General features: G+C 34.4%; 2 protein-coding genes across 2 annotated transcripts; one reads left to right on the plus strand and one right to left on the minus strand.

Moving 5' to 3' along the window:
- Window positions 1–6,413: 6,413 nt before the first annotated feature.
- LOC120068121 (cytokinin hydroxylase-like) lies at window positions 6,414–10,179 on the plus strand. The gene is made up of 4 exons (XM_039019818.2): window positions 6,414–6,764; window positions 6,938–7,167; window positions 8,605–9,213; window positions 9,351–10,179. The coding sequence occupies exons 1-4, from the start codon at window positions 6,479–6,481 to the stop codon at window positions 9,783–9,785; spliced, it is 1,560 nt and encodes a 519-aa protein (XP_038875746.2). The 5' UTR covers window positions 6,414–6,478; the 3' UTR covers window positions 9,786–10,179.
- A 2,789-nt stretch (window positions 10,180–12,968) lies between these two features.
- On the minus strand, window positions 12,969–50,470 carry TPP2 (tripeptidyl peptidase ii). The gene is made up of 34 exons (XM_039051114.2): window positions 49,825–50,470; window positions 49,450–49,528; window positions 49,286–49,359; window positions 49,057–49,166; window positions 48,892–48,972; window positions 48,298–48,384; window positions 42,257–42,399; window positions 41,878–42,028; window positions 41,626–41,748; window positions 41,393–41,476; window positions 41,023–41,210; window positions 39,906–40,080; window positions 39,690–39,811; window positions 39,512–39,591; window positions 39,064–39,122; window positions 38,320–38,474; window positions 28,564–28,742; window positions 28,339–28,451; window positions 28,091–28,261; window positions 26,984–27,112; window positions 26,790–26,890; window positions 26,581–26,698; window positions 24,931–25,010; window positions 23,804–23,876; window positions 23,317–23,402; window positions 23,191–23,242; window positions 22,798–22,932; window positions 22,640–22,711; window positions 21,707–21,799; window positions 21,076–21,171; window positions 19,557–19,655; window positions 19,308–19,400; window positions 13,925–14,107; window positions 12,969–13,357 (listed from the first exon to the last, which is right to left on the minus strand). Exons 1-34 carry the CDS (start codon window positions 50,180–50,182, stop codon window positions 13,199–13,201), a joined length of 4,101 nt encoding a protein of 1,366 aa, XP_038907042.1. The 5' UTR covers window positions 50,183–50,470; the 3' UTR covers window positions 12,969–13,198.
- Window positions 50,471–72,089: the final 21,619 nt, after the last annotated feature.

The raw sequence follows: 72,089 nt of genomic DNA on the forward strand, positions 1-72,089 counted from the left end.
ATTTAACACCTATTCCACCTTCATAAATCCCTATTCATGAATTTAATATTATAATCATATTTAAATATTAATCGATTCTCCAATTTCGTTTAATTCAAAATTAAACGTGTAATTATATCACCTATAATTACTAATTCCCTTAATTCTTATTTGAACGTTTCAAATCAACTTATCACACTACTGTAAGGCTAATCCATTTGTGAGCTAGTAGGGGGACCTAGTAGACCTACAAATCATGGGCTCCAACGATCTGAGTTTAATTGACTAAACTCTTTACACCGAATTAACTCCCATTCGTTAACTACTTGGTCACTCCACTAAAGCCCAAAGTTGCACTCCCCTCACTGTAGATATATTATGTCCACTCGATATAACCATGATTAGTAAGTTAATCCTTCACAGGTTGTTCGTAATAACGGTTAGGTCAAATTTTTGTTTTACCCCCGAGATTATCTCTTGTTCCTTAAGTCCCATTGATCCTCTAATTAACAATATGTTTGTGATCCAATCATCAAATCAAGTCCCTCTCGGGCCAATAAGAGGGTAGAGCCCCTTGTTCAAGACTCGAAGTCAGCAGTTGGAACAACTTCTCTCTACTATCCCTGAAAGCGGGTAGAAGTGAATTCCATCTTGCACCTTATGTCCCCAGCTATCTACCTGGTCATACACCTGAAATGGGAGGCTTATTGAGCCAGCGCTGTTGAGCCAATCCTCACCCATGCAAATCTAAGGATAATCCCAAATAAACAGGAGTTCATAGTTAGTTCAGGATTCAGATTAAGTTACCTAGGTCGTCATTTTGAAATAGTTAGTCTTAAATAGTAAATAGCGTTATAAAGTAAGAGTGACTTATTTCGTGGTCCGATCTTGTGCAAACTCATTGCATAGGTCACCCCCACTCCTCATGTCATAACATGTACGAATTAGGATCACTTCGTTTGTAGCACTTTACAACTCTTTGTAACAACTACGGAGTGGGCCACATCCAGTAATGTTACCAGAATAAGGCACCCAACCTTATTCATATACTTTAGACCATTTTGACTATTTACTCAATCCTGATCTACTTTTATGTCTCCATATAAAGTTCAAATACTCATGTAATAGTCATGGATCTTTTAGTTTATTGGATTTGTTTCTAAAACGAAATAAGAAATTCATATATTCAATAACAACTTATTGAATTTTAAGAATAAGTTTAATGTTTACAAACCACGAGTTTTAGGACATAAAACCCAACATCCCTCAACTTGGTATAACCCTTTATCACTATTCTAGCCTTGAAGGTTTGCACCTTCCCTTCAGCATCCTGTTTTCTCTTGTAGATTATTTGCAACCTATAGGTTTTGCCCCATCAGGTTGATCTACATCCCAAACTTAATTGAAGTACATGGACTCCATTTCGAGATCATAGCTTTGATCCATTTATCTTTGTCAACATCCTTCATTGCCTTATTGTAAGCCAATGGATTCTCAACATTTCCATAAGCTACTATAGCTAGGATTGCTATTAAAACCATATAACGAACAAGCGGGTTCGCAACCCTCCCACTACGTCGAGGTTCCCTCAACACTTGAGGTGGATTTGATGTACTAGATGATTCAACTTTAACAAATCTTGTTGAGGTGTTGGGTTCTTCAACAACTTTTATTGAAGTTTTAGTAGTTTCTTCAGAAATTTCATTCAACACTATTTTACTACGGGGCTTGTGCTCTCTTATGTGGCATTCTTCTAGAAAAGTAGTGATTATCGACACAAACACTTTGTTTTCTTTAGGATCGAAGAAATAACCACCTCTTATTCCTTTGGGATAGCCTACAAATAGGCACAATTTTGAACCAAATTCCAGTTTCTTAGGATTTTCCTCAAGCACATATGTTGGGCAACCCCAAAATCTGAAATGATGTAAACTAGCGTTACGGTCATTCCATAACTTCAAAGGTATTCTAGTAACACTCTTGAATGGAACACAATTCAAAATAAATACTGCAGTCTGTACTACAAAACCCCAAAACGAATCAGGTAAGGAAGGTAACTTATCATAGACCGAATCATGTCCAACATGGTTCGATTTCTCCTTTCTGATACATCATTTTACTGAGATGTACCAAGTACTGAGAGTTGGGATACAATTCCATGCTCTATCAAAGAGTTCTGGAATGTAAGATCCAAAAACTCTCCACCTCGATCAGATCGAATTGTCTTAATTTAAGACCAATTTGTGTAACATTTTGAAACATAGGGACCAAATGGAAACTAAACTCAAAACCAATGGACCAAAGAGGTATTTTCCCATTTCTTTTCACACGATTGTCCTTCTTTAATTTGTGTTGTAGCTTAGTTCTTTTAAAAAAAATGAAATCAGTGAAATTAAATAAATCCTAAAACTTATAAATTGTAATTGTAAAAATTGAGCCACAAAACTGGTGTGTGAACGATAGGAAATAACATATCAAAAAATGTAAAGAATATATTTTTTTCGTTCAGGTTTTATCTAGTCATATGGAAGAAGAAAATAAATTCTGATGCGAACAAAAGTTTCAATAAAACTAGTATCATATTCTAACATTTGTGTAACTAATTAAAAGTTTAAGTACCAAAATTCTATAAATTTGCCTGTCTTTTAGCCCAATTTTAATAATTGTATGAGTTTGGGTGTCTTAAAATTTTGGACAAATATCAATATATACCCCTAAAAATTTAGGGATTGTATAAATTTAAACTCTAAGCTGTGAATTGTATCAATTTAAACCTTAAACTTTTGGGGTTGTATCAATTTAGACCCTAAATTTTGGGATTTGTTTCAATTTAAACTCCAAATTAAAAATTATATCATAATCATATCAATTTAAATTGATAAAATTATTAGTTTGAGGTTTAAATTGATACAGTTCCCAAAGTTTAGGGTTTAAATTGATACAGTTATTAGTTTAGGATTAAATTGATACAATACCCAAAGATCAGAGGTATAAATTGATATTTGCCCTAAAAAATTTTATCTCTTGGTTACAAATATATATTTTAAATAGTTGAGCTATACATAAATTAAAAAAAATAAGTTTAGTTAATTTATGTGGTTGGGAAAAAATAGATATTTAAGATATCATTACTTATATAATAAAAAAAAGTAGAAAAAAATCAAAACCCAAACTGAATTAGACTAGATCCAAACACAGATTATTATAATGCATATTAAAATAATATGCAATTCAAACATAGGCTATTATAATTTAAACTATTTTAGCTTGCACCCCAAACATAGCTTATTTTAACCAAATTAAAATGGTTTGCACTCCAAACATAAACTATTATAACCCCATACTATTTTAGTATACACCACAAATGTAGACTATTATAGTCCAAAATAAAATTGTTTCTATAGTTAGCACTTTCAATACAAATTATTATAATTTATAGATAATTATAACTCACAAACTATAATAACTAATTTAGTATCTAAACAACCCTTGAATATTTAATTAAGGATTGATGAACCTAATTTCAAATAAATAATATACTACGTACTTATATTTCAATTGGACTTTCTCCATCTTTCATTGATAACAACCAGCCTTTTCTTTCTTTTTTTCTTAACCTATTTTTCTAGCGGTTGAATATTAACCATTCAAATGCAGCTATGGCAACACAATTTTTTCTCTCTATTGACTACGGTTATTGTTTAAGCTAAAATTTATTAGAATTTATCTTGATGGCAGTGTCATCAAAATATTATTTTATTAACATATTTAGACAAGTAGACTTATTATTATGAATAATTGTACTTAAGGACTAAATCAAAAGTTACCTTCGAGATTAAAGTCATATATTTTAACATATCTTTTTCTATATCGACTTTTCTTTTCTTTTTTTTTTTTTTTTTGACAATTTGAGGGAGGGAGAATTGAATCTATGACTTTGAAGTTGAATAACATATACTTAATATCTGCTTATGTCAAAATTCGGGCTGGAAAAACACATCTAGTTTTCACATGATAACTAACAATGAATTTATAATTCCGGCGAAGATGTGATCTACATAAGAGAGGAAGAATCTTGACAACAGTATACTTGCCACGCAACACCTCTTATGCCTAAGTTTGTAGGATGTTTTTTTGTTGTAACAAGAGTTTTAAGAAAGAGAATGAACTCACTTCTTCCAGAGTCATTATCATGTATTTATAAGAAAAGTTTAACCTAGGGTCTCCAGATCAGGATTTCGAAATCAGTTTATACTAACTCTTGAGCTAAATGAGTCCCGACATGCATTCAGTATTCTCCATTCAATGGATGAGCAAGCTTGGCCTTGACCAAGAACGTGTTTTCCATCCCTAATTGGGTCTTAGGATGTGGTTGTTGGCTCGAATTTCATTATGTTTCTGATTCGATAGCAAATTCATTAATGATGATTATGTCCTTCCGTCCAAATCTACCAAACAAGAATATCGGTTTAAGGTTGTCTTATTTTAGGTTTTCTTTATAAAGTAAGAAAATAAGAAAAGACATGGGAAGTCGTATTAGTGAAAGTAATTCCACTTTGATTGGCCTGTTGACTTTGAGACAAAAATGGGACATGTTTTGTACATGGAATTGGGCAGATAAACAAAGTTGAACAAAATAGTCTTGAGGCCCGTGTTTGAAGGACTTTCAAATTTGTCAACATCCCATTGGTCCATCTCTTTTTCAATTCCTTGGCCGCGTCCGCCCCAGATTTTGGCTTCCCCCATTCGCCCCACGTGGCAGAACAAATACACAAATAATAATAATAATAATAATAATAATCCCTCAAAAAAACATACCATGATCAAAATAAATATACAAAAGTTGGCCCTTTTATTAGGGTCAACACGCAAGCAACCCCTTATTATTTATTCTTTGTTTAAATTTTATCCTTAGATATCCGTCGCATAGGTCAAATAACATAATATATTATTAATCGACTTCGATTATTTTAGATCATAAATTTGATTCTTCTGTCTCTAGTTTTCATTTTTTTTATATATATTAGTTTTTTCAATACTTTAACCTAACTTTCCATTTTGGTTTTCGAAATTTTAAATATTTGATTTATTATTTTATATCATTTGTCCTATCCATAGTATTAAATTCATGTGTATATGTCGCTTTTTCCATCAATATTTTCATATTTTTATGGGTTTAATATCGACACGAGGGGTGAATCGATGTCTTCACTATATCATAGAAAAAAATCTATGAAACACAAGAAAAAAAACATCAAAATGCCACAAATTAAAATAAAATATAAATAATAGATATGTTAATTTATTTAAAAATCATAAAATGGTTATTTACTATTTTTTTTATATAATTTTTCTAGAAATATCCATCGAATACGATATATTTTTTTATATTTTATCGATATTTCTATCGAAATTTTGATAAAATTAAGATTTTGATATTTCCATTGACATGACATTTTAAATCTTGGTCCTACTCTATTTTATCTATATGTTGTTGGCATCAAATTTTAATACTATGGACCAGATTTTACTTTTAAAATTTGTATTTATATAATCTTTTCCCTTTTGAAAATCAAGGTAATTAAATTAAATAGAACTTCAATTTTTTTTAACCTTTTAAATCTATGAGGTGAGAGAGGAAATCTGGTTGACATGATAATAATTATCATGTATTTCTTTTTAAAAATTAGAGATTCGAATTCTCCTACCTTACATTTATTGAACTCAACGAAATAGAAGAAATTCTCACTCCTTTCTTCTTTCCATTATCATTGAGAAGAAAACAAAAAAGAGAGACAATAATAAAAAATTTTACGTAAGTACATAATATTTAAAATTTTATAGTATAAATTAATTACCGTTGAGTTTTATGTTTACTTTAGAAAAAAATTAACATTTGAAACTATATTATCGTTTGTTAAATACATTGACAACAAAATAACCCCAAAAATACTATAATTTTCAACATAGAGGAACTAAGAATAGACCATAAAAAAATAAGGTTCAAAATGTAGGAATTCTTAAACCTAAATTCACACAAGGGTACATAAGGTCAAACAAAAGGGATATAATATATGATTTAAACTATAATATATATATATATATAATAATGAGCAATCATATAAAATAAACGTTGGAATTAGGTAAGAGATTGAAACTTTATACAAAAATGCTTTTCAGATATTTTTCCATTTTGGATAATTAAAATATTTTACAAATGCGAGTAGGAACCACCATTTCTCCTCCCAAAAGGGTCAAAGTGCTGGACTTGAAAATTTAAAAAAGCGTCTGTAAACCTGTTCATATATTGAAAATGTCTTCTTCAATTCCAAATAATTAAAAATTCCCAACATATGATATATTTTTAATTTAATTCTCAAAATGGTGCTATAAATACCCTTTAAATTATTCCATTTTTCAAGCCATCAATAAAACAAAGGATTTGAGATTCCATTTTTTCTCTCTATTGCTTATTTTTTAGAGAGAGAGAGAGAGAGAGATGTTGGTTGAGATATTTGAAGCCATTGGGTTAGTGATTATTGCTTTATTTATTTTGTTTGCTTTTAGGGTATTGTTTTGTTGTTGGGTTTCACCTTTTTTAGTGCATAAAAAGCTTAAGAGAAATGGGTTTAGAGGTCCAACCCCAAGTTTTCCTCTTGGAAATATTAGTGAGATGAAAAAGAAGAATGTAAACCCTAATACATTTGAAGAATCCTCTCATCAAGTTACTCACGATATTCATTCGATTGTCTTTCCGTATTTCGCTCGGTGGCAAACTACTTATGGTATGTAAATCTTCTTATATAAGAGAAAGACATTATCATTGATAGTACAAGTTGATATCGATAGATCAGCTATATGTTCATGTTGGTGAATGATTATAACGTATAATTGTAAGGGTTAATTAGAATATAACTAATGATTAACTTGGCGTGTTTTGAATGGAACATTATTATAGGAAAAGTATTTACATATTGGTTGGGGACAGAGCCATTCTTATACATTGGAGAGCCAGAAATTGTGAAGATATTGTCAAAAGAAGTAAAGGCAAAGTATTGGGGAAAGCCATCAGTATTCAAAAATGACAGAAAATCAATGTTTGGAAATGGTTTGGTAATGGCTGAAGGAGATGAGTGGGTTCGTCAAAGGCATATTATCACTCCTGCATTTAATCCTTCCAACTTGAAGGTATTTTTTTTTTTTTTAAGTATAAATTACTTTTAATTTAGGAAGTAACGATTTAGCTCTTATATTTTTAAAATAATAATAATTTAGTCTTTGACGTATAATATCGAACAATTTAATCTTTATACTTTTGAATTTAGAATTTAGTCTTAATTACAATATCTTTAAAAAAAAATGTTAGTTTTTAAATTCATAAGAAACTTGTCCCTTAATTAATTTATTGATCTAAATTTTATTAAATTTTAATAGTATTTGTCACGATAGGGATTAAAACGAGTACAAGAACTAAAATAATACTTATCAAAGTTTAAAGACTAAATTATTACAAATTTATAAGTTAAGAGGCTAAATCATTACAAATTAAGTTATTTAAAGACTATATATTCTTACTTTTATGAAAATGTATGGATTAGAAGAGATTTTTAACCATTTAAATATTTCAACTATCAAAATAAAAAAATAGTTTTTAACCTTTAAATTAACTTGCTAGTTCAAGCAAACACCTTTTTTCTTTTCCTCCTTTTATGTACTCTCTTTTGTGGTGATGTTAAAAGGGGCCACCTCTTTTCCACTTGAATTAATTCAGTTTGTAGTACATTTACTGTTTCTCCATTTATATGAGAACTGTTTTCAAAACTGTGCATGCAATCTGGAAATGAAAAAAATTAATAATAAAATAAATAAACTAAAATGATATTTTATTTGATTTTTTTATTTTCGACTTTTAATTTTTTAAAATCAAACTTATAAATACACATTATTTCTATCGATGAGTTTATTTATTATTTGTTGAGCTTGATGTGTTTTCAAAATTCAAGCAAAATTTTTTAAACTAAATATCGTAATTTTTAAAAACTCATATTTTGTTTTAAGAATTTAAAAATGATGAGAAAATAAAGGGTTCTTGTTTCTTTTCAAGTAAATAGAAAACATTATTTTATCGTTTTGGCCTTATAAAATGTTGATAACTGTTTAAGAAAAACATAAAATTATTGAGAACTTAGTTTAAAAGATTGATTTGCATATAAAATTTCTACTTTCTTAATTAAAAATTGGAGGGTAGAACAACTAATGTTTACCAAATATATTTTTGTTTCATTTCTTACTAGATAAGAAATAATTTTAAAAACACAAAAAAAAAAAAAATTGTATAATTTTGTATCTTTAACTAAAAAAATATATATATATATATATTTGAGTGTATCTTGACTACATTCATGAATATATGTAATAAAAAAAATTGATTATAGTGTATTATATTATATATATATATATATATATATATTATATACACGTGTTTTTCACTTTCCCAAGTTTTTTGACATTCCTTGACCATTTCAAACACATTATTTATTCTTCAATCACATCCCTTCCCAAAAAAGAGGAGAGAGAAAAAACTTCATTCTAATTAATTATATAATATTAATGACCAAAAAACAGGCAATGGCAAGTTTAATGGCGGAGTCCGCCACCCAAATGGTGGAGAGATGGGCCAACCTTGTCATCTCCGGCCACCCTCAAATCGAAGTTGAGCAAGAAATAACTTCAACGGCCGGGGAAATCATAGCCAAAACGAGCTTTGGAATCCACCATGAAAGCGGCCGACAAGTGTTCAACAAACTCCGCCATCTCCAAACCACTCTCTTCAAAACCAACCGCCTTGTGGGAGTGCCGTTCGCCGGAGTTCTGAACGCGGCCAAGGCCCGCCAGGCCAAACGCCTGGGGAAGGAGATCGACGCCTTGTTTATGTCGGTGATTAAGGAAAGGAGAGAGAATGCGGCGGCGGCGGCGGGGGAGCAGCAGAATGATCTGTTGAGTTTGCTTTTGAAAGAAGGGGAGAGGGCGCTGAGTACGACGGAGCTGATTGATGAGTGTAAAACGTTCTTTTTTGGTGGGCATGAAACGACGGCGTTGGCGCTGACGTGGACTTTGATGTTATTAGCTATTCATTCTGAGTGGCAGACAAAGTTGAGAGAGGAAATTAAGGAAGTGTTTGGTGATAATATACAAACTCACTTTGATTTCACCAATCTTGCTTCACTCAAAAAGGTAAACATTACTACCTTTCGAAACCCACTTTTTTTATTCTGTTTTAATTATTTCATCACTTTATTTTGTTATTATTATTATTATTATTATGGGTTGTATATATAGTAATGAATAATTAAACCCTAAAAACTTTGCAGATGGGATGGGTGATGAGTGAAGTTCTACGTCTATATCCATCAGCACCAAACGTACAAAGACAAGCAAGAAAAGACATTACAATTAACGGACTCACTATCCCAAACGGCACTAATATTTGGATTGATGTTGTAGCCATGCACCATGACCAAGCCCTTTGGGGCCACCAAGTCAATGAATTTCACCCTGAGAGGTTCCAAAACGATGTCGTTTCGGGTGGCTGCACCCACAAGATGGGTTATTTGCCCTTTGGCTTTGGAGGAAGAATGTGTGTTGGTAGGCACTTGACATTTATGGAATATAAGATTGTCTTGACTCATATTTTGTCTAGGTTTTCCTTCTCTTTGTCATCCGATTATCGACATTCACCTTCGATAATGCTCTCACTCCGACCTATCCATGGGCTACCTCTTGTTTTTCGGCTACTCGATGATTAAATTTACGAGAAGTGAACTGATGGAGTAGGTCATCTCACCAATTGTTGGATTTAAATTTGAAATCATTAAATTTAGATATTGAAGTTTTATCCAACGGTATAAAATTATCAATTAAATTGTGATTGGGTGGCCTCTCCTCCCATTATTTGATCTCCTAGAGTAATGAGATTTTTTGGTCCTAACTTCTTCATAGGCAAAAAAAAGTTTGTCCTATTGAAAAGAGAGCTAGGTTCTAGTAAAGTAACTTTGAGATTAATTTTTATCCTCGTAGTTGTATTTCTTCTTTTTGTCCTAAATATGTGAATGTATTATTTGTTTTTAGTTCAACAACTTTAGAGTAAAAATCAAATTGTCAATCTTTATGATCATAATAAATTTATTATTTATTGAAATATGTTTGAATATGTTATATATATATATATATATATATATAAAACAATGTGTTAAAAAAAAATTACGCAATATTAGATAGACTTTTGAAAAATTAGGCCTCCCATCATTTATGTTGTAAGAATTTGGCTTAAATTGTGTTCGAACAAGGGTAACTATATGTGTGGTTCATGAACTCGGTCCCTTACATTTTAAGCTTTTCTTACAAATTTGATGCTTTGGAATTAAAAATAAATCCATATTTGCAACATTTTAATATATGCATACTTGATTTCAATATATTACAAATATACTTATAGTTACAAGTACTAACCCATTAAGTGTATATTATAAATATACCCCTTTTTACCATATATTGGAGATATAGTACAAACACACACAAAACAACCATCGAGAGTACAACAGTGTCAAATAGCCTTGGCCAAGCAAGTCGAGCCAAGCGAAAGTGATGAGGAGAATTAGGAGATAATTAATATCTTTCTTTTGTTGTTAATTCACCTTAGTGTTTAATTCATATTTTAAAATTAATTAATTAATTGTCTTATTTCCTTATAAGACTATAATAGGAAGCTTGTGAATATCATTTTATATAGAACTTTAGTTTTTTGGAGAGCTCTCTTTTAGTTTTTTGGAGAGCTCTCTCTCAATCAAGGGTAGACTTCCTTTGTTTGATTATGGAGTTGACCTAATCCCCTCAACCCACTGCATCAGCAAGTCAGGGCAATTCTACAACCATTTCATCTTACTTGTATTAAAATCAACATTTTCATCTATACTCCACATTTTAGGAAGATCTCAACATTTTTATCGACATCGACATTTTAAACCTTACTTGTATCAAGTCAAGAATTCCAAAAAGCTTTCATTGGGATATTGCAACCTCCATCTTCCTCTTTTGTTCTTGATAATAAGGTGGAATGAAAGAATTGAAGATTTGACCTTGGCGTCGATAATACAAACTTTATACTAGTTAAATTGTGATCATTTTGATATTTTTCTGTTACTCTACCAAACCTCTCTTTAAGGAAATGGAGAATGAGATGCAAGAGATGTATGTTGAAAGGCAATCCCTATCTCCTATTTTAGCTATTTACAAACCAAATAATAACTTAAGCATTGAAATATATTTCTCCTACCATGCACAACAACAATGCACAGTTTTTTTTTCCCTTATTTTGTAGGCTCATTATACAAATTTACCTTTTGATCCAAATTTTGCCATCAAGAAAAGAATGGCATTGTTGCAACTTATTTATTGTAATGTTATTGATATTACTTTTAAAATTTATTCGAACAAACAAGATATTTTATATTTTATTTTCTGGCTGAATAAAAAAAAATCAATTTTGTAAATAACTCTCCTCTTTTAAAAAAAATTGACGGGTCAATAAACCATTGTTTTATTAGTATATCTCAATATGAAAGAGGATATTAGTATGTTATTCCTGTCAGATACAATAAATATTTTAAAATTGTCTTCCAACGGAATTAAGTTATTATATGAGTTAGCCACTCAATTTCTCTCCAATGTACGCTAAAATAAGTTCCCTCCAATGTACGCTAAAATAAGTTCTGTTTATAAATATAACTATTACACATGCAAGTCAATTTTTCATGAATCATTCATATAACCAAATAAAATGTTCATTTTATCCTTGTAATTACATTATATTTTATATCTTAAGTATCATAAATCATCTAATGAACAAAATATTTATAATTCAATCATAAATTATGTTTCTCTTAAACCAGCAAGAGAATGAGACCCTATCATCCGAGTCACAAATCAACAGTACAACATTTTACAAAGATAGAAATTAAACCTCTAACCAAGTGAGAATACATGTCAACTATAGGTGAGCTTGTTCACGTAACTCTCAAAACCGGACTACTTATCTATTTTCTCTCTATGAGAAAGAGTGATGTTCCCAACTTTCTATTTCATCAAGTCCCTAAAATTGCTTGAGAGAACGTGCGTGTCTAAGAGGCTTTGTGCTCAGTTAGTTTCCATTTGATTCTGGCTTTCGTTTCACACCTGTTTTTTTCTTTTCTTTTTTTTAACAAAGAAATCAGCACCGTTTTTTGTCCAATTTCGCTAAGTCTCTGATGGAACAAATTTCGAAGCTGAGATTCAACTAGCCAATGTTTTGAGATTGAATAATGGTGTGATTCGTGGAGCTTTGAATAATTTGGTGTTTACATTTTAAATGTCTGCTAATGTTATTGGTACTTCAACGATTGGGCACAGAAAAAATTGAAAGAACTAGGAACAAAGACTACTATGAGACTGAAAGCCTGAAGCAATACTATAGCATTTACTTTTCTTCATGATTTGATATATGTTTGCTTACTCAGATATATAACTCTGTTTTAAGAAAATTGAAGGCTGATGCTTTTAATTAGAAAATTTGAATAACAAAAGCACGGGGAAAAGTATAGAATAAAATAAAAAGTGCCAATGAAAATGACGGCAGAAGTAAAATTTTGGCAAAAAAAAGAGTATTTAATGTAATTACAAGATGTAGGGCTATACTACTATAGTAAATCAAAGTTAATTTTAATACCTTTATGTAATTAATACTAAAATAGTTTAACTTTACTTTAATAAAGACCTACCATTACGAAGGCGAAAAAAGGAGTTAGAAACCAACATAAATACACTGAGGAACTCCATACAAAGGTAAAAAATCTGGAGGAAAAGAAAATCCTCATTTTTTAGTACAAATGAAGTGGAGAAATTTGAACCACAAACCTCTTAGTCCTTAGCTAGTTGAGTTGAGCTCTTTTCGACAATTTGATCACTGATGATATGTATCTTGCATCTTATATAAGATTGCCATTTCATGAACGTTCAAAATGGATTTTTATGCCACTTGTTTCCCATCATAATCTTAAGGGACCCAACATAAACTAGAAAAACACGAAGAAAAAAAAATCCCACCTATACCAGCAGAACAATAAAACAAAAGATAACAAATCCAATAATCTATTTCGGTAATCTAACTATAAAAACTGGACAAACTTTAAAATAAAGGCAGGCTTGAAGGAAAACGTACATGCATCCATTCCTTTTCATATGATACCAAATGAAACCAACCAATCTCCTTAAGCAAAGACAACTTCAGTTCATAGAGTTTCTTCTTGGGAGGCTCTCCATCATTTTCAATAACATCATTAACTACCTGTGATAAAACAAAGAAATTTAACATCAGTAGAAAATTCAAGAAGCCTACTATTTAACAAGGGCAAAACATGAGATGACAAAAAAGAGAGACTCAACTATCATAGTTGATCTCCGAGCAAGAAAAACAAATTAACGTGATAAATAAACTGTCTACAGAAATTCCTCTCAATATCAAATAAGATGTGTACGTAAAAAGGTTAAATTATTGATGGAAATAATGAAAAAGTTTCAGTGTACTCGGGGCCACAAATAATCTTGGTTTGAGCGATATGGAAATTTCCTACGTTCAGAGACGACCCAAAAACTGTACAAACTTGGTTGAAATAAAGAGATGGATATAAAATTCTCAAAACTAGAACCAAAGTATCATCTATGTCTGAATCAGAGAAAATTTAGTTAACTATTTTGATTATCTAAACATAAATTATCAATAATATTAAAACCATGCTTTTATACGAGTTGAAGTTCAGCAAGATCAAAGTCCAAACAAGAGATAGTTGAGTCATCATATAAACACAAAAGTAACAAAAAGAAAAAAAGAGAAGAAAATAGGTAGAGGTAGTACCTTCAGAGCTGTACCTAGCCTCCCGTAGCGTTTTTCGCGCAACACTGCAAGAGTTCCAAACTTAGAAGACTTGACATCTACCCATTTCCTCAGTTCTCTGAAATTCTCTTCAAAAGTATCCTCAGACTTTCCAGCATCTTTTGCATCTTCAGGAACAAGGGTAGAAGCATTCTCACCCTTGGTCTGTCAGCCATAGAATCGTTTTAATGTTCATTCCAGAAAATAAGGTTATGCTGTTAATGTTACTTTCATATAGGTAACCAACCACACACATTTTGAAATTAAACCACCTCAATCTTCAACGACTAAAATTATTAGGTTAAAGTTAAGTAGTTAACTGACTTATGTCTCGTCACATGTAATTTCAAAACATTGGTTGGATTTATGTGACCTAATACATAAAATATTGATTATGAAATAAGGTGTAGACAAATATACAGAAAATTGAAGTTAGATATCCCAATTTTATGCCTAGTAAAGTTTCTATAGTTCCCAAAATCACTACTAAGCTCTAACGGAGGGCTATCAATACTCATGTGTACAATGCTTCTCAAAAGGCCATCAAATATACCATAAAAAAATAATAAAGCTCCCACATTTCCCACTCTCTTGTACCATAAGAAATAAATTGAAAGAAAATTACCATAACAGAAAGCAGTACACGATACATTGCATCTTAATATGCATGGATAAAGATGGGCATATTGTGAGAGCGTGGAATCCCATCCGAAAATTCAGTTATGAATTTATACAAATGGTAGAGGTAATTTTTCATTCTAAAAGCAAAACAGATCACAGACGTAATGATCATATTTCTCAAATCAAAGATATCATGAGAAGAACCTTGTGTGGTGTAGTACCAAAAGTCTCATTTTGAATGAAAGTGATTTCTCTCAAACGAGAAGAGGAAAGCTTTATTTATAGAGAGGAAACAGAATATAGCTTCTGTTTTTACAACTGAATCACAAAAATAACATAATATAGTCTATTTTTACAACTGAAAACTAACAATAAAACCTTACAAACTGAAGTTCTGTTATTTACACCATATTCCACCCCCTTACAATTAAGACTTGTCCTCGAGGTTTATTAAGAAGCTAACTGGAAATCATCAGGAGCAAAGTAGGGTTTCAAATCTGCTACATTGAAAACTGGATTGATGTAAAGGTCGGTCGGTAGCTCAATGCGATAAGCATTCGAACCATATCTTTGTAGGACTTTAAAAGGCCCCATTTGTCTATCTTTCAGCTTGTTGTAAGTTCCAGTTGGGAATCTTGTCTTATGTAGGTGGATCATTACAAGGTCTCCTTATTTGAAATTGATTTCTCTTCGTGGTGTCTTTAGTTTCTTTGTAAGACTGTGCGGTCTTCTTTAAATGGTCATGAACTTCTCGGTATAATTCTTCTATTCTTTCAATCATACTTTCAACTTCAAGATTAATATCCACAAAAGAAGAAGGTAAATTGACAAGATCAAATGTGAGTCTAGGAGGTTGAGTATATACTACTTCGAAGGGGCTTCTTCCCGTTGATCTGTTCATGTTATTAAAAGCAAACTCCGCTTGAGCAAGGGAGAAATCCTATTGCTTTGATCGTGAACCACTTTAACATCGTATGAGATTTCCCAAAGTTCTATTGGTTACTTCAGTCCAACCGTCAATTTGCGGATGTGAAGTGGTGCTAAATTTCAAACTAGTGTCAAACTTCTTCCATAAAGTACGCCAAAAAATAACTTAAGAATTTCACATCTCTATCTGAGACGATTGATTTTGGTATTCCATAAAGTCGAACTACCTCTCTGGAGAAGAGGTTAGCAATATAGACGGCATCACTCGTTTTTTTGCATGCTAGAAAATGGGCCATTTTGCTGAAACGATCCACAACCACCATGACTACATCATATCCTCTTTGAGTTTTGGGTAGACCAAGAACAAAATCAACAGATAGGTCTTCCCAAATGGTTGTGGGGATCGGTAATGGAGTATATAATCTGGCATTTGTAGAAGTTCCTTTGGCTTTCTGACAAATAGCGGATCTTTTGACAAAATTATTAACATCCTTTCGAAGCTGTAGCCAATAGAATCGTTTGGATACTAATTCAAATGATTTATCTTGGCCAAAGTGCCCTGCTAAACCTCCGGAGTGAGCTTCTTTTAGGAGGGCTTCTCGAAGAGAAGTGTGAGGGATACATAGTCGTTCCCATTTGGATAGGAAGCCATTCATAATATGGAAGTCTTCAACATTCAAATAGTGAGTACATTTGTACCAAATGTCTGCGAAATCTTTGTCATCCTCATATAGTTCTGGAAGGTAGGAGAAAGTCGTTACTTCCATGGCTAAAGTAGTAAGAATTAGGCTTTTTCGGCTTAGGGCATCAGCAACTTTATTTTCTTTGCCCGATTGGTGTTTAATGACAGAGTCAAACCTTTGTATGAAAGAGATCCACCTTGCATGCATACGGCTTATGTTCTTCTGAGATTGTAATTATTTTAATGAGAAATGATCTGTTAATAAGAGAAACTCCTTAGAAAGTATATAATGTTCCCACTATTTAAGGGCTCTAACAAGAGCATACAACTCCTGCTCATAGGTACTCCAAGTTTTTCTTGAGTTACTAAGCTTTTCGCTGAAGTATTCAATTGGGTGTCCTTGTTGAGACAAAACACCAACAATTCCTACTCCACCAAGCATCCACTGCTACTTCAAATGGGGCTGAAAAATCTGGTAATTTCAAAACAGGGCTTGTGCTCACTTCTTAATACAATCAAAGTTGGACCGTTGTTTTTTACCCCATATGAAGCTGCCTTTCTTCAAACAATCAGTAATCAGTGCTGCAATGGAGCTGAAGTTTTTAATAAACTTCCTGTAAAATGATGCTAAGCCACGGAAGGCTTGGATATCTTTTATTGTTGATGGAGTTGTCCATTGAGTGATTGCTTCAATCTTCTTTGGATCAACTTTGATTTGATTTTGGCCAATTAGGAAGTCAAGAAAAGCAATCTCCTTCATAAGAAAGTGGCATTTTTTGTGATTGACGTACAACTTGTCGGTTGTCAAAGCTTGAAATAAGCTACGAAGATGTTGTAAATGTTCTTCAAGGTTCCTACTATAAACCAAAATATCGTCAAAATATATTACGATAAATTTGTTAAGGAAAAGATGAAGTACAAAATATATTACGATAAATTTGTCAAAATATATTCATAAGTCTCATGAACGTGCTTGGAGCATTTGATAAGCCGAATGGCATGCCAAGCCACTCAAACAAGCCTTCGTTAGTCTTAAAGGCCGTTTTCCACTCATCTCCTGACCTAATTCAGATTTGGTGGTATCCACTCTTCAAATCCACCTTTGAAAAGATTAAGGCTCCTCCAAGTTGATCGAGCAAACCACTTATTCAAGGAATTGGAAAACGATACTTCACCATGATTCGATTGATGGCTCTACTATCCACGCACATTCTCCAACTGCCATCTTTTTTGGGCGTGAGTAGAGCTGGTACTGCACATGGACTTAAGCTTGGTTTAATGCATCCTTTTGACAGCAATTCTTCAATATGTTGGTGGAGAATTTCGTACTCCTTCAGACTCATCCTGTAGTGAGGTAAATTCGGTAAAGTAGCTCCCGAAACTAGATCAATGAGGTGTTATATATTTCGAAAGGGGGGCAACCCCTTGGGTTCCTCTCTTAGAAGAGAAAATTCATCGAACAACTTTTGTACTTCCGGTGAGACTCCATCTTTTTGTGTTTCCTCGGACTTTTTGGCAACAACAAGTCCAAGGATGTCGGCCTCCCTTTCTTTCATCAATGTTTTGCCACTGATGGTAATAAACAAGTGGCTGCTGTCTTCTTTTTTCCTCCATGTAAGCTACTGTTTTTTTGCTGAGGGCACGCATTGGATAGATGACCAGCTTGGCCACATCGAAAACACTTGCCCAAAGAGGGCCTATGGTAAGGATTTTGGGTTTTTTTCTTGAGAACTGCCTCTGTTTTCTTCTCCTCAACCCCTTCTTGATTTTCTCTCTTTTCCTTTGGTCAAAGGTGGAGGATTTGGTAGGTTGGATGTTTTATTTGCAGCATTCACCTTCGTACTTGTGAGGCTTCCCATGCGGTTCTTGATCTTGGAGCGAATTTCATTCACTTCTTCAACTGCTTCAGCAAAGGAAATAGCCTCAGATAATAAGTGAAAAGGTTGTAGTTTTACCTTTTCTTTGATGTCCATGCGTAGGCCTCCAACAAATCTTGCAACCAAATGTTGTTCGTTCTCCATCAAGTTTGTTCTCGCTCCCAATTGGTGGAATTCTTCAATAGAATCAGCCACCGACCGTGCTCCTTGCCTATAATTTTGGTATTGGTTGTACAATGTTTGCTCATAGTTGGGAGGGAGGAACCGTTCTTTCAACAATCTTTTTATCTTTTCCCATAAATGAATTGGTTGTTTACCATGTCTCCTCTGGTTGACTTCTAGTTGGTCCCACCAAGCCAATGCACCGACTTTCAACTTTAAGGCAACTAGATGCACTTTTTTGTGCTCGGGAGTGTTCACGTAGGTGAAGAAGCTTTCCGTATTTTTTATCCAATCAAGAAATACCTCAATGTCGCGCTTCCCATTGTATATTGGCAGTCGATCTTCATTTTGTAGTCATTCAAGATACTTCTCATTTCAAATCTCTCACTCTCTCTTCTTAACGCAAAAAATTCTTCTTGATCATATTCACTAGATGAGTTCCATTCTTGGTTTTCTTGATATCTTTCTTGGGGCTGTCTGTCTATGCATTCTTGGAGGTCTTGATGAATTTCTTGCTGAAACTGAAAATTTCTTAGCTGTCCAGCACCACGTCTACCTCTTCTTCCCCATTCTTGAATGAATGGTTGATCATTCCCCCGATTTTGAGGTATGGCTGCCCACATTTCAACCCTTCGAGTAAAAGTTTCCATACTTTCTTGGAGACTCATTAAAGTACCATGAATTCCCTCCAAAGAGTTCTCAACGGATAGCAAGCGTCGTGTTGTAGTTCTTAGAGAGAGGGTGGGGGTTTCTTCCCCCTCTTGATCTTGCGTACAAGCATCTCCTCCATTCAGATGGGCTGCTCTTCTTCCGCCCATCAATCCAAGGATTCTTGGAGCTCTGATACCAATTTGGTGTAATACCAAAAATCTGATTTTGAATGAAAGTGATCTCTCTCAAATGAGGAGAGGAAAGCTTTATTTATAGAGGGGAAAACAGAATATAACTTCTGTTTTTACAACTGAATCACAAAAATAACAAAATATAGTTTCTATTTTTACAACTGAAAACTAACAATAAAAACTTACAAACTAAGTTCTGTTATTTACACCATTGTGTTACTATTTATTAGAAACGAAAAGTTAAAATTTCAAACCTTCAAAGCCTCCATTTCTGCAAAGGCTAGTCCTTTTTGGTATAGCGCTTCTGCCAATTGATCACGGGTAGCCTCCATCTTCTTCTTGATTTTCTGCGATTGAGAGAAGAGAAGACAGTGGCGATTTATTTAAGAAGCTCAACAACAAACCTAAATATTACTGCTTTAACCCAACTTCTTCTAAACGTAAATTAAATACGTAGGAAGCAAATCATAAGAATCAAAACCATTGCAGTAAAAGTATTTTACCTCCACGTCTTCATCTTCTGGATCATTTTTCAGTGCAAAATACTTGGCCAGCTCATCTTGGTCTATGCTATCAACTACCTCGTTTGCAGCATCAATGACCTATGAATAGCACTCGTGTGTAAGATTACGTCATTTTTTTTCAATATTATATTATTTGTACTAAATTGTTTTGTACTCTAGTTGAGATTCACTAGTGGTGATACATCAGTCTTAATTCAATAATTCTCTTGTAAGGGTAGGTCAATTGTTTACTTATATTTATACTATTTGATAGACAGGTCATTACATTATGACTCTGTTATGAAGTATTTTATCAACAAAATTTCACTTTCTTGTCAATCCCAATTTTGCCTTCCTACATTCACATGGTATATCGTAGCATTTTTTTTTTCAAGTATATCATAGCATTTTTATATCGGTGGTACTTGACAAGGAGGGAATAATGTCTTTCTTCTTTCGACCTTTCTTTCCATAGGAATAGGCAAATAAAAAATTCCACTTTGGAATCCTCAACTGTTAAAAGGTAAAAAATGGATAGGTGTTGTGGCATTCATCTCTCTTTTTAACACATACGTTGCTGGTGTATTTTTACACGAGATATTATACAAAACTTAGATTGGGGAAGAGTGCAGTGGATTTTCCACCTTTCTCTTTCAGTAGTGGTTTGTGTCATAACACCTTCATGGAAGTAGTTTCGAAACTTATCTAGATGAAGTTAGGATAGACAATCGGAAGAGTATCCTATGTAAAAATATGTACAACAAATTAGGAAAAAATAAGACAACCAACCTACTCGGGTGCTATGTTGGCTAAGTGGTATGGTCAATATGACTGGAAAGAAATCAGCAAATGTTCTAGGATAGAAGTCTTGACATCCTTTCTAAACATGATATCATAACTTCTAGATGGTTCATATCTAAAATATTCAGTTTTTATTTTTCTTTAGATAACTTAAGCACCCGGGGAGTCTTTTTTAGCTTCTTGTTAGAGTGTTGATATAATATTAAATTACCATAACCTATGAGCTTTAGCTTTTAAGTTGATTGGTGATTTAACACGGTATCAAGACAAGAGATCCTAAGTTCGAACTCTTGTGTAGTTATCTCCTCCCCAACTAATATAAAATTCCATTTGTTGAGCCTTCAACAAATTTTCAAGCCCATAAATAAGTACTGATATAATATTAAATTTACCATAACCTATGAGTCTAAGCTTTTGGGTTGATTGGTAATATAACACTTCTTGTATTCAAAGGAAGAATTTCTTGTGGTCTCTTCTTTTCTTTTTTTCTTTGTGTCTAAATTCTTTTATTCAGGGAAAATGTTTATTTCGTCAATAAATTTGTTTCGTTTAAACACACTCAAATCCAAAGATGCAACAAACATCAATCCGTCTTACCTTTTATCACTATAGTAGTTGCCAACAGAACAGATATGACATGACTTCAGTTAGATTTCTGTTTTTCTTATCCTTTCTTTTTTCTGAAAGATTCTGATGATAGTTATTAAGATTCACTTACCTCTTCATCATGGCAGTTTCTGTCCTCAATATGTCTCTGAGAGATCAAACCTTCCAATACTTTCGAAAGCAGCGGAGTGTAGTTTGGATATTCACTCTAGCAAAAGAAGAATAACAATAACGGTCAAAGATGTTAGAAACAAATATATAGAAATCCAACCTATATCTACAAGAATGCTTTACATAAAGATCCTTGACACCGTGTCCTGTAAAATAAATCCAAGCCAGACCAAAGATGCTCCATAACAAGATAAGCATAGTTATACTGATAATAGACACTGGCCACCAGACAGACATTGCCTTTCTGAGCTGTTAAAATTAATGTTCAATTGAAAATTTATAAACATTATGTCACTAATTATTTAGATTTCATGATATATTTGCAATCTTCTAAATTACTTAATTTGTAATATTGTAATCTTCAAAAACATATTTTCGACAAATTATGTTAAATGTATTTTATCTCAAAAAAGTTACTATTTTAAAAAACACAATTTGTAAACTTTACTATCAATTATTAATTTTGAACTTCAAAAAGTACAAACAAGTCACTAGTCTTTTTTGACAATAGATAACAATTCCATGCTGAATATTATTTAACTAACGCTGTAAATTAAAAAACATGCTTGAACCTTAAGGGACGAGCACAATTTCTTCCATTCTGAAAACTCTTCATTGCTTTCTGGTTTTAGGCTTGAAAGAAATTTGATCTTCGCATCACGAACCTGACCAAGGGAAGATAAAATACACCAAGTACTTGAGGAAGTTGATTAAAGTTATCACCAATATCAAAAGCATCGTTAGAGAAAGAAAAGAAGCTAGCTAAGAGGTTAAAGAAAATAGTCCAAGAAATTAATAAATCTCAGAATGTAAGTATAAGATGCATTGAAACAGCACGGAAAAACTTTTTTTCCCTAAAAAATGAAGAAGAAATACACCTATATAATAATGAGGAGAAGCCTAAGGGGCTTGGCTTCTAATCTTCACTTTTTCCGGAATGGATTTTAAAATTTTAAAGTACATCCAAACATGTTCAAGGTGTGGCATGGACACATCCAAGAGAAGAAAGTAATAACCAAATATTGGACACATTTTTTTCCTATCGGATATGTGTCCAGAGAATGCCCAGGTGAATGTGTATCTGTGCTTCTTAGATGGAAATAAACAAGTAATTTTTGCACATTGCAACAAAAAGGAAGTCTCCTATTTATAAGAATGAGAGAATATTATTGTAATGGAAAACTGCCTACATGGAAGCCAGGAAATAGGACAAAGCAATACTATCAAAAGATAAAAGGAAGAATGGTGAAGCTAGTAAAAAAATGATTTTTGCTTCTATTAATTAGTAAAAAATTGTTTGCAAATGGATGCCCAGCCTTTGGATATAGGCTTCCATAATTTATAAGGGTTGCAATTAATACCAATGACAATGTAGTTCGAAGGGGATGAAGTAAAATGTAATACAGACAACGCCTAACCTCACCCACTATGGGGAGACAATTCATCTGGAAACTGGTGGCAGATGATTTATGACAGAGGATAGTGCTATATAATCTTTAGCATACCTCTTCCATTAGACGCTCAGAAATTGTCTTTGTCAAGGCTGGAGAAGAACCTTTACCCTTATCTTCATCAGGCTGCAAAAAGTACACAAAAAAGATTTTTAAGCTTACATCCGAGAGTTTGATGGATGGGGCAAACATGCTAGGGTATAGCCAACAACCTTAGTTGGTGGCACTAAGAAGGAGATTTGATAATATGCTGGCATCTTCCGTGAACTTTCCTTATCATTTGAACTTACAATACCTAGTTTTGCATATGAGATTGCTCCAACAAGAACCGATCCTTGAGAACAATTCTGAAATAAGTAAACAAATAGTTTACAAATCCAGAAATTGGAGTTCCAGGAACTAAAAGGAAACAGATAAAAATAAATAAGCCATTTGTTGTCTTCTATAGAAGGAATTTTCCTCTAGTATGTAATTTCTCTCTATGAAATCTTCCATACAAAGGGCCCTCCAGCATATTCAAGGATTCTAGTTAGCCAACTCGATAAACTGTATGCGAAGTATTTAATGCTTATTCGAAAAGAATGAAATAAAGAATACAATATTACCTTAGGAAACTTATCTTTTGATGGTGGGCCTAAATAGAATGCTTCTTTTTTCCTACCAAAGAAAATGCATCAAATTGAGTATTGAACTAACCTATAGCACAAAGGGAAAGTTTCTCGACAACGTACCCAGGAACTAAAACTGAGGATTTGTACGCAGCATTCCCCATCATAGGACCATCGGGTTGAGAGAAAAAGTTCAATTTAATAGTATCCTATATTGAAATCAAATAAGCATATAGTTAGGGAAATAGCATTGAAATAAAATTTCCAGACATTAAAGTCAAGCAACAAGATTGCACATAGACCAATATACTAATAATATGAACCAATAATTCATTGTTGGCTAAAACTTTAAGAAGTTCAAAAGGCACAGATGATATAAAATATGATGACAAACAAATCTAACAATTTCGCAAAAAGGGGAGAAAGATAGCAGAAGGCATGAGTAAAAATAAGTGAAATTATACTCCTAGGGGAAGTTCTAACGGAAATTTCTCTGCTTCCTATACAAAGACAAACATCAGATAATACAGCTAAGAAAAAATCAAGAAAGCAATTTGTGACATCTACACAAACAAACAAACAAAAGTTCTCAAAACTTGTAACATGTTACCTTCTCCTCCAATTTTCTTTCTATAAACACCACCAACTGCTTCATTTTTTCCAAACATTGCACGTCCTCGTGCCTGAAAATCAAGAGAGATTCTAAGAGAGAGAAGTTGGTGTTCTTCACAAAGGTTCCATATGCTAGTTATACAAGTATAGCAAGGACAACTATGTCACCTACAAAACACTTGCAACAAACTTCCTTGGACAATCTAAAAGGCTATATACCATCCTTTTTAAGAAAACAGAATTAGTCATTGAAGAAATGAAAAATAGTGGAAGAGTATCAGCGACTCATCAAACAAAAGAGGAAAAAACTAAATTACAAATTTCTGAACCCAAATGCACTTGAAAGGATTTTAAAACTAGCAACAGTAACAGACTATTTAAAGGAACAAATGTTTAAATTGTCTACCCTCTTTGTATCATTTCAATGAAAAAGTTTCGTTTCCTTTGGAAATAAAAAATAAAATTGTGGACTTCATGCAAGCTTGTTATCATCATCTTTGCTACAAGAAGCACAAACAATTCGTCTTAGGCAAAGTGTCAAACACATGTCGGACAAGTTCTAGACACGTGTCCAACACTAAAAACATGTCTGAATTAAACATTTTTTTCTAGTCTTAGACACAACTTGAACACAGTTTCAGAAAATTGGGGGGGGGGGGGGGGGGGGGGGGGGGTCCAACATTCTATGATGAACCCAAATCAAATATATGTCAAACTAAGATTTTTTTTAAAAGAAAAAAAAAAAAAGAAAAAAAAAAAGAAAAGAAAAGAAAAAAAAAAGAAAGAAAGAAAAAGGAAAGCCCATTACTTTGAAACCTAAACATTTCATCTCCTACAATTGTTAATTAACTTAACATTCTATGGCTTTTTAGTGGAGTGCATTTAATATTTTATGTTAAATTTTTATATATCCTAATAAAATAATAATAAAGAAGTATCTCCAACATGTCCGTGTCTGTGTCTTGGTTTTTCTTTTAATTGGCGTATCATCGTGTTGTGTCATATCCATATCCACAAATTCACAAATTGAGTGCAGAACAATGTCATGCTATTTTTATCACGAGCAAAGAGCTAAGTACAAAGCTCAAAGGTACAATACAATGATGTATGAAAAGAGGCTCATACCTTATATGTAGCTGTAAATTGTATTCTCCCTTGGGAAGTTTTTGGAACTTTGGGTATGCATCACCCATAGCATAAATACGCTACATGAAATAAATAAAATAACGAATTCAGATGATAAAAGTAAGAGAAATCGTAAGGCAACCCCATTTTGATATCTATACTTGCTCTCTCATCTCTCTCTCCATGGGAAAGTTTACCTAATACTTACTCTCGTACCATTTGGTTCAGTTGGATTTTCTTTATATTTATTTAATACTAGTGGTGTATTAGGTGTTTATATTCACGAAAATTTGAGTTTAACACCAAAGTTTGGGAGTTGTATCAATTAAAAATTCAAACTAATAATTGTATTAATTTTTTTATAGAAACAAAACAACTACTTTCATTGAGAAAAAAATAAAGAATACAAGAACATACAAAAAAGACAAGTCCGAAAAAACCCCACTAAAGAAAGGGTTTCCAACTAGGTAAAATAGTGCCTATAGAGTAATTACAAAAAAACCTTCAAAACCAAAGCCCCAATAGAAACATGAAACATCACTAAGGACCAAACCTCACTAGGGTCTCTCTCCATACCCCTAAAACACTCTATTATTTCTCTTACCCCATAGGTCCCAATCACTGCACAAACCACAGCAAACCAAAGAAAGTGTCCTTTCTATTTGAAGGGCGGATCACCAAACAAATGTCCGTCAGGCTAGCCAGTGAGACAGCAAACTCCTGCAAGAAAAAGCTCCAGACTGATCTCACAAACGGACAATCCCAAAGAAGGTGATCCAAGCATCCTCCACCTTTCGACAAAGAATGCAACAAAAAAGACCCATTAACGAGGGCAACTTTCTCAAGACCTTATCCATCGTGTTCACACAACCACGAAACACTTACCAAACGAAGAACTTGATTTTCTTTGGTATCTTAATCCTCCATAAAACATCAAAAACTGACTCGACAATGGGGGGAAGGGTCAACTAAAACCCTAAGAAAGACTTACAAGAGAAACCCTTTGCTAGGTTAGAACTCCAAACACAAACATCCCTTCTCCCCACTCTAAAGTCAAAACCCTCAATCAAGGAAAGAAGAGAAGTCACCTCTGTTGACTCCCTATTGGACAACGCCCGATGGAAACCAAAGGAAAAGGAAACAGAATTCTCGGACCAAACCAAGACATCCGACACAAAGCAATTTTTCAAAGAGGGCAGATGGTATAACCTAGAAAATGTTGAAGAGAGGGGTCTATCCCCCACCTTATGATCCTTCCAAAAGAACGTTCCCTAACCTTCCCCAACAACAAAAAAACACAACACAAAATGGGAAAATGAGGGAAATTGGAGAGAAATATCTTTCCAATTGTATTACTTTAAACCTTCAATTTTCATGAGTGAACCAATTAAACCCTGCGTTGGTGATTTATAACTATTTTCTCTCGATTTAGTTATAAATCAACTCCATTAAAACCCTAAGTTTTATTCTTTTCTTAAAATCCAACTAGAGTAGCAAGAAAAATTACCACACAATAAGTATTAGTGAGGAGAACTAGGATGAAAAACCACTCAAACTAATGATACCATCAACTAAATTTCTAAGGGTTTTCTCTCTCTACAATCATTCAAGTAAATATTTCAAGTAACAAGGAAAATGGCGTCAAAGTACCTTATTTGCATCAGAGATCATATAAAATTGAGACTCAAATTTGTTGTCATATATGCGGTCATTAAACAATGGAATAACAGGTTTCACTTCAGCAACATCTTCTAATTTGAACTTGTAACTACAAAATGAGAAAAAGTGCATGAAATTTGTTTGACACCAACAACTTCCTTAATAAAGAAGAAAGCAATAAATCACCACTGTTAACTCACGTTAGTGTCAGTGATAGAATCTGTTTCCCACAAGGCAATCTGTCACGATTCGTAGTCAGTGTGCAAAGTTTTGCTTCACATGGCCGATATGGAACTTTTATCTGCAAATTAGATTGAAGGGGAAGATCACATCTCATATAAAGTAATTTTATTAGAGCAACAAATAATTCACCTAACCTAATCACTTCCCTCACCTTGTTCAGGATGGCAGCAGGAGCAAGTTTTTCTGATGCCAACAAGGCTTCAGCATCAATTCTAACAGGCGCTTCACTTCCATCAAGCACTATTTCATCTTTATTGGTACTAACCCCATGAAATGTTACCTAAGAATTGCAGAAATTCATTGTTAATCTTCCCAAATGAGTTCCCCGTTTTGATTGGTTACAATTTTTTCGTACATTTCTCCCTTTTCTATGGTCAGGAATAGAAAATTCAAAATATTAGATTCTCTTTTTTTTCTTTTTTTTAATGGAGACAAGCCTCTTCATTGAAATAATGAAATGAGACTGATGTTCAAAGTACAATATTTAGATACTAAGAGCAACAAGAACTAGACTAGGGATTAGCAGGTGCACCCGAGCATCTCAACTACGTCGACACCATATAGCACCTTCACCATATCCAAGTGGACTAGAAATTGGAACAAACTCTCCAAGAACAATACACAAAACCAAGAACAATATACATCGAAGCTACAGGGGAATGAAGCATAAAACTAAACAGAAACAAACTAATACAAAATAGATCACTAGAAGAACAAAGACTAGTAAGTTGGTTGTATGAATGCCCTCCAATTTAAACTTTTATCTTGAACCGAGAATACAATCACATGATAAATGTTTCCAACAAGACCAAAAGATGGTATTGCATGATTGATGTACCTGTAAAATAGTTATGGGTTATTTAAAAGTCAAAATTGCTGTTAGTCGTCAGATGGTTAAGCTTGGTAGTAAGGCTTTGATTAGCTTACACTTATACAAATACTAACACTTATTTGAAAAAGAAAAGTAGGCAGACTATTAAAAATAAAACTTTCTTCCAATTGGTTTACACTAAAGATAAAAGAAAATGAGAAGATTTTATTCCTTAAAAGGAAAGGTAGAATTTCCTGTCTCAGTTTTACCTTTCGCTTCAACAAGAGTGAAATATGGCAATGGCAAAACTAAAAATAATTTGACAGCATGACTGATGAATTAGAAGCATCAAAATTCAGTCGCATTACGTCTGAGTTTTAACATGTAAAAAATCATAGATATAGTTAAACCAAAATTTGAGAGTAGATATTACTCCAAACTCACTACCTCAAAATCTACAAGTGATGATTCCCGACTCCCAATGCCACTTGACCAAAATTGAGCAATTGCTAATTCCATAGTCTGGCCACCCACAACAGGAAAACAAAAACTTTTGGAAGCAGGAGACGAGAATGTTACCACGCTCTCCCACTTCAAAGGCCTTTTCAAGGGCAAAATCTGGAAAATGAAAAAACTCATTCATTTTGAATATATATGTATATAACCTTGATACTGTCTATAGTCGCTCAACATACCTGGACAGTGTCAATAAAAAATTTCCTCGTTGTGTCAAATCCTGTAGTTTGTATGGTCGCTTCAACCCAACTAGCACCACGTGGTACCTCTATGAACCTCCGCTCTATATGGCCTAAGGTGGCATATTGAAGAAAAGACAGACAGATTCTACTAAAATAATTTTCTTACAAGAGTGTCTACTATGTAGTCAGAGTAAGTATACAAATGTTGTTGGCAAAATGAACCTGGTAGAAACGACATTCTCGGAAAAGAAACTATTGGAGGGCGATCCACCACAACTACTGGCTTTGTTATAGTTACTGGGATTCTGAAAAGAGGCCCCCGCCATGGAGCCTTGCAATCAACCCCATAGAGTTCATAATAGTGCAGGCCATCACTAAGATTGGAAGGATCAACCACTACGCTGAAAAGAACAAGCAAGACTTTAAGTCCATCATGAACAAGCCACCACTGCGTGGTAAGAAGTAGGCCTGCTTAACCTTTTAAGTACTTTATCGTCCTTTATAAAGAAGCTAAACCATCTTAACAGGTAACTTAAAGGTAATCAACATTTTTTGAATTAGAAATAAATATCTTTCTGTTAGCATAAGTACATTGACGTGATAAATCACAAAGGAAAAAAAAATTATTAACGAATAGTTCCAAAAGGAGAAAGAAGAGTGTTCAATCTAACAAAGAGAGAAATGATAATTAGGACATTGCCAAACTCTCTTGTAAGATGGAGACTAGAAGAGATCTAAAGGATTATATCGAAACTGTCGAGCACATCTCCTTGCAAGAAGTGCAGTAAATATTGGCTGCAGTTTCAGTTTCCTACAATATATTGGCTGCATGGCAGTCAACCAAAAGATTGAATGCACTATCACATTGGCGTTTTTTTCTCCCCACCTTAGCCCCTACCTCCCCTCTCACCCATTTGCTTTGCTTTCTGGCCCTACCCTACCCCTTCTCAGATAATGTCTACCCTACCCCTACCTTCTTCCGAAGGCAGACCAGAAGGTCACAATCAGAATAGAAAACAAGAATCTTCTCCAGTGAGTTCGACAAAAAGAGGAGAGGGAAAACTATAAACTTGTCAGAACTCAGAAGGTCGCCAAAACTGCTCTTTTGCAATTTCGGCAAAGGAATTGGTCTTAGTTTGGCTTACTAACTATTTGGAAAATCTTCTTTCTCCACAATCCCCAAAGGTTTTTCCATATTGTAATGGGGCCTCAAATTGATATAAAAAGCCACAAACAAGAGAGGCAGTTTTACCGAGCACACCAAGATACTTGTCTAAGACGTAAAAAGGATGGTGGTCTTTTGGTTATCTCCTTGACATTTTTGTCTCCTCCGTGCATTTCAGATGTTTCTAGGGAAGAAATGGTAATTCTTATGTGGTTCTGGTTAAACCAACTGCCCTTTCCCAGCTAGTGACTATCAAAGTTATTCCTCCGTATGATAATGATATCCCAACTCTTGGAAAGAGAGCTCCAGAACAGATATAATGGACAAACGATATTAAAGAATTGGGATCATCATCCAAGTAACCCAGCCAGGTTTCTCTCCATTTCCCATCCCCCTGCAACTCTTCAACAACTAACAGCCATGTTAACCCCTCACCTTCGCAGCACCATGAGAGATGCCAAAGTGATAACTCCCGGTCTGCGACTACTGGAAGAAAGTGATAGGCCCCCGGTTACTAAAAGATATATGAGAAAAAGGAAGAAAGAGGGAAAATTAAATGCAAATAATGGAGAGAGGGAATTAGTTAGTTATAAATGAGTAGTGATTGTGTTGTGGGCCGTGAGGAAAAAATCGATTGTTACAAAGGGGGTATTTAGGGAGGAGGGATGTAAGCGGATTTTTCATCTTCTTTTTGCTTAGTCTCGAGTGCAGCTCAGAGAGCTTGTAAGGAAGGAAGCCTCGGCTTTCTTCGTTATTTTGGCCTAAAGAGTGAATATATAACCGAGTTCTATCATTTTGGTATCAAAGCCATCACTCCTTGGGCGATGGTTAAGAAAATGGAGGCTCGAATGTCTACGATTGAAGAGCAACTCACATTGCTACAGGTGGGTATGGAAGCTTGGACGGACCAAAGATTTGCAGAGATGCAACAAATGACAGAAAACGCCATGGTCTTGCCATTTGAAACGATGGGGGAGAACTTGAACAGAGAGTGCTAATGGCACTCAAGACGTGATCAAAGAAAGGAGGTTTGATGGACGATGGGGAAAATCAATGTCCTCTAAGCGAACGGTGACGGAAAAAGGCAAACAACCGGCGGTTGTCGAATGGAAGGGAAGTATGTCAGAGAAAGAAAAGAGAGAGGTATCTTTATTTGATATGCATTTAAGAAAACTTGAGATACTGATCTTCAAAAGAGAGGTAGGAGACGATCTGCTAGGATGATTCCATCGAGTGGAACGATACTTCATTGTTAACCAACTATTGGAAAAGGATAAAAAGTGGCCGTGTTGTGTTTGGAAGGGGAAATACGACTGGTTCGTCGACTTCAGTAACCCTATACGATGTGAATGGGAACACGTTCTCCATCGGTTCGTTCAGGCGACTATCAGACAGTGAGATGTAGAGTCGTCAAGACAAAGGATTATGCTATCAATGCGACAAAAGGTACACACCAGGTCGTCATTGTAAAAAGAAGGAGTTGAATCAGTTGATTTATAACGACAAGGAGGACAAGAACCTAAACTGCCGAAGGGATCCCCGAAGATGAGAAAGTCGATGAAGTCCCCCCCCAAACGTTGGATACTTAGCTTATGGACTCATCGGAAGCCGCTAAATTGTCTCTCAACTCACTGGCAGGGATTGACTCCCCCAAAAACGGTGAAACTTATGGGCATAGTTGGAGATAAAGACGTGGTGGTGTTGATCGACAGCGGAGCCTCCCATAATTTCATCGACGAAGAACTGGTAAATACACTCAACCTGCCACAATACCACCTCCAACTACGGAATCATGTTGGGAACAGGGAATTTCGTTCAAACAAAGGGCATTTGCAAAGGTGTGGCCTTTAACCTCCCAAATTTGACTATTATTAATGATTTTTTCCCTTGTCGTTGGGCAGTGTACATGTTATTTTAGGTGTACATTGGCTGATGGCACTGGGCTGCGTTGAATGTGATTAGGGTACATCTGAAATGGACTTCCAAATTGGTCAATGGAAGGTGCAACTCAAAGGGAATAGAAGCTTAATGAAGTCCCAAGTCTCTTTGAAACCCATGAAGAAGTTTGTGAGGGAGGAAGGCTAGAGGATATTACTATAGTTGAATGTAGTAACAACTCATATGACTGATGCTCACCTTAGTCATGACCAGACCCCCTATGTCCAAAAATATAGGCGGTCCTGCAAAAATATCAAGAAGTCTTTAAGCCGATTGAGGGTCTGCCACCTATACGACAATACGATCATTCCATTGAACTGAAACATGGGGAAGGACCAATTAATGTGTGCAAGGACGAGATTGAACGTTTGGTGGAAGAGATACTGAATGAAGGGATGAAATAACCCAGCACTAGTCCTTTTTCCAGCCTGGTGCTATTGGTAAAGAAAAAAGACGACAGTTGGAGGTTCTGCGTAGATTATCGAGCTCTCAATCAAGCAACTGTCCCTGATCATTTAATTCTGATTGTTGATGAGCTCCTTGATGAATTAGCAGGACCAAGTATATTCACTAGGATTGATCTCAAATCCAGGTACCATCAAATCAAGGTAGCGACTAAGGATGTCCATAAAACAGCTTTTAGAACCCATGAGGGCCATTACGAGTTTCGGGTGATGCCTTTCTGCCTGTGCAATGCTCCATCAACTTTTCAATCAGTAATGAATGATACCCTGCACCCCTACTTGCGTAAATTTGTTCTGGTCTTCTTTGATCACATATTGGTTTATAGCATCTGTCCATGAACACATAAATCGCTTGTCCCTAGTTCTGCAAGCATTATCAGACAATAAGCTGGTGGCTTTAAAAAAATGTATGTTTGCAACATCAACAATTGAATACCTAGGCCATTTGAATTCAGCGGATGGAGTAACAACTGACCCTTCAAATATTGAAGCTATGACAACATGGCCAGTGCCAACGACCATGAAACACCTATGAGGCTTCCTTGGTTTGATGGGTTATTATCACAAATTTGAGGCTAATTATGGCTCGATTGCTTTTCCACTCACACAACAGCTCAAGAAAGACAAGTTTTAATGGAACGATGAAGCTCAAATAGCCTTCGAGACATTAAAAAAGCAATGACAGGTCCCTGTTTTGGGGCTGCCGAACTTCAAGCAACCTTTTGTGGTCGAAACCGATGCCCTCAGGGGTGGAAGTAGGAGCTGTTTTGATGCAACAAGGTCATCCCCTCGCGTTTTTCAATTAGGCCCTACCCATAACTCACTGTTTGAAGGCAGTATACGGGCGAGAATTAATTGCAATAGTGTTGGCAGTGCAAAAGTGGAGGCCGTATTTATTGGAGCAACGATTCACAGTGAGAAAAGATTAGAAAAGCCTTAAGTTTTTATTGGAACAGTGCATTATTGTTAGAGAATACCAAAAGTGGGTGGCTAAACTAATTAGATACAATTTTGTGATTAAATATAAGAAGGGTTTGGAAAATTCGACTGCTGATGGCCTTTCTCTATACCAGCAGCCATGGAACTCAACGCTCTAAGTTGTGTGGACAAACTAAATTCAGCGGTATTCACAAATTAAATTGATCAGAAGGATTGAAGCACATACGACAAGCCATCCAGGCTGGGGATTCAACTCTGAAGGGATATTCCCTAAAGGGAGATCTACTACTCTAAAAACAGAGAGTTGTTCTACCGTCAACATCACCCATAATTCCTCTCTTACTTTAGGAATTTCACAACCCTGGGAGGTCACAACGAAACTCTTAAAATGTATCAACGCCTTAAGAACGAGTTCTTTTGGAAAGGTATGAAAACTAGTGTACGTTCATTTGTGGGTGATTACTCTGTCTGTCAGCAGGCCAAGTATCTGTCATTAGCTCCGACTAGCCTGTTACAACCACTCCCTATACCAAAGATGATTTGGGATGACATCACTATGGACTTCATTGATGGGCTACCAAAATCTGAAGGATGCAACAATTTTGGTAGTGGTGGATCGCCTATGCAAATATGCCCATTTTATTACTTTAAAGCCACTGTGGCAAATGTTGTCCTCCAAAAAATTGTTCGACTACACGGTGTGCCACGAAGTATTGTATCGGACAGAGATAAGGTCTTTACAAGCTTATTTTGGCAGAATTATTCACGCTAATGAGTATTCAACTAAAACGAAGTACTTCATATCATCCTCAAACGGATGGCCAAACGGAAGTAGCAAGGTTTGGAGGCACACTTGCGATGTTTCACTATGGAGACACCGACCAAATGGTCGAAGTTGCTAGCATGGGGAGAATATAACTATAACACTTCGCTAAAGAAATCACCATATGAGGTGGTGTATGGCCGGCCAATTCCACCTCTTATATCTTATGAAAAGGGCACTGCTATGGTAGGTGAGGTCGATACTCTTTTAAAAGAAAGGGATGATATGTTAAAGGACCTAAAAGCTATGTTGGAAAGAACATAACGTATGAAAACTTTCGCGGATAGCAAACGAAGGGAAGAGGCAGTTGCAATTTCGAATTGGGTCTATGTGAAACTCCACCCTTACCGGCAGAGCACCTTGTTTATACATAAGCACCCAAAGCTTGCTCCCCATTTCATTGGCCCTTTTCAGATTATTGATCGAGTCGTACCTGTGGCATATAGGCTTGCCCTACCGGCAAATGTAAATATTCACCCAATTTTTCATGTTTCTCAGCTATGTAGGGCGATTGGTTCGATGTTACCAAGGATTGCAGCTCCCCCGATCTGGCAAAAGAATAGGTCTTGGCATCCGCAACCCACTGCGATTTTAGGTATTTGGAAAATTGGAAGCATGGTGATCTCTCCAACTTATGTTAAAGTTTTAATACAATGGGAGTGCATGACATCTGAGGATGCTACATGCGAAAACGGATTGCATATTGCTGAACAATTTCCTAATTTTCACCTTGAGGACAAGGTGGGTTTTTTTGGGGGCGGGTAGTGATAGGCCCCCAGATATTAAAAGATATATGAGAAAAAAGACGGAAAATTATATGTAAATAATGGAGAGAGGGAATTAGTTAGTTATGAATGAGTGGTGATTGTGTTGTGGGGCCGTGAGGAAAGATTCAATTGTTACAAGGGGGTATTATTTAGGGAGGAGGGATGTAAGGGATTTTTCATCTTCTTGCTTAGTCTTAAGTGCAGCTCAAAGTGCTTGGAAGGAAGGGAGCCTTGGCTTCCTTGGCTATTTTGGCCTAAAGAGTGAATATATAACCGAGTTCTAACAGAAAGTTCTCTTTTGGATCTCAAGTAAAGATTGCAGAAACAACAAATGATGGATTATATTTGGGATGGAGGGGTCTATAAACTAGGGAGGCACTTGGTGAAGTGGAGTTGGAGCTCTCTTCCCACTAAGTATGGTGCATAGGCTCCTTCAAGTAAAGAAATAATGTCGTCCTAATGAAACGGTTTTGGAGATTTACTTGAAAAGATCCGAGTACTAGGAAAAGATATATTTCAAGCATACATGGGCTAGATCATCAAGGCTGGCTAGCAAATTCTTTAAAGAAGAAGAAAGGGAGGTGGGAGGTACTCATGGACGGCCATAGCTAAAGATAGTGAATGGTTCTTCCAGTTTCTGAAATTTAACACTGAAAATGACAAGATAGAAATGATGGGATTTATGCCCTAAAGCTCATAGTTTTGTAGATAAACTATTTATCAATTAATAAAATTATTTATTATTTTATGTTTTGCATGACATTATCCAATAAACCAGAAAATCCAAGTTTATTGAATGAAATCTTCGACATGTATGTAGTTGACATACAGGAAGATCATGTTCAAGAAATAACCTAAAAGTCTATAGTATATGGATAAAGTTAGGTGTTTTATACCGGTGATACTATGGATATGGCTCACTTTGTAATAATTACAAATGGTTTGATCCAAATCATTCATGTGGAGACATGTGAGTGAGGGTATCCTATACAAAGAATTTGTATAAGATTGGACCCACGAAATATTTAATCTCTCTTTGTAAATCCGTTAATTGATGAGATTAATATTTCGTAGGATGATCATGTGCAACTCAATCTTAATCCTTAGTGATTTATGAACTCCTGTCTGTGAGATCAGTCCTTTGATTTGCATAGGTAAGAATGACCCAAGTTGTCGACTCAATAAGTCTACCATTTTGGGAACTTGACTTAATGGGGAGTTGGAAATATAACCTCACAAGATGGAATTCACTCCTCCCCATATAGAGTAAGTAGATGAGTAATTTCGTGTTGATTTCAGGTCTTGAACAAAGTAATGAATGAAGGTTAATTTAATTAAAGAGTTTAATTAATTAATCTTGGACCATTGGAACTTATACTCTGTAAGTCCATAAGGTCTCCTTGCTAGCTCACCATGGACTAACAATGATCAATTATGATTGAAGAAAATTTGAAGTGTTCAAATTTTTTAGGGAAAATATTAATTGTATTGGACACATTCAAATTATAACTTTATAATATGGATACTTAATTTATTTGAAAATGATTCGAATAATTAATTGTTTATTTGGATAAGATCCATATAAATAAATAAATTATTTAATTTGAATAAGATTCGAATTAAATAGATATTAGGAGAATTAATTTATTTAAATATGATTCAAATAATTAATTAATTAATTTGAAGAAGATTCGAATTAAAGAAATAATGCAGAGAGTATATATTTAAATTCATTCAATATAAGATATCGAATGAATAATTATCTTTTAATATTGGATATTAGTAGAAAATTAAATCCCGCAGAGAATAAATATTTAAATTGATTTAAATATTTCAAACCATTTAATATGAAATATTATTTGGGAAGATAGTTGTTAATATTAGACATTTTTAAATATTTAATTAAAAATTTCTAGAGAAGGGTCATCCCAATAGGATTAAGAGTAACCCATAGAGTTAGAGTTCTTGAATGCCCTCATAGAACATACTCTCTACCAAAATAATCTCTACGATTACTCTGAACTCTCCTTCTAGAAATTCTCCCAATTTTCTTAGAAAAATTATAAAAAAAAAACTCTTCTTCTCTATTCCCTCTATTCTTTCAAGAAGTAGTTCCCACAAGCTGGATCCTTGAATCATAGCAAGGATGATCTTATGGAATTAGAAGAATTCAAGAAGACACCAAGATTCAAGAGGAGATTACGTTGTGGTCACGTATCGGCAACGGTATAATTCTTATCCTTTTCTTGTTTACTTGTTTTTAATCGTTTCAAGAAATCAAAGAAAGCGATCACACGCTTCCACATGGACTCAAATCCCTTCAGGAAAGATAGTTGCGTTGCCTTAACCCTCTTGGCTTAGAAACTTCCAAACCTATACTTTCCTTAAACAAGAAACCAACCTATGAAAAGGAAGAAAAAGTTCAACGATATAATACAACTTCCTTAAGAGGAAGAAAAGAAAAGAAAACCAACAAAAAACTAGAAGAGAGAAACAAAAAAAACACACGATTGAAGCCAAAACCGCCAAAAAGCAAAAATCTAAATACAAAGGCTATAAACAAACCGACCAATCAACCACAAGCAAGGACTAAAGCAAGCTGCCTACAATCAAATCAACCTAGAGGAAGAAAAACAATACAGCAAGGAAGAAAAGCAATTTTCTTTCTTCTTTTCTTTTTCCTTTTTTTTTTTCCTTTTTTTCCCTTTTTTTGGGGGGATAAGAAACATCGACGGTATATATTCGAAAGGAGAGAAATACAGCCCAGGGGCCGAGGGTAGAGGGAACACTCTCAAAAACTAAACCAAAAGAACCTACCAATCGTTAATAATCATCAACAAGTTGTAATTACAAAAGAACTTTTTGAGTAAGGCAATCCACCAAGAAACTGTATTTTGTAAATAATTATAATTTACAAATGGTATTAAGGCGTCTTATGTTCGAATGATCTAGTGTTTAAAAAGGAAAATTTCTAGATGTATATTTGATTTCAATCCATCTTGAATTACTAGAAAATGAAAATGTGGCAAGCGCAATTTGGTCCATTTAGAAAATGAAATTGACAGTCTCTTAGATCCTTGAATCATCAAACTTCATCACTTCAAGCTTTGTTCTCCTTGAGCTCACTTATAAGCCTTCAAATTTGGTAATCCCTATGGTGAACCTATCCAGAAGTACAAAGTTCTTAAAAAAGTGACGATGATCCTTCGGCTTTGGCTTATAGAATCCTTAACTTCGATGAGATGCTCTGAAGGAAGTATTTGAATTGGGCTTTGTGCCCCACGGTTTGCTGCCTTTGCCACAACCACAAGGAGGGGAATCTTCATACCACATCTTCCTACATCGTTATTGTGGCTACAAGGGCTGGTCTTCTATTTTAAATGAGTTTGATTTGGCTATATGCCTCCCTAGGTAGATTATTGGCTTATGGAGGTCAGGAGGTGCTAAGACTCAATGGGACTGTGCTCTGATGGCATTTTGGAGAGAGTCCCCTTATTCATTTTGTGATAGTGTGCAACATGTTGCTCGTGGTGGTGTTCCTACCGGTAAATTCTTCTATAATTACAACCCATTTTATGATTGTTAACAACCGAAAGACATTTCTTATGTAGCTTTTTGGGCCTTTTCCCTCTACCCTCAAGCCCCCTACCCATTGTGCTTCTTAGCCTTTTTTGAAATTACATTTCTGTTTCTAACTAAAAATGAATAAATAAGGCTAGAACCTTTAACCGCAAATGATCTTATCATCATGTAACAGAAAAAAACCAACCAAATGAAAATTAAAAAAGCAAAAAAAAGGAAACACAAATAAAGAAGATGCAAACTGTGGCAGACGTTGAGAAATACACATGCACGGGAAACACATAAAAATTGTTGACTCACTTGAAGCTCCGTCCATTATGTGTGAGAAGCAAATAATCAGGAACAGTGACAACTGTTTTTTCACTGGAATGCAACTCGATACACTCCTCAAAAGGAACCAACTCTTCTAAATTATTCGCATCCTCATGAAACTGGGGTTCAATTTGTACTGTCCACTGATAAAACATCACATAGTTTGTATATTAACAAGAAGTGATAAGTTTTAAAGTTGGAAGGAAAAGTAGTGGTCAAAGTATTACTCCAGGCAGAATCATTGAAATGCAATGTCTAAGAATATTTTCTTATTTAGAAAGAAAATTACTGAAAGCAATAGTCAATTACAGACTGCTGCACCATAACATGTACTTCTGGAAAGAAACCAAATTATGTTGAATATCTGCACCAATTAGAAAAAAGCTGGCAAAAGAAAAGAAAAGAAAGGCGGCAAACAGGCTTTAACCATGGTCCAGAAAGGAAAAGAAATAAACCACAGGAAAAACCACCCAAGCAGTGAACAGTTACAAAATCAATTCACACAATTTGAATCTCTCCTAACCCTTAGTTTTGTGATGCAATCTGGAGAACCACAGGCAACAGAATTGAATTCACACATGACAGAAAAATCCAAGGTCATACTCGTAACTGGTGGTTATGTCCAGAAAGTAGTTAATGTTCATTAGCGTATGGTTTATACACATAACAAAATAAAGAAACTGGGTATGATTTTACTTCTTGTAAGCAGTACAAACGAAGCAATGACCTCACCTCAGAAAGTTGACGGCAGGCACTAGCCTCTCTCAAGTAAATTCCCCGTGTTGTGGGAGCTAAAATTAAGACACATAAACTAAAAATATTTAGAAAGTAAAAAATAGAGGATCAAATACCATAGCGAAGAAGATCAAAAATAGTTGTCAAGAAGATGATATATGAAAGAAATATAAAAGAAAGTAGTACCCCTTCTAGGAAAGAGAAATATATGCTATAACATTGATATATTACGTAATACTGTTATGGAAGGTGACTAAACGGTGTTGTATTGAGTAACACCTACTATAGTGTAACTATCAAGAGGATGATACATCCTCACAAAACTATTCCCCTCTACCTTTGCTCTTCTCTTGTTTCATCTAGATGTCATTGTAATACTAATGAACACATCACCAGATCATGTCACAGAAACATCAGAAATGACAGATGAGCAGCATAAACTTACACAATTTTCCAGATTGATTAATCTTCACTTTATACCAGACATATGGAACATTGTGGGACTTCCTTATATATTCATATGCCCTGAAAAATCATAAATAATATAATATATCAACAAAATATAGTGTTCTTATCTTTATTTCAAGCATATTAGATGGCCGAGCTAGGGCACAAAACCTAACTTGTCAACTTGCATGAGCCCCTGTCCAGTGGATAATTTATCTTCTGGTAAGCAACCTACTGGAATGGTCGTATTCTCAAGAGCCTTCCTCACAAGATATGGGCTCACAGTAATGTTCTCAGCCTGCATGAACGACATTACTTAGTAACCAAGACCAAATAAAGCTCTGCCAATCATAATAATCAAAAGATGGCTTATTATAATCGCAAGGAAAGACCTTCATTGCACTAATGAGTAATGCAATGCCCCCACAGGCAGAGGGAGATGCCATAGAGGTTCCATTCATAAGCATTCGTCTCTGAAGGGTCCACGTAGGAACAGGAGCAACAGCAGCACCAGGCGCACTTATACTAACACCAAGATCTCCATCTGCTGTTGGTCCACGACTTGACCTACATCCCATATTTGCCGGTTATGAATGAATCAAAGACTGTTGAAGAGTAAAAGACCTCCTGGTCAAGGTGTGCACCTCTTTTGATTTTTAAAATATTGCATCCAACCATGGTTCAAACATATCAAATTATCTGGGTTATTAGACAATAAAATTTTGAATTTAAATTTAAATACTATACATAAATAAAATTTAATTTAAAAAGAAGAAGAAGAAAAACACAAATAAGGCAGGGATGGGGACAAGGAATATATTCCCCATCCTTGTCTAGCTCACGGAACTTTGATTCCCCACTCCCCCTTCCCTGCCTTGTTAGGAGCAGATCACCGCTAAGAAAAAGAACACCCATACCTGCTGTTCAAGCAGAATTTTCAAACGTTTTTTAATCAATTCCGATGGTAAATTTCCAACCCAGGTGGTGGGGTCATCATTTGTGAACAGCGAGAACAATAGCCATCAATTTGCGTTCATACACTGCCTTATTGTGATGCATTGGCAAGAAGGTTTGGCTAAAGAAAGCCATAGGTCAGCCAATCTTCCATCGATACAAGACCAACCCAATTCGAATGCATCCCTATCTATCTCAACAGATAGCCAAAAAAACATACCCTCCCCCAACCATAAACACCCTTGAAAGGTCTCCCCTAAACATCAGGAAAACTCTAACTAAAATAATCCACTTGGGCCCACAAAATCACAGCCACACACGGCCAAAAGATTACAGTACACCTCCCCTCATTCCTCAAATATTACTTTATTGGCTCCCCTTTCCTCCTATATGTATAAAACTTGGTGACTAGGAGTCTATAAGCCCAATTCGAAAAAGAAAATTTCCTTCAAAAGGTATTTTTCAAATATACATTTTAAAGAATTTGTCTTTTAGAGCCCCATGTTTTATAGTCACTAAGCTAGATATCAAGTAAGAAATCAGAGTGAAAAATACCAAGTATATTCAAGCCCTTCACTGGGAGCTTCAACCACACAATGAGCACCAGCAGCCATTGATGGAGAGACATAAGCGCCAACTCCTATAATGCTTGAACTCGTACCACCGGGAGCACCAACAGTATTCAAAGCTGGCCCACTATTACCAGCACTGCTCACAAATATTAACCGATACTTGTTTACTGCCTGCCATTAAGGATTAAAACATCTATAATGAGTACCGCCTGCCATTAAGGATTAAAAACCTCTATAATTATTAAAATAGCATAAAACTGAAATGGGAGAACCAAAAGTTATAATTATATATCCAAAAGATCAGGTGAGATCAAAATCACGTCAGCTTCAATCACTATGTTCAGAATAGTTACCTCATTAACGAGATCAATAAAGCGACCATAGTCCGGAAGTAATGTTGGCTCACCATAACTCATATTTATGAGATCGCATTTATGCTGCAAAAATATGAATAGTGGACATAATTAGAAAGATTAATTCAAACCAGAAGCTTCTTGCAGTCCTTCACAAATAAATAAATATATCAGCATTGCAAGAAAGTTTCTGAAGTTATAAGAATGATAATGAAAATAGTACTGTAAGCCACCTCCACAGCTGCTATCAATGCTCGAGTCAGCCCAGTTCCAGTCTCCATTGACCCTAAACGTGTGTCTCCAATTTTACAAGATATCAGTTGTGCACCAGGAGCAACTCCATTCAACAAGGGTTCCTAACAATAATCAGAAATTCAAATCAGAACAAGTCAATAACAAAAAAAAAAAAAAAAAAACAAATCCATGCATGTCTACTTTGAACTTTTTTTTTCCCCAAAAAATAAAAAGGTAAAGATCTTATGCACCTTTGGGTGGAAAGCAGCAGCAATACCAGCGACATGAGTACCATGAGGGGAGCAATCTGTAACTATACTTAAGATATTTCCCTCATCATACACATTAACAACAAATGTACAAGCATCCAACTTGCTAAATACGCCAAACTTTCTTTCAATCCTGTCACCATAATTTAGACTAAAATATTCCAACTGCAGAACTGTATCCTCACACAAGATAACCAACAACTGTAAAGTAAAATATATGCATCTCTTTCAAAAGATGAATTGACTACAATCTTGTTGAACTTGAATAAAATTAGTTAATTAATTTAAAAAAATATATATGTCCACAACCTTAATTTTGTGATACTTCAGGGATCGTTTTCTCTTTGAATCTAAAACTTACTTATAATTTGTTAGTGGTACAAAGTTGGCAAGTTTTCCAGAGGTAGGCTTGTCCTCGAGGCTTTGTGTGTCAAGAGCAACCCTCCATACTTCTCCATCGTGCCAAACAACAGCATCAATGACTGGCCCCTTATCATCATAGCACTAATACATAACAAAACACGTCTATAAAGATAAGATACTAATTTTGTTTCACAATAATCATAAAGTGTGACGTCCCAAAATTTTAAGGTAAATTCAATTTGTTTTATCTTGGGTTAATTGAGGATTTTGTTGTTGAGAGGAAAATATATATATATATAAAGTTAAATATATTTTTTTGTTTGGGAATTTGTTTTGGAAGTAATAGATTTATGTTCTTATTTTTGTTAAAAGGATGTTCGAGATTTGAATTTGAATTTGGAGTTGTTTGGTTGAAAGATTTAGAGAGATTTCCTTTTTGGAAATGGAAAAAAAGAAAGAATAAATAAATATATATATATATATATATATATATATACGTATGTATGTATGTATGTATATACGTATGTGTATATGTGTATATATGTGTGTGTATATATATATATATGAATGTATGTATATATATATATGTATGTGAGTATATATATATATGTCTGTATGTATTTATGGGGGAGTTAGGGTTAAAGTAAATAATATATTTACTATTAAAAGATAGAAGAAAAGGATACAAGATTTAGGTGGAAAACTCTAATACAGAGAGAAAAAACCATGACAGAAGGATACTTTTTATTATTTTCAACTTGCACTCATACAAGAAAGAACTAAGATATAAATAGGCTTAGGAAGCCCTAAAACAGAGAAGGAAAAAACTAGGGCAAAGTAAAGTACTAAAATGCCCTTGGGGCTAAATACATAAACAACCCCTCATTTTCAACGCTCACCCTCAAGTTGGGGGTAGATTATTAGACCCAACTTGCTAACATACAAGTCAAAGCTTTGGCTGAGTAATCCTTTGGTGAGAATATCAACAACTTGTTGACTAGAAGGGAGGTAAGGAATACAAATACTACCACTGTCCAATTTCTCTTTGATAAAGTGTCTATCGATTTTTACATGTTTCGTTCTATCATGTACACAGGACTGTTGGCTATGCTTATAGCCGCTTTGTTATCACAATAGAGCTTCATAGGTAGATCACAATCTTGGTGAAGATTAGACAGAACCTTCTTCAACCAGATTTCTTCACAGATTCCCAGACTCATAGCTCTGTATTCTGCTTCAGCACTGCTTCTACCAACAACACCTTGCTTCTTACTTCTCCAAGTGCCAAGGTTACCCCACACAAACGTACAATACCCAGAAGTAGATTTTCTATCTACAACGGATCCTACCCAATCAGAGTCGATGTAAGCCCCAATGCGCTTTCTGTCAATTTTTCTAAACATCAAACCTTTATCTAAAGTTATTTTAAATATCTCAATATCCGATTCACAGCTTCCAATGTCCCTCGTGGGGTGCCTACATGAACTGACTAACCACACTAACAGCGTAGGAAATGACTGGTCTAGTGTGAGATAAGTAAATCAATTTTCCCACTAGACGCTGGTACCTTTCTTTATCAATAGGAACTTTGTCCCAATTGAGCATTGAACCCTACAGGAGTGTCAACCGGTCTACATCTAGTCATACCTATTTCTTTCAACAAGTCAAGGACGTATTTTTGTTGAGAGACAGAAATCCCTTCTCTTGATCTCGCCACCTCCATTCCAAGGAAGTACCTTAAACTTCCAAGGTCCTTAATCTCAAATTCATCAGTCATTTTATTTTTAAGCTTTATAATCTCAGCAGCATCATCTCCTGACAAAACAATATCATCTACTTACACAATTAGTACGGCAATTTTCCCTGATACTGACCTTTTTGTGAACAAGGTGTGATCAGAGTGCTCCTGAGTAAAACCTTGGGACTTAACAAAGGTAGTAAACCTATCAAACCATGCACTTGGAGACTCTTTCAAACCATACAAAGACTTCCTGTGTTTACAAACCTGATGGTTAAACAGAGCTTCAAAACCAGGAGGAGGACTCATATAAACCTCTTCTTCTAATTCACCATTCAGAAAAGCATTTTTCACATCAAGTTGATGGAGAGGCCAGTCTTTGTTAACTGTCATAGAAAGAAGGACTTGAACTGTATTTAGCGAAAGCTATAGGAGAGAGTTTCTGAATAGTCTATCCCATAAGTCTGTGTAAACCCTTTAGCTACCAATCTAGCCTTCTATCTGTCAAGGGTTCCATCAGACTTATACTTTATAGTGAACACTTACTTGCACCTAACTGTTTTATGCCCTTTAGGAAGAACCACACGATCCCACGTATTAATTTATTTAAGAGCTCTCATTTCTTCCATGACCGCAACCTTCCATGCAGAAACTTCCATGGCCATATGTATGTTGTTTGGTATTGTTACTGTATCCATGTTGGTAGTGAATACCCTGAACTCAGAAGACAAATTACTATAAGATAGAAAGCTATGCATAGGATTCTTAGTGCATGACCTGGTGCCCCTTCTCAATGCAATGGGCATATCAAGAGAGGCATCATAACCCCCTGTTTTGTCTGACCCCTCATCAGTAAGAGGACGGGGTCACACTCAGTTACCTAAGGCAAAGTCTCACCTTCCTATGTTTCTCCTAATGACTCATCATTGCCTACAACCCTGTCATTCTCTAGAACTACCATATCAGTTTTGTCACTTTCAACATCACAAACATCACCCTCAACACACACATCAATATTATCAGGAATAGTACACAAACCAGTATTATGAGGAATAAGAGTACCTTGAACTGGTGTTGGTTCCGATTCATGGATCGGAGCCAGTGGAGCAACTGATGGCACTATTTCCTTTTTGAGATTCTTCCTGTAGTACGTTATCCATGGGACTTGTTTAGTAGGCAGGACAGTATCATCCGTACCCAGAATGGGTTCGGGAAGAAGATCAGTAGGAACCGAAGATGTAAACCAGTTAGTCTCTTCGCTAGTATTATCCCCCTGAAGAGGACTAATAGGGAAGAAAGGTTTATCCTCAAGGAACGTTACATCCATAGAGACAAAGTTCTTCCGTGAAGATGGATGGAAACACTTACAACCTCGCTGGTGAAGGGAATCCCAACAAAGACATATTTCTAAGCACGAGAGATAAATTTAGTGCAGTTAGGACCATGACTATGGACAAAGCAATGCACCCAAACATCCGAAGAGAAACATCAGGAATATGACGCGTTGTTGGGTATGACTCTTTAAAGCATTCAAGAGGAGTTTGGAATTGGAGAACATGGGAAGGCATCCAATTGATAAGATGGGCTACAGTCAGAACAACATCCCCCATAAGTAGGAGGGAAGAGAAGTAGACAGCATGAGAGATCGTGCAATTTCAATAAGGTGATGATTTCTTCGTTTAGCCACCCCATCCCATTCTATTGAGGGGGTATAAGCACATGAGCTTTGATGGATAATGCCTTTAGAAGTCAGAAACTCATGAAAGGTGTTGTTAAAGAACTTACGGCCACTATCACTACGAAGGATAACAATTTTGGTGTTAAACTGAGTCTCCATTATAGTGTAAAATTGTTGGAATATCAATGGTACCTCTGATTTATCAGTGAGAAGAAACACCCATGTAAGACAAGTGTGATCATCAATAAATGTCACAAACCAACGTTACCCGGAAGAAGTAGTGATGTTTGAAGGACTCCAAACATTGTCGATTTGTTGTCAATGTTCGTTGAGCTTTGCCGATTTGGGTAAGGTGTCGGGCACTTTTAGGTCTATCCTTGTTGATTCTTCAATGCCCATTAAATTTTTGGACTAATTTAAGTTACCCATGATGTGTTGATGCTTAGATTGGAGTTGCAAGGCATTATTCGTTATTGTCCAGCAACTTCGATGGTGAAATTTGGGCGTTTTCGGCACCCTTTGTGGGCAAGGTTGTAATTTTCGAATTGCTGAGATTTGGGTTTTAACCCTTGGAATTACTGTCACGCATAAGGATTGGGTTTATTGGTTGTCATTTAGAAGTAATTGAGGGTCACACTACGATTTGGATAAATGATTTGGGAAAGTTTAAGATAATTTTATGTATGGATTTAAGCCAAATAGGTTCAATTGATTTTTTGTTCAAGTAGTAGTGTTGACTTAAGGTCTCTCAAGCCAAAAGGGGAGATTAAATTACTTACGCTAGATTATTGAGGTAAGCAACTTACTACCTGTTCACCCTCGAACCCAAGTTGGAGTTAAGTATGTGATTGTCGTTTTTATGTTAGATTGATATGTTATGACATGCTTGTTGGACCGTTGTTGGAGGTTATGGAGGCTTATGGTTATGCCATGGTAATTACGTTATTATGTGAATGTTTGGTGTTCGAATGATGGATGGACTTTGTGACTGTTCTGCGAATTTTTAAGCATGATTTAAGGTTATGATTGCATGTCTAGGACTATGTTGGACTAATAGTGACTATTTGTGTTTCTATCGGGTTATGCACATCACGTATTATAAGCCTTCAGGTTCACACCTTATGCCTATGTTACAATGCTCCCTTGGGATCACTACTTATGCCTGTGACTGTGTCACTGCGGGGTCACTACTTATGAAAGCATACCTTTGGGTTCGCCCCTTATGTTTATATCTACAATGCGTAACGTGCACTTAGAGATGTTCACGGGGAGGGGAGGGGAAGGGACGGGGAAGCCGTCCCCACCCCTTATTCTATTCCCCGTCCCTGCGAATTTCCCCACGGGGAACGGGGCAGGGATTCCCCATGGGGATTTCGCAGAGATCGGGTTCTTCGTGGGGAAAATTTCTCCGCCATCATTTTTTTTCTAACAATTTTTTTATTTAAATTAAATATATATTGTTTATAATTCCTTAAACATATCCAATACAACTTTTATTTAAATAAAATATTATCAACTTTGGTAATAAAAACAATAATACACATTCAATTTTAAAAATTATAATTAAAATGCTAAATTCTCATAATTTATATAAATTAAAATTCAACAATTAGAACATCCTATATTAAATATTACAACATCTAAGGAATTAAGGTAATAAAGTCTTAAACTTAAATAATTAAAAACTCCATAATTATCCTAACAAAGTCTACAATATTAATATTAATATATATAATTATAAATTTATAATTTATATAGGGGGGGGGGGGGGGGCCACACGGAGTGAGGTCGGGGTCAGGCAATATATTTCCCATCCTCGGCCTTCAATTGCAAATGGGGAAAAAAATTCCCCCCTCCCTCCCTCATTCCCCATATATTCGGGGGTTCCTGCAGGACTCCGACCCCATGGGTTGGACATCTCTACGTGCACTTGAGACCCAATAGGAAGGCTAATAGTTCACCTAGTGGGCCCAGTAATGGGTCGTTTGCTGGGTATATTTTATACTCGTTCTTTTCTTTTCATGTTTTTTAGGTAAGGAAAAAGAACGAACAACGAATGACGGGAAGAATCTGAGACCTGGTCGTTGGGACATCTCACCGCTTCCACACTTATGTTTTTTTTCTTTCTTGACTTGGTTTAGGAGTCTAGCATTCAGAGCTCTTGATTTGTTTCATTTATTCATTTGTTAATTTATTTAGTAGCACAATTTATTTTAAATTAAGGTCAAGGTATCCCGAATAGTGTTTTCAGGATTTAATTTTTTTTAGAGTATCACGAAAATAAAAGTTTATTTCTTTTATTTAATTTTTTTTTTCTCTTCAAAAAATTTATTGTCAAGCTTATGCATGCATATCGTAGCATCCTAGAAGTATAATAGCAAGTTGGATCGTTTCATAAAGAATCCCTGGTTAAGCTACGTATCCATTAAGAATTAAATAGCAGTGATTAAACAAAACTACAATATACACAATATAGCAATTTTTCTCAGTAGTGTTTTAGCCTTACATACTATAATCACTTATTTACATATTCTAATTTATGTTGTATTTAGCCTTATTTCCCAAGACATCACCATATAATATACATGCATACATACATATCTATAAGTTCATGTATACTTACATCCGCTTGTTTTTTAAGAATATCAATTTGGTATTGGAGGTCTTCACGAACCCTTTTCAGATTTGGGTCCTCCACCTTCGTGTGTTTCTGAAACATGGATGACAAAATTAGCATGCAGTGAAAATGTGCAATTGTGCCAATTCTGAGGAGTTGAGAACAGACTAAAAAATCCTTTCACTTGGAAATATTTCAACCAGCTATGTATGTGAAGACCATTATTTTAAAAATTAGTAAGCCACCTCTATCAAAGTATTTTGGTGAACTTTTACCTGCTAATGAGACTTGAGAAAATTGAAAAAAAATGCTTTGAAAATTTTTTTTGAGAAAACAAAAAGCAAATGAAAACAACAGAAGTTAAATAAAGTAATAACATAATAAGCACATAAACATAAATAGTAGGTAACAATTTCATCAAATGATTTGAGTAATGAGCGTAGATGTTTGCAATTAAATGACTGTTTGGGTGCGGAACTTTACTAGCACTACTAATGCTAGTATAAGAACTTCCAATTTTTATTCTTCGGGGACAGATACAAATATTTAATGGAAGTTAACATATAATTGTGAAAATTAGCAGATGGTATAGTCAACAACCTGATCAAAGTCACCAAGAACCTTAACAGCCTTGGCAATCTCCTCCTGGTTCTTTTCATCCCAATCCTTCTTTCTCTCTCTCTGTGCAGGAGAATAATGTACAAATTTAATGGGAACTAATTAAGTCGTGTATTACTCAAAAACAAGCAAACCTAACATTCTTACCTTCAAACGAGAAGTCAGTGTGTCTGTAAATAACTCATAAACAAATTTATAGCCCACATGCCACTCACCAGAAGGGTTCTTCCACGAAGAATTGACAACCAAAGAAGTCCCTAACCAGTGTAATCAGTAAAATGAAACATTACTGAACAAGTTTGACCACGGAAGACGGAGAATAAAACAGAAGGAGGATAAAAACCGTTGGCTGTTAAGCAAAATTATTAGCATGAACCTGAAGCTCCAATAATGCAACCATCTGCATCGGCCTTCACCACCTTCGAGATATCAACATCGCCGCTCCCCGTACTGACATTAGGGGAAAAAAAAGAATGTTGCATTACAAATCAATATAAACATTCTAATAATACTAAGAATCAAGAAAATGTCCCTGCATACCAATCAAGAATATCCAATATCTTAGGCTTTCCATCCGATGTCACTTGTAATCCCGCAGCAGCAGGGTCAACACCACTATCTGAGAAGAAACATTAAAAAAAAAAAAACTAATACAACATAACCTAACTACTCCACTCCACTTCCAAGAATCAATCCAACGTCAAGCTCCAGCAGAGAAGGAAATTCGAAAACACAAGAATGAACAATGCTAGAAACAAAACAAAGAAGAGATCATCTCAAATCCAACACATAAACGACCAAGAAGTGCCAAAGACATCAGATAAAAACAAATCAAGCCAAATCTTCTCTTTCTCCTCTTCGTCCTTATCACTATCCAACACTAATCATACAAAAGTAGAACACGACACCACATACCAAAAATCGCAATAAGAGCGCCACGTCCATCGAATTCAGGATTGGCCTCGATGAAGCGATCAGCAGCAATCTCCTTCTTAGGCATTAAGGAGGCCAAGAACGAGGACTCCGTGAGACTGAAGCCGGAGAAAGCACCACCATTCACGTCACCGTCGCCACCGCCAGCAGAAGGCATTGCCCTAAGACAAACTCCTTTCCGAAGAACAGAAACGCTGCAGTTTTCGCCACTCACTCGTCTCCGGATTATTGAGCTGAGAAATGGAATAGAAGGAGCAGTAGCAGAAGGAAGTGAAAGATGGGAGAATGAGAAGGGGGAGGGCAAAATGGGGAATTGGAGTAATAGCGGTGCATTTTGCATGAGAATGGAAGGGTGTTTTTGGTAATTTTGAATGGTTGTTCGGCTGCGGCGGCGGAGGCGGAGGGACAGGTGGTGAAGGCTGAGAGGGCGGTGAAGATGATTGAGAGTGGAAAGGGGAATGTGGATTAGGGGAGTTGGAACTCACGTGCACACAAAATTATGCTATCATTTTTTTATTTTCAATAATGCAGTTGTTATTGGCTTTGTCGTCGGTGCTTTCAGTAAATATCTGTTTTTTTATTTTCTTTTTCTTTTCAATAAATAAATAAGTCCACTTTTGAGTCTTTGACAAAATATCTCTTTCCGTTTTTTCTCCTTTTTTACATTATTTTATTTGACGAAGCTTTCTTTTCTTTTTCCTTCTTTACTTAAAAAAAAAAAAAAAAAAAAACTTTTTTCTTTTATCAATTATAATAATGTCTGTTTTTGCATTATAGTCATAATTATAAATTTTTTATTTTGAATTTTGTGTAATGATTTAGAAAATTTTAAGGTTTCTACTCTCTTGTTCAACTTTCAACTACAAATCTACGGACAAAAATGGCTGTAGTTCTATATTTTAGTCCTAGATAACCATAATCTTTCAATATTCATATAATCAACATTTTAAATTACCATATTTACTAGAATGAATTTGCATTTGTTTTTTAATTTTTAGTTTTTGAAAAAAAAACTATTTATCCCACCTTTAAATTTTTGTTTTATTATTTAATGTTTCCAAAAACCAAACCAATTTTCGAATACTAAAAATAGTAGTTTTTAAAATTTTGTACTTGTTTGTAGAATTTGAAATTCAACTTTTTTTTTTTTTATAGATGAATGGTAAGAAATTGAAAGGAAATAGATCTAATTTTCAATAACAAAAAAAAAAAAATCAAATTATTATCAAAGGGGACAATCTTAAATTCTTGATTTTTATTTTTCATCCATTGATTTTTATGTTTTATTATTTACAATTTAGAAATATTTTAAAATCCAAATAAAATTTTGAAAACATAACCAAATTGTTATAATTAATTAAACAAAAACAATAGTCGAGAACCAAATACCAAATATTTGGATTAGAGTTATTTGTAATCAATAATTTATGTAGAAATATTCAGGGGGCATGGTAGGAACGGAAAAGGCTCCCTATTTCAATCTCCATCCTTGTAAAATTCTTCGAGAAAAAATTTCTCATTTGTATATTTTAATTTATTCATTTTGTAAAAATTTATTCTCAACTTTATAGAATTTTATGTATTAAATGGGTCATTTTTAATATAATTTTTATTAAAAATAAACATTAAGAAAATTCTTAATAAAAGATAAATATTTTATATGCAAATGTATAGGGAAATTTTCAAAAATAGAAAATAAGGAAAAATATTTACACAAATACGAAAATTTAATTATAATTGTGATAGAAATTGTTATCAATATCTATCACAAATCGATGCCGATAGAAGTCTATCAACATCTATCAATGATAGAAACTGATAAGTCTATCACTGATAGATGCTAATAGAAGTCTATTAGTGTCTATCAGTGATAGAAACTGATAGAAGTTTATCATTGATATTATCCGTGATAGAAACTTATACAAGTCTATTATTGATAGAGATTGATAAAAGTCTATCAATATTTTATTATTATTATTATTATGTAAATATTTTGATTTTTTTTTTATCTGTGAAAATTTCTCATTAAAATATTTAATCCTATAATTTTTTAAAGTTAAAATTTAAATATTTTAAGTTTAAACTTTCCATTTAGACATTAAGATATTTAGGTTTTAAAAGTATTAAAGTCTTATATACTAAAAAAATATATACATATATATCGAAATATAAAACAATTAAGATGAAAAGTAAAAATAATTGTTAGAAAGATTTTAAAGTAAACTAATTAGGAAAAATTCATAGTGAAGGTTGATTATAAACTCTTCACTTGAACTCACCTAGTATGAGTCTATATATGTATATGTGTGTACATGTCTATTGCAATATTAAAGGGGCGATAAGGAAGAATTCCCATTTTACCTTCAACCTTTAATTTTTATTTTTAGGGATCATGTACATATCTTTGTCTCCAACCAACACATTTTTTTTGTTAGACCGGTATGACAACCTTAGAAGGGTGAGGTTTAATTGAAGTTTTGAAAAATATATTCAATTTAAACTAACTAAATATTTTTTAAATAAAATTAATAAAAATCCTAATTGATGCTAAATTGAAAATTGAGTTTAAAAAAATATGTGACAATATATTTAATCAATCCCAACTAACAAAAGTATGCCATTAAAAGTAAATGAAAAATAATTAGGAAAGAGCTATAGAAGAAGAAACCGTAATTTGAATAGTAGTTCGGTCAAACTCGACCTACATCTACTTTCCTAAACACCCCTTGGGATTTCGATTAAAAATCTCCTTTCACTCTTTCCATAGATGAGAGTCAAACCGCTACCTTGCTCCTTTTTCGGGTTTAAGAGCAAATTTGATCCTTTCTACGGGTTGGGATCCAATCGCTACAATATTTCTGAAGCTTTAAATCACACAATAAACTCTCTAAATAGAGCAAGTATACAAATTTGAACTCACACTATTTAATCCTCACAATATGATAAAGATCTCTCTCTAGAGGAAGATGAAAAGAAAGGAAATTGGAAGTTCGCAGAGAGAGTAACATTGGTGACTTTTTTTGTAAATTTTAAGACTTGCAAAGTTGTGAAAAGTAATGAAGAATTTGATAAAGTTTAAAAAGAGAGAGAAGTAGCACAAAAAGTAGAATTTAATTAAGACAATTGGATTGATAAAAAAGTTAATTGGAAGGTGAAGATTAAAAGTAATAAAAGGTAAAAAGAAAATAAAAAACAATATATAATTTTTTTCTTTCTTCCCAACATAACATGATTTGCAAGGTTTTTTTTCTAATAGGTCCAATTTGATGATTAATTCACCACGTCATCACGGATATTTTTTCGTTACACTCCTTTTTGCTATATATTTTTCATCCAAACTCCAATTTGAGTGATTCAAGGGGCGTCGGAATCGTTGTTCCGAAGCTCTATGCTATGGGTTATTCAAAATAGTAAAAACAATCACATTTATTATCATCAAAATATTAAGTGATTGTGCATTTGAGTACTACCTTAGGTGAGAGCTACTTACTGGATATATTATATACCCTTCCTATTCTATAAACTTTGTAGGTGAGGGCACAACATAGGAGACATGATGGGACGCCACTTAGAGGGTCAACCATCAAACTCACTGTTTTGGTCATATATGCATTTTGTTCCACTACACTAATGTTTTGTTTTTATGGATCCCGATATTTTGTAAAAGAAACTTTTTTTTGAAGTTTTTACTACTTAATAAAAGTTCTAATGTGTTCCTTTAAATTTTTTTTTTTTTTTTTTACCAAAACTCATCTCATGGTAGAAAAGTTTAGGTATGCATGTCGTAACAATCAAACCTTGTTAAGTAAGGATCAGGTCGTTACAGATATTTAAAGTATCTAATTAATATTTTGAAAAAAAACTTAATTGCTAGAAGTATGGAAATTTTAGAAAGTCAATGTGTTGATACACCTCCTCTCTTTAATGGTAAAAATTTTGATATTTGAAAAAAGAGAATGAAGACATTTTTGCTTGCTATTGTTTTAATATTTTGTATGCTTGTGAACATAGTTTGTCAAAATTAATATTGAATGAAAAACTGCTCTCTTTTAATGCCGAAGCCATAATTATCATATGTAGTGCTTTGGATAGTAAAGTATGTGATAAAATTGCATAATATGATTATGCATATGATATTTGGAATTTTCTTGACAATATGTATAGCATAGAAAATTCTCCTTATACTACTAACGATTTATTTGATGTGAAGGATTGTTGTTTTCAAAATCAAGAAAAATTCTTGTATGGAAAAAAGGAAAAAAGGAAAAAAGGAAAAATGTGATGGTTCCTCCTTGTATTCAATGGCTCATTCGGATAGAGATTATAATGATGAGAGTGATGAAAATGAGGTAATTCAAAATTTTCCTACTTATGATGAATTATACGACTTGTTTTGAAGATATGTAAAATGATTTAGAAAAACTTTGCTCTAAATATCTAAAACTATCAAAGAAGTCTAAGACTTTGTCTATTGAGAATAGATCTCTGATAAATGAAAATACTTGCTTGAAGAATGGAGCTAATGATATGTTATTGCATAATAACATTGATGCTTGTTGTGTTGAGAAAAATGTCTTGAATGATAGAATTAAGCTTTTTGAAAATGAAAATGATGAACTCAAGTCTTTATCATAAGAAATGAAAATTGAATAACTTGAGAACTAAAAATGGGAAAATTGAACCTTCTCTTTAGAACTAAAAGATGAAATTGTTAGTTTAAAAAATAGAGTTATTGAGTTGAAAAATAGTTTAATTTTTTAATTAGTTTAATAGGATTAGATTGGTTTTAATTAAAATATTAAATTTGTAGCAAATGTATCTCTAAAGGACATTTTGTCTAAGGCTAGTTCTGTCTAGACTGAGGTATTTAAGTTGACGGAAACAGAACACCCTTATCTAAGAACTGACCTGGAAAGGTGAATTAGATAGAATTGCTACAAACATGCAATTGTTGATTAAAATTTATTAAAGCGTTTAATGAACATTAATCAAAATTATTTAACTATCCAAAGTAAGTGTTATTTTTGGGCAAATTTAAACAATTAGAAAAAGAATTAGTCGTATTTTTCTAAGTTAAATTAACCCTAGGTAAAACACTAAGTGGGAGAAAAATGAGGTATATGATACTTCATTTTTCCTTTTCACGTTTATCCTTCAAAGTGTTGGGAATGGTGTCTAAATCTCCTTGTAATCTCGTAATTTGTAAACTTTGTATAAACATGTTGTTATTAATAAAATAAGTGTTATTTTATAATCATATATTCAATCTAATAAACTAAGATCCGGGGTTATTTTATGTAAATTTACACAAGTAACCTAAATGATCTGTAGTAGATGGATAAGTGACACTACGGATACGGCTCGCTTTGTAGGTGTTACAAATGTTGTAAAATGCTACAAATTATATAATCTTGATCATTCATGTGGAGAGATGCGAGCGGGGGTATCCTATACAAAGAGTTTGTATAAGACCAGACCACAAAATGATTAGTCTCTTTATATAACACCATTGATAATAGAGACTTACATTTCACTAAGATGACCACAGATGACATGACCTGAATCCTGAGTGGGTTGTGAACTCCTACTCATGAAGGCGGTCCTCTGATTTGTATGAGTGAAAGTGGCCAGATTGTCAACTCAACAAGGCTACCATTTTGAGGATTCATTTGATTGGAGAGTTGAGAACTCGGCTTCACAAGACAGAATTCACTCATTCCTCAATGCAGGGATAAGTAGATAAATTGTTCCCTTAAGGGTTGATTCTGGGTCTTGAACAATATTGTTGAAGGATCTGATCGCTGGAACGTCGTTAATAACATCCTAAGTATCTTCGGATAACGAGGGACTACATACTCATGTGTGGTTCTAAGGATTTAATCCTTATAAAATACACTAACCTAAATAGTCTGTAGTAGATGGATAAGTTGGGTACCTTATCCTAGTGACACTACGAATACGACCCGCTTTTTAAATGTTACAATTGTTGTAAAGTGCTACAAATGATTTAATCCTGATCATTCATGTAGAGACATGTGAGTAGAGGTGTTCTATACAAAGGGATTTGTATAAGACCAAACCACAAAATGATTAGTCTTATTATATAACGCCATTAATAATAAAGACTTCAATTTCACGAGGATGACTATAGGTAACATAACTTGAATCTTGAGTGAGTTGTGAACTCCTGCCTATGAAGGCAGTCCTTTGATTTGTATGGGTGAGAGTGGCCAGACTGTCAACTTAATAAGTCTACCATTTTGGGGATTCATCTTATTGTGGAATTGGGAACACAGCTACACAAGATGAAATTTACTCTTTCCCTAATGTCGAGGTAAGTAGATAAATTGCTCCCTTAAGGGTTAATTTCAGGGCTGAACAATGTGGCATCACATTCTCTCTTAGCTTGAGAGGGGTTTGGTTATAGTTACACTATGACTTATTGTTCATTAAAGGGATTAGTGGTACTTAAGGAGTTAGATGTAAGTATAGAGTCAAAACGGTAATTTTGACCCAGTTCTACTTACGAGCAGTTTGTGAAGGGTCATCACACTGTTGACTGATTATATCCAATGAATACAGAAATATATCTATAGTGCGAAGAGTTCAGCTATCGGTCTTTAGTGGAGTGATCGACAGTTAATGAATGTTAAGTAATTTAATTAAAGAAGTTTAATTAATTATCCAAGTACTATTGGAGCTTCAGGTCCATAAGATCCCCTCTATAGCTCAACAAGGATTATTGAGAACTAATTCTTAATTAATTTGAATTGTTCAAATTAATTAAGGGAATTATATATGATATAATTATATGTGATGTAATTACTATAATGCATTTGATACATTATAATATAAAGATCATTTTGATAGGAATTAAATATTTGAATATGATACAAATACTAATTATATGAATTATATTCATATAATTAAATTTAATATAAATTTGATTTATATTAAATACCATGAATGATTGAGAAAATTCAAACTATAGATTATATTGTATGTGATACAATATAAAACTATAGGTTATGTGTTATATTCAATATAACATATAGTTTAATATATATTATATGATAAGTTGGTTATCATATATATACATACATACATATATATGTGTGTGTATTAAATTTTATTTATTAAATTATTTGAATTTAATTAAGAAGAGAATTGTAACTCCCTCCCTTTATTTTCTCTCATTACCATTCGTGGGAGTGGAAGTTTCTACGATAACTTCTTCATCTTCTTCACAAAAGATTAACATAGGGTGTCTGTGAGTTTTTGGTCTTAGAAGAATTCTCCCAGGAAAATTCTCCTCTCTCAAATTTTATTTCCTTCTACCAAAATAATAGCAGAGCCCGCACACTCCTGCTAATTTTCAACCTCTACGAAGAATATAGGAAGCTCTCTTGTGGTGGTGTCCAAAGTTGGATTTGCTGATTTTTGTTCATGTTTTTGTATGAAGAGTTCATGACCTTTTAGAGAGGAGACCATGAAGGCTTTGGTTCTTCAAGGGTAAGCTTCTTTATTTAATCCCTAAAAGCATGTTGTAAAATTCTTGAATATGCATAATTTATGTTCTTTGTATTTAATTCTGTGATTTTGAAAATTGGGAACGATCCCCGCTTCCACATTGGACCTCACGGTTCCTTCACCAAGTACATATTACACCTCTCCCAAATTGTTCATTTTGAATTTGGCTGCCATCCATTTCTTAATATCAATAAGGTACCCTACATCATTCCTAATAAGTAGAATATCGTCCACATAGAGCACAAAGAAAGCCACTTTATCATTGATGATTTTCTTGTAAACACTAACATTTTGATCAAAACCAAAAGATTTGATCACATTATCAAATCTAATGTTCCATGATCTGAACGCCTGCTTCAACCCATAAATGGATTGATTCAGCTTGCAAACTTTTTGCTTTTGACCTTGGCCTACGAATCCTTCAGGCAGAGACATAAAGATGTTCTCTTCAAGACTGTCATTTAGAAAAGCAGTCTTGACATCCATTTGTCATATCTCATAGTCATGATATGTGGCTATGGATAAGAGAATTCTTATATATTTAAGCATAGCAATAGGGGGAAAAGCTTCCTTATAGTAAACCCCTTCCATCTAGGTATAACCCTTTGCTACAATTCTAGATTTGAAAGTCTGTACCTTTCCAGCTACATCTCTCTTTCTTTTATAGATCCATTTACACCCTATGAGTTTAATTCCTTCAGTTAGATTTACAAGCTCCCATATTGAATTGAAGTACATAAACTCCATTTCAAGGTCTATGATTTTGACTCATTGGTTCTTGTCTACATCATTCATTGCCTATTTATAGGACAATGGATTCTCGATGTCATCATCTGGTATGACAACCTGAGTTTCAGTTAAACCCAAGTAACAGTCAGGTTTTTATATAACTCTCCCACTGCGTCAAGGCACTCTCAACATTGAAAAGGACGAGACTAACCTGAAGTGCTGACTTCTTCATTAACTCTTGATGAAGGACCAACTACATCAATAACCCTGGTTGATTCTTCAATAGCTTCATTTAATACTAATTTACTCCCTGGTTTATGATTTCTCATGTGGTTTTCCTCAAAGAATGTAGTATTTGTCGATACAAACACCTTATTTTCTTGAGGGTCATAGAACATACCACCTCTCGTTTCCTTAGGGTAACCAATGAATTGGCATAACCTTGAACGAGATTCCAACTTCTTAAAATTTGTTACTAACACATGTGCATGTCAACTTCAGATTCTAAAGTAATATAAACTCAATTTACACCCCTCCATAACTCAAAAGGCGTTTCAGAAACATTTTTCTAGGGAATATTATTCAAGATATGAACTGCAATTTCTACTGCATACCTCCAAAACAAGTTAGGCAATTGAGCATAACTCCTTATAAAACGAACCATGTCTAACAAGGTTCTATTTCTCCTTTCTAATACAATATAGCTCATCATAAAACTATATAGTTTGATGAGAGAGGTTGTTATTTGAATGTGATTCTTATTTTATATGAATGTGATTTATATAAAAACTATAGGTTATATTATATGTGATATAACATATAGTTTAATATTTATATATTAAGTTAGTTTATATATATATATATATATATATATATATATATATATTAAAATTCAATATTTTGGATTTTGAATATTTTGAAATTAAAAAAAAAAGAGGATTTATTTTCATAACCCCCCTTTAACCACCCTCTCTTTAACGTGATAGAAAGTGAGAAGATCTTTATCTTCTTCCTTGAGAACTCTCTGTTTATTTCTCTAAAAAAACAAGATTACTCTCCCTTACACCAAAATTAAGAATTAGAAGCCCACCACTCTCTAATGATTCTCATCCATGAGAATAACAAGAAAGGTCTCGTGGTGGTATTTGCTTCCTTGTTGCTGTGTTCTTGATGTTGGGTTAGTGAGATCGGAAGAAAAAGACATGATGTGGAAAAGAAGCAAGAAGACTTCAAGGGTATGTGATATCCCTCTCTCTTCTTTCTTCTCTATATTTCACAGTAGTTTGCATACTTAGTTGATATGTTTATCGAGGTTTCCATCGCCTCTAAATTACTATTGTTCTATAAAATGAAATTGAAGACAAATGCATTCAATTACTTCCACCGTGGGAAATTCCAATTCCTTCAAGGGATTATTATTCATAACTCAAATAGAGACACGGTGCTTGCAACAGAATGTTTTCGAAACCTCTTGGGATTAGTTGAATTAGCTAAGACCATGACCTTACTTCACTGAGCCAATGTAGCTATTGAGGAAGAACTTTACCCTTTTTGTCTCATACTAATTGCAATATTAAAAGGAGCATGTGCTATACAAATAAAAATTGGGGTGTGCTAGATACGCGAACAAGATTCGTAATTTCGTTGATGCCATTCAAAATCTCCACATCCATAGTGTTGTCCATAGTTTTCTCTAGACAAACTGCAAAAATAATTGCGCATGAGTTAGTGTCCTATTCTCATAGTTTTCAAATTTAACTCTCTTTTAATATTGTATAATACATGCTGACATGTTGATCAAATAAAATGATGAAAAATGTCAAAATGAATATAGTTTAACTGACATTGTTCTTATATTATCAACCTCGAAATCAGAGGTTCATCTTCCCACCCTGCAAGAAAAAAAAATGTAAAATGATGAAACTCTCTTGGGGTATAATCAAATTTATGGGACAATCTTTTGATTGATTTTTCTCTTGACTTTTAATTTATCTATAACGTTGATGGTTCTTATTTAGGATGTGTTTGGATACATTTTCAAGTGTTTAATTTAAAAAACACGTCATTCTAACAACCATTCAAAATAGGTATTCAAGTGTATTTTATTAAGTTTTTATCAAAAATATTTTAAAAAATATTTTTTTCTTAAGTTAATCCAAATGGACTTTTGATCTCTATAAAAAATTAAACAATTGTATTCGAAGATTTGAGTGAGTTAGAAACCTAATTTAATAAACACTACTAATAATATCATCCATATGTATACTAATTAGATGAAGACAACATCATTTGATTTTTCTTTCCTGTTGATCAAACAAGGCCTCTGTGTGTGTATATATATATATATATTTCACTCATCTCTTTTTCTTGTCTTATTTTTCATTAACTATTTCTATAGCAAAGAACAATCATTCAGTTAAGACTAAAATGAATATAACTTAGACAATGATCATTAACAATATGATAGCCAACACGAACATAGTTTAGTCGATAATTGACATTTGTGTACTTTCTTCTGTAGAAGCTAGTGAGTCGTTCAAGTCACTATAGCCACATATATTACACTAAAAAATACAATAGAAAAGATAGCTAACGTGATATAATTTTATGTTAGGAAGACAATCCGTTGGTTTTTTATGTATCAACCAGTACAACAACAAACATATTCATCAGAACCAGGTCGTTTAGGAATACAAGATCCAGTTCCTTTATTCTGTGCACCGCAATCCACATAACATGACAAACTCTTATAGTCGTTGGAACATGGACGAAGGCAATTCCACAAACCTTGTCCTTCACCTGCAATTTCATCCAACATTAATAACTTTTACCGTAAATTGAGAAATCCATTTTTGTTGTAGTTGTAATTATACCCTCAAATTTTCAATTATAAAATTTAAACCCTCAAACTTGTATAAATATTAAAATTAGACCCTCAAACTTACGTAATTGTAGAAATTGTAACAAAAGTTTGAAGGGTCAATTTTTATCGTATGGAAGTCCAACTTATACAACTATTTTAAGTTTGGAGTGTCCAATTTTAATACTTAGTACAAGTTGAGGGTCCAATTATGATAATTGTAACTATCACCATACTTCAAGGATGGTTTTTGCAATGATTCATAACTTTTATTTAGTTTAAAATAGTGATTTTAGAAAAAGATATTTAAGGTACAATCATATTGACGGTTGGTTTAAAAAGTGATTTTAGAATTATCAAATTACTAAAATGGGTATATTCTATATGAGAAAATAATTAAATAAAAAGGCAAAAAAAAATATTCTTAAATATAAAGGCAAATTTGGTATTTCAATAAATGAATGAAATGAGAGGGCAACTTTTTGGAGTGATTTCAAGCCAATCACTTTACCAAGAATCCCTCAACTAATGGTTGGAAAATCAATTTTAAATGATGTTAGATTTTTTCTAAAATCAATTTCAACATTTGTCAAACATCAATAGGTAAGTGATTTTCCAAATGAAAAAAAGTACCCAAAATTACTTCGAAACATACCATTATATATGTTTGAGAGTGATTCTTGAAGTATTGATTTTAGAATTAAAAGTGATTTAAGTACAATTAATTTTTTAAAAATGATATTCATATAATCATGGTAATGTTTGGTTCCAAATTTTTAAAAGTGATTTTTCTATATTTTAAAAATAATTTTAAATTATTGTGTTTTTCAAATTTTAGGGTTGAGCCTCTATGAGCAAGTGAAAAATTACCTAAGGCAATATTATACATATATATAAACAAGGAAAAATTCAATATTTCAATAAATGAATGAAATGTGGGCAAAGTTTTGGGACATAAATCTCAAACATGTTTTTTTTAAGTTGGTGCCTATTTTCACCATTCTTAGCTTGCATCTTTTTTTTTTACCGAGTACCTATTTGTGTTATATGAGATCTGATTTCATATTAGATAAATATGAGATTTCATTTCAAAATGAATTAACAATAGAAAAAGTAATCTTTCAAAATGAATTAATAATAGAGAAAGTAATCCGTATGTATTATAAAGATTATGAGGTCATGTGGAATCCTCAACCTACTCGGTCAAATATTAATATTTCGAGACAAAAGTGATTTTGACAATAACGAAAATTTTTTTAGTAATCATTTACAAACATACTATTACGATCTTTCAATAGGAAAAAGAGAGAAGAAAACACATTAATAAGTAATGGAAAGGATTAGAAGACAAGAGCTTACTTGATGTAACAAAACAAGCAAATATAACAGTGATTGCAATGGAGATTGCAAAAAGCTTATGAGTTGCCATATTAGGATTAGAATGCTCTTTATTCTTTGAAACTATTAATTTTTTTAAGGGTAATACTTTTGTGATTCATAACCATATATTTATAGTGTGTAATCGTGACACTCACATTATTATTTTTATTTGTATATAGCAATAACAGCATATCATTACACAACAGGATTCGGTAAGAGCGTTAATGCTAAGTTTTAATTTGTCATTATGTGTTTTTATATATTTTCATTTACCCTCAAGTTTTTCGTATTTCTCCCTTTTATGGATTTAAAGTTGCGGTTTTTAAATGGGCATGAAGAAGATATGGAAATTCAAGTAGAGGGAAGGTAAACACATGAATCATATTTTTATTTTATTTATTTATTATTATTATTATTTTTTTGTGTTTCAATTTTATCCTTTTATCAGCACATTTCTTCCTAATTTTGTCCTTTTTTCATGAGTTTTCTTCCATATTTTCTCCTCGGCTAATCCAAATTAGGAAAATTTCGATGTCACGGTATAGAGAGAGAAAGAGAGAATATCATTTTTTTTTATTTCCCTCTCTTTTTATAACATGGGTTTCCTTCTTTGTTGTTGTTGCTATTATTATAATCGGTCATTTTCAATCGTATATCAATAATATATCAAATGTATCAAGTATCTATCAAGAGTGTATCTAGTGTCTACCAATGTAGAGGTCTTGTTCCCAAGTTCAAGGAGCCATTAATTTCAAGAACACAATGATGGCCAGATTCGATAATCAAATTAGAATTATAACATACAGAAATTAGTATCATTAACAACCAACATAAGATAACCATCAATATTAAAGCGTAATCATTATCAAATAGTGATTTGTATAAAATAGTAATCATAAAATAATCAGATAGCAATCAGTATCATTAATAATCATCATCAAATAGTAATCAAACTACAATAAAATAGCAATCAGTATCAGATAGTAATTAGATGATATTCAGATAACAAATGATACATATGGTAATCAGATAGGAATCAAATAATAATCAATATCAAATAGCAATCAGACAACATCAGATTGTAATCAGTATCACTGACAACTAGTATCACATAGTAATCAGACAATAATTAGAAAACAATCAATATCATTAGCAATGAAAATCAAATAGTAAACAGACAGTAGTAATCGGACAACAATCAAACAACTTGTGATTTTGGTTCATTTTGTCGACATTTAACAATCGTATATGAATTCAATGCATAAAAAACATAATTTGACCTATTACAGTATTAGTGACAAAAGTATTACAAAAATGACAAAGACCAACATTACATTATTTAACGGAGAAAATTACATTTAGGTCCTTTTCAATGACTTTATAGAGGGTTAATTGGAGAAATAGGGATATTTTGGAACTTGATTGAGTAGAAGGAGTTGTTTTCAAACTATTTAGGAAAAATGGGGTATTTTTTTTTTGTCTTTATTTGAATGTGTCTCTTCAAGAGATGCATTCAACATTATTTAATTTTGTTGACCAGTCGCCTTGAATGCGTCTCTTGAAGAGATGCATTCATATAATTAAATAAAAAAAAGAAAAAGAAAAGGTGAACGCGTTTGTTGAACATATGCATTTAATAATATTCGGTCAAAGTGCATTTTCTTATTTGAATAATAAATTTGATTATAAGTACAGTTTTCTTTATTCATGACCAAAATAAGATCCTCTATTACACCTAGATTAATCATGTTGAGTCACATAGTGTCTACGATCGCCACGACCTTTTACACTTGATGGTTGGCCCTCCTCTGTAAAGTGTATACCCTCACCACGATGTCAGTATGTCACATATTGATCATGGACATTTGGACGGATATGTGAAGTTTTCCCTTCTTCCATACTTAACATACTAAGGATTGTTCGAAAAAAATCAAATGTTAAGGGAGATGGCATCATGACACTACGTGTAAAATGATCAAGTGGAGTTGTTGGATATTCATTCTGAATATTAGGTCGAATAGGAACATCTTGACGTTTTGCTAGATCACCTTGTTTTTCCATTGGAACATCACCATTGAAATATCGCACTCGATATATAAAGGTGAGTCTACGCAAGGCCCTTATAGCAGATGTCAAATTTGGTAAACCGACCTAAAAAAGAATTGAATAACAAGTTAATGACTTTAAAAATTATTTTGGTATGCAATAAACCAATAAAATTAAACAATCCTAGTAAATAATAAACTCGTACCAACAAGTGATAGGATACTCATGCTTTTGTTATATATCATTTACTTGCGGGGGAATACCATTCAATATATCCAGGCCCCGTATCTAATCGTTATTAATAGGAGGTCCATTAACAACCAAATTTTGACGATTTTCCCAAATTGAAATTTGAAGAGCCAAATATGCAATCCAGTCTCGCTCATGCCTGCCTCTTAGATCGTGTGAATGGAGTCAAGCGTCTTGCAAAGTTGAGGAATTTGTTACAACATCCCAAATTGACGCATCAATGATCTGGGTAATGCCACTTTACAACAAAAAAGCATATGAGGGGACATCTAGATGTCCATATCTCATTACCATTGAGACAATATGGCGGGAAGAGTTAGGTAAGATGGTTGTATGGCTCCTAAGTAATCTGCATGCATATATGCCAAAATATGAATGGACCAAAAGATTGAAACATTATTAATATATAATATATAAATGAATATAATATTACTTGGCTAGGCATATGTTTATCCAATATGTATCTATATTGCAGTAGAACATGCGTCGGTGCTCTGATTACAAAAGAGTTGTCATTCTATCTACAACAATTAGAAATTGAATACTAGCTATTAGTATTTCATAATGAACATAATGAGGTAAAAAGGCTTATGTACTGCAAATGGTCTGTCCCCCATGTTGTTCTCATATCGGTGGAGTCGTCGAGGCGCTAAAAGAGGAAATCAATCCTATGTCCAAATCTGCAGCAATAGAAGCAAGTCTATAATGTCTTTTCCATCTATAACTGCACCCTTCATAGTTGCCTATATAACCATGCAAGACATCCAGCCCCCAACTATATGTCTCAGCAACATCAAAATCTACTAAGAGAGGAAGATACATTAGGTGCACTATGCTATTGGATTTGTCGGAAAATACCAATCCTCTACTCAATGTGAGAATATATGCTCGAGCATATCATTGGAGTTCTTCTTCATCTGCATTATCTGGTAAATTGGCAAAGTAGTTGAATTGATCAGCTAACCATGGCAGGCTAAGACGACCTCCCTTAAGAACGACGTCATTCGTTGTTATGCCTAAAAGAATGGCAAAAAGTCGTTCCTAGTCATAATTAGTGTCCCAATTAGTGGTCTTTCATTAATAGGGAGTCCAAATTGGATAACTACATCTTGCAATGTAATCATACACTTTCCATGCAACATGTGAAAAGTGTGTGTCTCTTGTCACCATCATTCCACTAATTCTGTTATCAAATGTCAGTCTAGTATAAATCTGATATAGGAGACTCAATAGAATCTTGCGGCTTGTAGATAATTTAATATACAAGGGTATGGGTCTTCCTGCCTTTGAATAATAGCCTCCCGTTGTTGACAGTGCATAACATCAATATGCTCATTTTCCCAAACAACTTCAAATCTATGGTTGCGCTGAAAGTACAAAATTGAGTCGTTGTATGGCTCTGTGCTAACATCATCGTCCATATGATCCCATAAAAACAAAATAAAATTTAACTTAAATATTTACTACAAACCAATGCGATTACAATCAATAAGGAATACATTCTTCGTTGTTTACAATTATAAGAAAAAAAAGTTACAAGAACGAGCCAAGAAATAAAAAATGAAATCGACTGACTAAGTAACATCGCGAGCTCGATTGAGATAATTTCGTCTATTATGTCCTTCTTGTCTGCAAATTGTGCAACGTGTCTTGTAACGTTCCCTCTAATCCATCTTGTTTTGCATTCGAGAAGTACACGGTCTGCTAATTTTTCTAACTTGTGACTTGTCTGGATAAATAGTGGGGAAGTTGGGATTAGGCCAACATTTTTTTATCGGGAGCTCGAATTGAGGTGAATAATAGGCCAAATAAGTGGGAATTTTGTAATAATCTTCAATGTAGTACTAGTAGTTTAACCCAATGATCTTACTCGTAACCATAGCGTGAGAACATGGGATTCCATAACTCTGCCAGTTATTGCATGTGCATGTTCTTTCACTTAACTTTATTCAGTGTGTGATTCCACCCTTAAGTGTTATTGGGTAGATTGAAGTGGTAATGTCACATAACCCTGTTCGATGGTCAAATATGTTAACAACATGTTTAGTTGCACGTTGTTCCCAATAAGTTAATTTCTTAACTGCATACCTATGACATATACGAAAATTACTTAGAATGCCTCCATAATTAGTGTGAATATGTGGGATAACTAAAATGTGAATAATTTACCTTGTGAAACACTCTCCAGATTCAAGAGCAGTCTTTATTTCTACACAATGAGCAGCGAAATAAGCAATAGTTCGCTAGAATGTTGCTTGGACTAGTGTAGTAATGGGTAGCTTTCTGGCTCCTTTCAAAACAACATTCGTACTTTCGGCCACGTTCGTGGTTAGCCATTCATAATGATGACCATCATCATGTTATTGTGTCCACTGCTTAAGATCTATAGAAGCAAAAAATCATAAGCAATTAGGGTTTGCTATTTGAAGTTCGACCATACAGTCATTAAACTTTCAAACTTGAAATTTTGATCCTGCACTATACATCAAGCTCTTCAATATACTATTCTTACACTTGTTAAAATTACTCGTTGAAGGAACTTGTTTTGGAGGAGATCTTTAAGTGGAAGTGGATCGTCCAAATTCCATTAATTATTGAAAAAAAAATTTATAGTAAACATATAAGACATGCATTCAAAATAAATTACAGCATGCTTGATACAAGAAAAAGGGTTCAAGATACATTACCCTTGAAAAACCTTTCTCTTCACGCATCTCTCGATCAATCACGAGCCTCGAACTCAGCAACTTCTTGAAGATCTTCTTTAAGAACTTCTCGAACCAAATAGAGAGGACACAACTGTTGAGGATGATGCCCTAAACTCTCATGTTCTGTAGTTTGTAAACACAGTTTTGAACAAACGTTTGTGATTTATAATATATGATATTTTCTTCACTTTTGTCTATGAACATTGGATGTTTTATTTGCTTTACCACAAACCAATAAACTAAGATCCCTGGTTATCATTTGTAACTTAAGCATGCATGTGTCTTGTAGTTTGTAAACACAGTTTTGAACAAATAAGCGATAGTTTGTAACCAAAATGGTCTATAGTATATGGATATAGGAGGGAAATCTTATCCTGGTAACGCTACGGATGCGACCCGCTTTGTGGAATGGTCATAAGTGTTGTGACTTGTCACAGATGGTCTGATCCTGATTATTCGTGTTGGGGACATACGAGTGGGGGCGTCCTATACAAAGAGTTTGTATAAGACTTGACCACGAAGTGTTAACATCTCGTTATATAACACAAAGTTAATCGATCGCTTAAGTTTTTTTGAGAGCCTATACGATAGTCGCTCTTCACCTAAACGATCGTCCACCTCGCACCTAAAAAATCGCACACTTGTTCCTACACGATCGCATAGCTTCTCTAAACAATCGTAGTGTGTGTCGATTTTACTACACGATCGTATACCATTTCCTAAACGATCGTTCAGTAAAACCTACACGATCGTGTAGCTTCTCCTAAACGATAAGCATCGTGCTATGAGATAGCGCCTTTTTCCCTCCCACTTGCTTATCGCCTACACGATCCGTGTTTCCTCCTTTCTCTACCAAATTCACCAAAGACCATGCTTTGGGTTTTCACACCGAGAATACCCGGGTTCTTTTCTGGTGGTGTCGTCCTCGCAGCGTTCGTGTTCGTGCGGTTGTTCGTGCTACTATTGTTGACGCTGCTATTGGGCGTTGGTAGATCGCTTGAAGGGTTCTACTGCGTTGAGTTCTGAAGATTGAAGATTGTCTTCAACTGGTATGGCAACTCATCTCCCTTGTTTATCTTGTTCATAGGATGCCGTTAATTAAGATTTGTTTGTATAACTGTATGTTTGAATGTATATCGTTCTATTTCGGTAATTGAGATCGGAGCGATCCAAACACGCTCATAGAACTCTTCAGTAAGAGATCCTTCAATTGGTATCAGAGCCAGGTTCTGATACTCCGATTTTATCTATCGCAACTAAATGAGATTTACATTCATGGTGGGTACATTTCTACACTGTTTAATGGTTAAATTTGCTGTGGATGTGCGGGATTACTGGATGTTTTCGGGATGATTAGTCTCGATTTGATTTAGATCCTTTTACATTTGCGATTGTTTGTGAAGGCCCCTGCATTTTTGGGCATTAATAATCGTTATCGAGTCTATATTCAAAATTTGTTTGAAGTTTTGAGTCGTTCGAAGAAGAATTTTTGGGCAAACGTTAAGGTTGTTCGAGGAAGGAAGCGATCTAGGGTTGATCGCATCGTGCAGAAGATGTGGTACGCGATTGCTGTTGATCACATCGTGCAGAAGATGTGGTACGCGATCGCTGTTGATCGCATCATAAAGACGATGGAATATGCGACCGCTGTTGAACGCTGATAACATGCAGAAATGCATGTCATCTTAGGCCTTTTACTCAGAATTATGAAGGTTGTTAAGCAGAATATGCGACAATTATGCTAGGAATTCACGAGAAAGTGAGCTTGCGTCAATCAACATGATGAATCTCGGCTAACCCGTTATTATGCATTCAATGTTCTATTTTTGTGGCTAATACAGGAAGTGGACGCAAATGCGGAAACTAGACCACCGCATAGACAACCGCATGCGGAGAAACTCTCCATTGCAAAGGTGAATGCGTCGATCAATGCATGGATGTTGCGGTAATCAGCCATATGCGTCCATCGCATGGGAGTTGCGCTCGTCAAGCAATTGCGGTCATCGTGTAGAGTTGCGGTATTAAGCGAATGCGGTCACTGAATGATTGCGGCTACGCGATAACGCATACTAATGGGATCAACGTAAGGTTGGTGGAATGAACGCATCAATGCATCTACCTTGAGAAAATCAAAAGTTGATGTTGACATTTCACCTACCACACCGTTAGCTGTAGAGGTTTAGAAAAGAACTAACGCGCCGAATGTCAGACTTAGAGTAGTCCATTAATGTTGTCGGTGATCCAAGATCTATAAATAGAAGCCAATGAGCAGAAATTCAACTGGTCTGGGGATTACCCCTACAACCCAGGGTTTTCCCTACGATCCAGACAAAATGTGTGAGAAGACGCTTGAGAGTTCTTCACTTCCTTCATCCATTCCGTGTGATGACCAGAACTTTCGACCGGAGCTAGATCTCGAGAGAGTCAGCTCCACCGTCCATCCATGGTACCACCGGCAGCCTTGACGCACATCCGCTGGAAGCAAGTGCTTCCAGCTGGTCATTCATTTTCCTTTCTTTTCTTATATTGTATTGTATGACATTTTGTGATTAAGGAATTAATACAATTTGTTTTCAATGCATTTCTTTGTTTCCTTCGACTCCATCTTCATCTTCTTTGCTTAGCATCTTTACTTTCATTGCAACACTTAATGAGATTGCTTGGGTATCACATACTTAGTCATGTGGATTAGGGATATGAAGCATGTAGCAACCCACTGAGAGGTGTGCATTGCGTGAGTGTGAGAGTAACCTTATTTGCTTAGTGTGAAGATGCGGCAACGTCTGTCTATAGGCTAATGCAATGCTTGTCTATGAGTAAAGTTAGCAACAACTAACTGGCCGAGAGGGTAAGTGGTTGGTAGCATTAAGCAATTTATGCATTGTTCACTAGAGATAGGAATAATCTTAGGTCAGCTAAGTTCATGCGGTTACCTTGTCCTATGAGCGCATCATTCATCATTTAGGCATACTTGAGAGAGTAGTCTAAAACCCAAATCTAAGACTCGAGAGAGCGGATTGGAACGCATAGGCAAGAATGGGGAACTTAGAGATAAGCTTCGTTTGCTATCAGACAGCGTATGCGCCCTACAGATAGGATATTGTATGCATCCATGAAGTAGGATAAGGTGGTTGTAACGCGTTTGGGATGATGATATAAATTGCTCACAATGATGCGATAATACTTCTAATTATGCGTTAATTATGGATGTTCATGTAGTATGCCATGCGTTGTCACAAGTTTCCTTACGATGGAATCAAGTGTAATTCCACTGCAAGTTTCTCGATATGATCCGAGGTCGAACATGGAGACTGGTTTAGGTTATTGTGGTATGTTCATGATACATGCGACCAGGTTTTCAATCTTTAAAAGTATGTTTGTACAAGTATATAAATTGCAATAAAATAAAGGAAAGCAGTAAAGATACTATGAAAACATAAAAATACAGTAAACCTAAGCTAGATGATACAAGATACAGACTTCATGTACAAGATGTTGGGATTAAGGCTGGCTATGAAAGTTGTGCAAAGACATGGGATGCGGTGACAAGTCTTATGAATAGAATAGAAAGAGAAAGACAAATAATATAAACAACGCAAGTTCTTAATTGGATTGAAGGTACGAATACTGTTCCGCTCTTCTCTTGGTGTACACCTCTCAATGATCGGCCGCGCTCCCACATGTCTATGGTGAAACAGAGACTAACGTAATGAACGCAAGGTTGCTTCCATGTCTGAAAGTACTACTCACTTTAGTTAACGTATTCTCCTGACCTTCTCTTGATAGATCAGAATGACACCTTCACTTTTGCTCTCACAGGTAAAGATAGCGTCTAGCATGCTTTAGCTAAACGTATTTTATATCTTTAATACATATTGAGTTCTTAGGGATTCATATTGCTCATCAAAGGATTAAGAGACATCATGGAGAAAGTGATTGGTGGGTGAACGGAAATAGATAGAAAATGGTAAATGGAATTTATCGAAACATTTAATATTTCTACTAAGCGTTTGATACATGGTGTGTGAATGAAAAGATAAAGAAAACATGAATTACACAATGAAAGAGAGACAGAACAGATAAAAATAAGTGCCAATGTCTTGACACAGATTCGATGGAGATCTGCTTGCCGGATAGGATGGATTTGATGGTAGGAAGAGCTTCCCTCTCAGGCTTGCTCTATCTGTAGTAGGGATCTTTGCACAGAGCTTCCGATCGGAAGTTTGGCAGGTTGGATCTGAGATTCACCTCTCGGCCTTATCTCAACTTCTTCCCGGATTTCTTCTCTTAAGCACTCAGCTCAGCCTTCTCTCTACAATCTAGCAACACTTCGCCCCGTATCAAGTAGCATATCTTTTCTCTGAAATCAATATGGTATTTATAGGTGCAGATCTTTGACTCCGGCCTTGTGGTCCCCACTCATGGTTATGGTAATTCCAAAGATGGAGGGATATTATTCCTTCTGTTATGCAATCAGACCATCAATTCTGCACAACCATTAGTTGTACATGTGTCTCAATCCTCCGCTCTTGCGTTTCTCAGCTGCATCTTTCGATCATAGGTTCGCATGCGGTGTTTGTTTTTATTATCGCATGCGGTTAAAACACAGCTCTCGGATCAACTATCGCATTGTGCCGCCATTGCGGTAATCGTCTCTTCATTGTTGATTGAGGGGTGTAATGTGACAGAGATGCGTTGATTAGTCTCTCGTGAGCCTTGAGCACAAGCGGTGACTTGATCTCCTG

Source organism: Benincasa hispida, chromosome 12, assembly GCF_027475165.1.
Source record: "Benincasa hispida cultivar pf3 chromosome 12, pf3_genome.v1.1, whole genome shotgun sequence".
In the NCBI taxonomy this organism is placed as follows: domain Eukaryota; kingdom Viridiplantae; phylum Streptophyta; class Magnoliopsida; order Cucurbitales; family Cucurbitaceae; genus Benincasa; species Benincasa hispida.

Coding starts and splice junctions, on each gene's coding strand:
- LOC120068121 (XM_039019818.2), top strand. CDS start 6,479: ATGTTGGTTGAGATATTTGAAGCCATTGGGTTAGTGATTATTGCTTTA. Junction 6,765..6,937: donor TCGGTGGCAAACTACTTATG/GTATGTAAATCT, acceptor ACATTATTATAG/GAAAAGTATTTACATATTGG. Junction 7,168..8,604: donor TTAATCCTTCCAACTTGAAG/GTATTTTTTTTT, acceptor ACCAAAAAACAG/GCAATGGCAAGTTTAATGGC.
- TPP2 (XM_039051114.2), bottom strand. CDS start 50,182: ATGCAAAATGCACCGCTATTACTCCAATTCCCCATTTTGCCCTCCCCC. Junction 22,712..22,797: donor TCTTAGTGCCACCAACTAAG/GTTGTTGGCTAT, acceptor TACTTTTTGCAG/CCTGATGAAGATAAGGGTAA. Junction 14,108..19,307: donor CAGAAATGGAGGCTTTGAAG/GTTTGAAATTTT, acceptor TATGGCTGACAG/ACCAAGGGTGAGAATGCTTC.